The sequence below is a fragment of the Hordeum vulgare genome, chromosome 7H, assembly GCF_904849725.1.
Source record: "Hordeum vulgare subsp. vulgare chromosome 7H, MorexV3_pseudomolecules_assembly, whole genome shotgun sequence".
Classification (NCBI taxonomy): Eukaryota; Viridiplantae; Streptophyta; class Magnoliopsida; order Poales; family Poaceae; genus Hordeum; species Hordeum vulgare.
The window spans coordinates 560,327,018-560,399,106 of record NC_058524.1 but is presented as its reverse complement, the minus strand read 5'-3'; the positions used below and the strand labels follow the sequence as shown (position 1 = coordinate 560,399,106).

Below are 72,089 nucleotides of genomic sequence, written 5' to 3'. Positions count from 1 at the left end.
ACACACATATATTGGTGACAACATAATAATTTCAGATATGAAATCATGGCACTCGGGCCCTAGTGACAAGCATTAAAATTAGAGTCCAAAACAACACCATGGAAATTCTGCTGAAAACACCGTCAGTCCGGGTTAGTTCCATTCTAATCATACAAATTAGAGTCCAAAACAAGGGCAAAAGAGTTTGGAAAAGTAGATACGATGGAGATGTATCAACTCCCCCAAGCTTAAAACCTTGCTTGTCCTCAAGCAACTCAGTTGACAAACTGAAAGAGAAAGAAAAACTTTGACAAACTCTGTTTGATCTTGTTGTTGCAACTATGTCTAACCAGTAACCAGAATTTCAGCAAGATCACAAGTTAACCACATAAGCAAGTGACACAAAGGTCTCACGGTAAACTAATACCAATGGCATAATCAGCTAGTGAGCAAATAATAATGAGTTTCGGATACCAACAATTCAATCAAAACTGGCATGAAGCAATATGAATAGGTGGTATCTCGCTAGCTCTTTCTGAGACCGCAAAACATTAATGCAGAGCACTTTCAAAGATCAAGGGCTGACTAAACATTGTAATTCATAGCAACGAAGATCCAATCATAGTCATACTCAATATCAATCAAAAGCAAAGCATAAAAATGACACACATGCTCTCTAATTGGAGCTTAAATAAGAAGAGGATGACTCAACAGGAAAATAAATAGACATGCCCTTCGCAGAGGGAAGCATTGATTTGCAGAGGTGTCAGAGCTCAAGCTTTGAAAACAGAGATAATAATTTTGGGTGGCATGCTTTCATTGTCAACGCAATGACCAAGAGTTCTCAATATCTTCCATGCTGCCCATGTTATAGGCGGTTCCCAAACAGAAAAATAATATTTTAACTCCCCCACCACCAATCAATCACACTCCACGGCTAGCCGAATCCAATTACCGGCCCCTTTCTCGTGCATGACAATGAATAAATACATGTCGAGGATAACACGCCTAACATGGAAGATACCAATAGCCCCTTGCACCACATGAGTGGTTCATGCATGCAAAACAGATTATTTATTGAGGGTTTAGAGAATGGCACATGCAAATTTACTTGGAACGGCAGGTAAATACCGCAAATAGGTAGGTATGGTGGACTCTCATGGAAAAACTTTTGGGTTTATGGAAGTGGATGCACAAGCAGTATTCCGCTTAGTACAAGTGAAGGCTAGCAAAAGACTGGGAAGCGACCAACTAGAGAGCGACAACGGTCATCAAGATGCAATGAGTTTGACTAACATGGAATGCAAGCATGAACAGGATATAAATCACCATGAACACGAACATCATAGAGGCTATGTTGATTTTGTTTCAACTACATGCATGAACATGCGCCAAGTCAAGCCAGTTGAATCATTCAAAGGAGAATACCATCCTATCATACTACGTCATAGTCATCTCAAAATCTATGTTGGCATTCAAGACAAACCATTATAAGCTCCTAGCTAAATAAGCATGGCATCAGAAACTATGATCTCTAAGTTGTCATTGCAAACATGGTTCTCTCACAACAAAGTTGAATCTGGGACGACAAGCTAGTCATATTTACAAAAACAAAATAGATAGAGTTCATACTAGCTTTTCCAGTCTCAGTCACTTCATTATATATCATCATTATTGCCTTTCACTTGCACGATGAATGATGCGAACAATAATAAGAGTGCTCGTGCATTGGACTAAGCTAAAATCTGCAGGCAAACACAAAGGAGAAGACAAAGTAATATGGCTCTTTGAAAGCTAAACAGGTAAGCATACAAGAGCTACTAAACATTGTAACCAATATCTTCTACCTTGACCCAAAGAAAAAGAAAACTATTTACATGGGAAAGCTCCCAACAAGCAAAAAGAAGAAAGGAAAATCTTTTTGGGTTTTCTCAAAAGGACACAAAACAAGAAAACAAGGAAACGAAAATAAACTAGCATGGATAATACAGTGGCGAAGTGTGAACACCGACGAACAAAGTGAAAGCATAAGCATGAATGTAAGGTCGGTGAGAACACGTACTCCCCCAAGCTTAGGCTTTTGGCCTAGCTTGGTCTACTCCCAAGGATGGTCCTGGCGAAACCCAAAATCATAATCGGGGTTATACGTGAGCGCTGCATCCACTGCCTGAATAGCTGCCTCACGGAGATGAGCAACCATCGCCTCCCTCTCATACTCCTCTGCCTCTCCTATGGTTATGTAGTATCTCCGTTTTACCTGAAAGTCAAAGAAAGCAGGAGCAGGAAGGGTAATATGGAAGACATGCTGTCGGTTAAATATCAATCGGTATAGGAGAGATTCATCATCCCTCTCAAGAAACTGGTAGCGTGTCAAAGCGGCGCGGTCAAGGAAAGTTGTATGGAGCGGGGGATCTCCTGCGCGGATAGGTACTCCAAGAAAATTTGCTATGCGAGTGGCATAGATGCCGCCAAAGAAATCTCCCTCAATAGCGTTCTTATTCAGCCTCCTTGCTATAATAGCTCCCATGTTGAAGCTTTTGTCACCCGTAACTGCGCTCTTAAGGATACTAAGGTCGGATGCGCATAGGTGACAATGTTCAACCTTACCGTTAATGCATCTACCTATGAAGAGGGCAAAGTAGTGCAAGGCAGGGAAATGAATGCTTCCTATGGTAGCTTGCGTGATGTCTCTAGTTTCTCCAACAGATATACTAGAGAAAAAATCTCTAACCGAAGATTTAGCAGGATCTTTAAGATTACCCCCATTGGGTATTTTGCAAATCCTATTGAAATCCTCCAAATCCATGGCATAGGATTTATCATACAAATCAAACAGTATGGATGAGTCTCGGCCAACTGAGAATTTAAAGCTACGCACGAAAGAGGCAGTGAGCATAGCATACTGTTCACATTTATCTGAGAGGAATTCTTCTAACCCGGCATTGCGGACGAGTGTATCAAACTCATCCTTGAATCCTGCTTCGATCGTGAACTCATCGGAAGGCCATTCACATGGTTGTACCGGTGCGTCCCTTAGTTGATAAGGATCAGGCTCCCGAATAGAAAGATGGGGACCCTTCTTACTTGAGGAACCACCATGAAACTTCCTCCTGAACATAATTTCTTTTTGCTGAAATTTAGAAGTTCAAGAGAAAAGTGAATAAAGACCAACCACACCTTGTAGCAACTACTCCTACTAGTGTCTAGATACCGTATCACGCGCTAAAACTACTTGGGACCAGCTAAAATCAACATTTCAAGCTCAAGAAAAGGGTCACCAAGGTAGTAAGAATACGCAAAGGATAAAGCACTAGAGAAAAAACTAATTGGACCAATGGAGGAGTCACTTACCAAGGAGTAATTTCCCCAAAACGGTTCGGAGAATGATGCTTTGAGCAAGGAGATCGAAAATCACAGCCAAATGAGCAAGAACACGGGTTTGAGCTGCGAAACAATATTTTCTGGAGGTAGAGGAAGAGGATGGGAGCTGGAATGAGTGGAGGGGGCCCCTGTGGGGCCCACAAGCTTGCTTGTCGTGGCCAGGGGCGTGGCCGCGGTGACAGGGCTTGTGGCCCACTCGGGTGGCCCCCAGGCCAGCTCTCAGTCCCAGTATTTTTCAAATATTCCAGAAAAATCATACTAGATTTTCACGACCATCGGAGAACTTTTGTTTTCGGGGTATTTTTCTCCGGGACGCTAAAACACGAAACAGGAAAAACTAAACTAAATCTATCATTTTTCTTCTAAGAAACAGAAAGTGAAAGCTTAAAACAGATGTTTGTGACTCCTCGATTCATCCATCTCATGGTCATCGAAAGAAATCCATCAATGGGGTTGATCAAATCCTCATGACAAAACTTTTTCGAATCGCAAAAGGAAACAGAGAATTGTCGAATAGCCACTAAGTCACCTCAATGGGGATATGAATCTCCCCAATGAGCAAATCATACTCCATCTTGACACGAGGAATAGGGCATTCAAAGCTCCCAAAAAGAATCGATGAAGTTTTTTCGATAGCATTGATGCAATGTACTTGATATCGTTTCTTCGGAAAGTGCACGGTATGCTCATTACCATTGACATGGAAAGTGACATTGCCTTTGTTGCAATCTATAACAGCCCCTGCAGTGTTTAAAAAGGGTCTTCCAAGGATGACAGCCATGGCATCGTCCTCGGGAATATCCAAGATAACAAAATCTGTTAAGATAGTGGTGTTAGCAACCACAACAGGCACATCCTCGCAAATGCCAACAGGGAAAGCAGTTGATTTGTCGGCCATTTGCAAAGAGATTATAGTGGGTGTCAACTTATCCAGTTAAAGTCTACGATAAAGAGAGAGAGGCATAACACTAACTCCGGCTACAAGGTCACATAAGGCAGTTCTTACGTAGTTTCCTTTAATTGAGCAAGGTATAGTGGGCACTCCGGGATCACCAAGTTTCTTAGGAGTTCCGCCTTTGAAAGTGTAATTGGCAAGCATGGTGGAGATCTCAAGATCTGGTATCTTCCGTTTATTGGTCACGATATCTTTCATGTACTTGGCATATGGAGACATTTTGAGCATATCAACTAACCGCATCTGCAGAAAGACGGGTCTTATCATTTCAATAAAGCGCTCAAAATCCTCATCATCCTTTTTCTTGGATGGCTTAGGAGGAAAGGGCATAGGTCTCTGAACCCATGGCTCCCTTTCTTTACCATGCTTCCTAGCAGTGAAGTCATTCTTATCATATCTCTTAGGTTGTGGGTTATCAGGATTAACCGTAGGTTCAATCTCCACATCCTCATCATTGCTAGGTTGAGCATTATTATAAACATCGATGTCCATATTGTCACCACGTTTATGTTCATCACCAGATTGTTTTTCTGCATCAGTAGAAATATCATTTGGTTCTTCAGGTGTGACAGTATTTCGTGGACTAACATGTGTTGGAAATATGCCCTAGAGGCAATAATAAATTAGTTATTATTATATTTATTTGTTCATGATAATCGTTTATTATCCATGCTATAATTGTATTGATTGGAGACACATTGCATGTGTGGATACATAGACAAAACTGTCCCTAGTAAGCCTCTAGTTGACTAGCTCGTTGATCAGAGATGGTCAAGGTTTCCTGACCATAGGCAAGTGTTGTCACTTGATAACGGGATCACATCATTAGGAGAATCATGTGATGGACTAGACCCAAACTAATAGACGTAGCATGTTGATCGTGTTATTTTGTTGCTACTGTTTTCTGCGTGTCAAGTATTTGTTCCTATGACCATGAGATCATATAACTCACTGACACCGGAGGAATACTTTGTGTGTATCAAATGTCACAACGTAACTGGGTGGCTATAAAGATGCTCTACAGGTATCTCCGAAGGTGTCCGTTGAGTTAGTATGGATCAAGACTGGGATTTGTCACTCCGTGTGACGGAGAGGTATCTCGGGGCCCACTCGGTAATACAACATCACACACAAGCCTTGCAAGCAATGTGACTTAGTGTAAGTTGCAGGATCTTGTATTACAGAACGAGTAAAGAGACTTGCCGGTAAACGAGATTGAAATAGGTATGCGGATACTGACGATCGAATCTCGGGCAAGTAACATACCGAAGGACAAAGGGAATGACATACGGGATTATATGAATCCTTGGCACTGAGGTTCAAACGATAAGATCTTCGTAGAATATGTAGGATCCAATATGGGCATCCAGGTCCCGCTATTGGATATTGACCGAGGAATCGCTCGGGTCATGTCTACATAGTTCTCGAACCCGCAGGGTCTGCACACTTAAGGTTCGACGTTGTTATATGCGTAGTTGAGTTATATGGTTGGTTACGGAATGTTGTTCGGAGTCCCGGATGAGATCATGGATGTCACGAGGGTTTCCGGAATGGTCCGGAAACGAAGATTGATATATAGGATGACCTCATTTGATTATCGGAAGGTTTTCGGAGTTACCGGGAATGTACCGGGAATGACGAATGGGTTTCGGGTGTTCACCGGGGGAGCAACCCACCTCGGGGAAGCCCATAGGCCTTGGGGGTGGCGCACCAGCCCTTAGTGGGCTGGTGGGACAGCCCAAGAAGGCCCTATGCGCCATAGGAAGAAAATCAAAGAAAACAGAAAAAAAGGAGGAGGTGGGAAAGGGAAGAAGGACTCCACCTTCCAAACCAAGTTGGATTCGGTTTGGAAGGGGAGACCTTCCCCCCTTGGCTCGGCCGACCCCCTTGGGACCTCTTGAGCCCCAAGGAAAGGCTCCCCCTCTTCCCCCTATATATATGGAGGTTTTAGGGCTGATTTGAGACAACTTTGCCACGGCAGCCCGACCACATATCTCCACGGTTTTACCTCTAGATCGCGTTTCTGCGGAGCTCGGGCGGAGCCCTGCTAAGATAAGATCACCACCAACCTCCGGAGCACCGTCACGCTGCCGGAGAACTCATCTACCTGTCCATCTCTCTTGCTGGATCAAGAAGGCCGAGATCATTGTCGAGCTGTACGTGTGCTGAACGCGGAGGTGCCGTCCGTTCGGCACTAGATCGTGGGACTGATCGCGGGACGGTTCGCGGGGCGGATCGAGGGACGTGAGGACGTTCCACTACATCAACCGCATTCACTAAAGCTTCTGCTGTGCGATCTACAAGGGTACGTAGATCGAATATCCCCTCTCGTAGATGGACATCACCATGATAGGTCTTCGTGCGCGTAGGAAAAATTTTGTTTCCCATGCGACGTTCCCCAACAGTGGCATCATGAGCTAGGTTCATGCGTAGATGTCTTCTTGAGTAGAACACAAAAGTTTTTGTGGGCGGTGATGTGCATTTTGCTGCCCTCCTTAGTCTTTTCTTGATTCCGCGATATTGTTGGATTGAAGCGGCTTGGACCGACATTACTCGTACGCTTACGAGAGACTGGTTTCATCGCTACGAGTAACCCCGTTGCTCAAAGATGACTGGCAAGTGTCAGTTTCTCCAACTTTAGTTGAATCGGATTTGACCGAGGAGGTTCTTGTATAAGGTTAAATAGCAATTCATATATCTCCGTTGTGGTGTTTGCGTAAGTAAGATGCGATCCTACTAGATACCCATGGTCACCACGTAAAACATGCAACAAAAAAATTAGAAGACGTCTAACTTGTTTTTGCAGGGTATGCTTGTGATGTGATATGGCCAACGATGTGATGTGATATATTGGATGTATGAGATGATCATGTTGTAATAGATAATATCGACTTCACGTCGATGGTACGGCAACCAGCATGAGCCATAGGGTTGTCTTTAAACTAACGTTTGTGCTTGCAGATGCGTTTACTATTTTGCTAGGATGTAGCTTTAGTAGTAATAGCATGAGTAGCACGACAACCCCGATGGCGACACGTTGATGGAGATCATGGTGTGACGCCGGTGACAAGAAGATCGTGCCGGTGCTTTGGTGATGGTGATCAAGAAGCACGTGATGATGGCCATATCATGTCACTTATGAATTGCATGTCATGTTAATCCTTTTTGCACCTTATCTTGCTTACAACGACGGTAGCATTATGAGGTGATCTCTCACTAAAATTTCAAGACGAAATTGTGTTCTCCCCGACTGTGCACCGTAGCGACAGTTCTTCGTTTCGAGACACCACGTGATGATCGGGTGTGATAGACTCAACGTTCACATACAACGGGTGCAAAACAGTTGCACACGCAGAACACTCGGGTTAAGCTTGACGAGCCTAGCATGTGCAGACATGTCCTCGGAACACATGAGACCGAAAGGTCGAGCATGAATCGTATAGTTGATATGATTAGCATAGAGATGCTTACCACTAAAACTATTCTCAACTCACGTGATGATCGGACTTGAGATAGTGGATTTGGATCATGTACCACTCAAATGACTAGCGAGATGTACTTTTTGAGTGGGAGTTCTTAAGTAATATGATTAATTGAACTAATTGTCATGAACATAGTCTAATGGTCTTTGCGAATTACGATGTAGCTTGCGCTATAGCTCTACTGTTTTTATATGTTCCTAGAGAAAATTTAGTTGAAAGTTGATAGTGGCAAACTTTGCAGAGGATTGTCCTCGTTGCTGCGCAGAGGCTTATGTCCTTAATGCGCCACTCGGTGTGCTGCACCTCGAGCGTCGTCTATGGATGCTGTGAACATCCAACATACACGTTTCTGATGACTACATGATAGTTCAGTGCAAAATACTTAATGGCTTAGAAGCAAGGCGTCCAAGACGTTTTGAGACGTCACGGAACATAAGTGATGTTCTAAAGAGATGAAATTGTGATTTCATGCTTGTGCCCTTGTTAAGAGGTACGAGACCTCCGACAAGATTCTTTGTCCACAAAGTAAAGGAGAAAAGCTCAATCGTTGAGTGTGTGCTCAGATTGTCTGAGTACGACAATCGCTTGAATCAAGTGGGAGTTAATCTTCCAGATGAGATAGTGATGGTTCTCCAAAATCACTGCCACCAAGCTGTGAGAGCTTCGTGATGAACTATAACATATCAAGGATAGATACAATGATCCTTGAGCGATTCGTGATGTTTGACACCTCGAAAGTAGAAATCAAGAAGAAGCATCAATAGTTGATGGTTAGTAAAACCATTAAGTTTCAAGAAAGGCAAGGGCTAGAAGGGATACTTCGTGAAACGGCAAAACCGTTGCTGCACTAATGAAGAGACCCAAGATTAAACCCAAACCCGAGACTAAGTGCTTCTATAATGAGGGGAACAGTCACTGAGGCGGAGCAACTCTAGATACTTGGTAGATAAGAAGGCTGGCAAAAGTCGAAAGAAGTATATTTGATATACATGATGTTGATGTGTACTTTACTAGTACTCCTAGTAGCACGAGGGTATTGGATACCGGTTCAGTTGCTAAGTGATTAGTAACACGAATTGAAAGCTACGGCATAAACGGAGACTAGCTAAAGGCGAGGTGCCGATACGTGTTGGAAGTGTTTCCAAGGTTGATATGATCAAACGTCGCACGCTCCCTCTACCATCGGGATTGGTGTTAAACCTAAATAATTGTTATTTGGTGCTTGCGTTAAGCATGAACATGATTGGATCGTGTTTATTGCAATACGATTATTCATTTAAAGAGAATAATGGTTACTCTATTTGCTTGAATAATCACCTTCAATGGTTTATTGAATCTCGATTGTAGTGTTACACATGTTCATGATATTGGTGCCAAAAGATACGAGGTAATGATGATAGTACCACTTACTTGTGGCACTGCCGCTTGAGTCATGTTGGTATAAATTGCATGAAGAGGCTCCATGCAGATGGATCTTTATACTCACTTGATTTTGAATCACTAGTGACATGCAAATCATACCACATGAGCAAAGCCTTGTTTTCATTGAGATGAAACAAGATAGTAACTTGTTGGAAGTGATACATTTTGATGTATGCAGTCCAATGGGTGCTAAGGCACGCAGTGGATGTCATTATGTTCTTACTTCAATGACGATTTGAGTAGATACAAGAGTATTTACTTAATGAATCACAAGTCTGAAATATTGAAAAGTTCAATTCTGTTTCGGAGTGAAGTTCGTCGTAACAAGAGGATAAACTGTCTACGATATGATCATAGAAATGAATATCTGAGTTACGAGTTTTGGTACGCAGTTAAGACAATGTGGAAATTGTTTCGCAGTTCATGCCACCTGGAACATCATAGTGTGATGATGTGTCTGAACGTCATAGCCACGCACTATTTGGTATGGTGCATGCTATGATGTCTCTTATCGAATTACCACTATCGTTTATGGGTTATGCATTAGAGACAACCGCATTCACTTTAAATAGGGCACCGCGTATTTCCGTTGAGATGACACAGTATAGACTGAGGTTTAGAGAAATCTAAACTGTCGTTTCTTGAAAGTTTGGGGCTTCGACACTTATGTGAAAAAGTTTCAGTCTGATAAACTCGAACCCAAAGCGGATAAATGCATCTTCATAGGATATCCAAAACAGTTGGGTACATCTCCTATCTCAGATCCGAAAGCAAAGTGTTTGTTTCTAGAAACGGATCCTTTCTCGAGGAATGGTTTCTCTCGAAAGAATTGAGTGGGAGGGTGGTAGAACTTGATGAGGTTATTGAACCATCACTTCAACCAGTGTGTAGCAGGGCGCAGGAAGTTGTTCCTGTGGTGTCTGCACCAATTGAAGTGGAAGCTGATGATGGTGATCATCGAGCATCGGATCAAGTTACTACAAGCCTCGTAGGTTGACAAGGTCGCGTACTACTACAGAGTGGTACGGTAACCCTGTCTTGGAGGTCATGTTGTTGAGCGACAGTGAACCTATGAATTATGGAGAAAGCAATGGTGGGCCCAGATTCCGACAAATGGCTGGAAGCCATGAAATCCGAGAGAGGATTCATGTATGAAAACAAAGTGTAGACTTTGGAAGAACTACTTGATGGTCATAGGACTATTGAGTAAAGATGGATCTTTAAAAGGAAGACAGACGATGATAGTGATAAGTCACTATTAAGAAAAGCTCGACTTGTCGCAAAAATGTTTCCGACATGATCAAACAGTTCACTATGATGAGACTTTCTCACTCGTAGCGATGCTAGAAGTCTGTTAGAATTATGTTAGTAGTTGCTGCATTATTTATGAAATATTGCATGTAGGATGTCAAACATTGTTTCCTCGACGGTTTCCTTGAGCAAACATTGTATGTGATACAACCAGGAGGTTTTGTCGATCCTAAAGATACTAGCAAGTATGCAAGCTCCAGCGATCCTTCAATGGACTGGTGCAAGCATCTCGGAGTTGGAATATACACTTTGATGAGATGATCAAAGATTTTGGGTTTGTACAAGGTTTATGAGAAACTTGTATTTCCAAAGAAGTGAGTGGGAGCACTATAGAATTTCTGATAAGTATATGTGGTTGACATATTGTGGATCAGAAGTAATGTAGAATTTCTGTAAAGCATACAAGGTTGTTTGAAAGGAGTTTTCAAAGGAATACTTGGATTGTACTTGAACGTTGAGCATCAAAGATCTATGAAGATAGATCGAAAGCGCTTAATAGAAGTTTCAACAAGATACATGCCTTGACAAGTTTTTGAAGGAGTTCAAAATAGATCAGAAAAGAAGGAGTTCTTGGTTGCGTTGTGAGGTGTGAATTTGAGTAAGACTCAAAACCCGACCCCGGCAGAATAAAGAGAATAGACGAAGGTCGTCTTCTATGCCTTGGCCGTAGAATCTGAAGTATGCCATGCTGGGTACCGCACCTGATGAGTGCCTTGACTCAAAGTCTGTTGAGAGGTACAGAGAGTGATCCATGATTGAATCACTAGCAGAGGTCAAAATTTATCCTTAGTAACTGATGGACTAAGGAATTTTTCTCGATTATGGAGGTGGTTAAAGAGTTCGTCGTAAAGGGTTACGTCGATGCAAGCTTTGACACTAATCCGAATAACTATGAGTAGTGAAACAGATTCGTATAGTAGAGTAGATATTTGGAGTATTTCCGAATAGCACGTAGTAGCAGCATCTATAAGATGACATAAAGATTTGTAAAGAACACACAGATCTGAAAGTTTCAGAACCGTTGACTAAAACCTCTCTCACGAGCAAGACGTGATCAGACCCCAGAACTATATGGGTGTTGGATTCATTGAAATCACATGGTGATGTGAACTAGATTATTGACTCTAGTGCAAGTGGGAGACTGTTGGAAATATTCCCTAGAGGCAATAATAAATTAGTTATTATTATATTTCTTTGTTCATGATAATCGTTTATTATCCATGCTATAATTGTATTGATTGGAAACACAGTGCATGTGTGGATACATAGACAAAACACTGTCCCTAGTAAGCCTCTAGTTGACTAGCTCGTTGATCAGAGATGGTCAAGGTTTCCTGACCATAGGCAGGTGTTGTCACTTGATAACGGGATCACATCATTAGGAGAATCATGTGATGGACTAGACCCAAACTAATAGACGTAGCATGTTGATCGTGTTATTTTGTTGCTACTGTTTTCTGCGTGTCAAGTATTTGTTACTATGACCATGAGATCATATAACTCACTGACACCGGAGGAATACTTTGTGTGTATCAAACGTCACAACGTAACTGGGTGGCTATAAAGATGCTCTACAGGTATCTCCGAAGGTGTCCGTTGAGTTAGTATGGATCAAGACTGGGATTTGTCACTCCGTGTGACAGAGAGGTATCTCGGGGCCCACTCGGTAATACAACATCACACACAAGCCTTGCAAGCAATGTGACTTAGTGTAAGTTGCAGGATCTTGTATTACGGAACGAGTAAAGAGACTTTCCGGTAAACGAGATTGAAATAGGTATGCGGATACTGACGATCGAATCTCGGGCAAGTAACATACCCAAGGACAAAGGGAATGACATACGGGATTATATGAATCCTTGGCACTGAGGTTCAAACGATAAGATCTTCGTAGAATATGTAGGATCCAATATGGGCATCCAGGTCCCGCTATTGGATATTGACCGAGGAATCGCTCGGGTCATGTCTACATAGTTCTCGAACCCGCAAGGTCTGCACACTTAAGGTTCGACGCTGTTATATGCACATTTGAGTTATATGGTTGGTTACCGAATGTTGTTAGGAGTCCCGGATGAGATCACGGACGTCACGAGGGTTTCCGGAATGGTCCGGAAACGAAGATTGATATATAGGATGACCTCATTTGATTACCGGAAGGTTTTCGGAGTTACCGGGAATGTACCGGGAATGACGAATGGGTTCCGGGTGTTCACCGGGGGGGCAACCCACCTCGGGGAAGCCCATAGGCCTTGGGGGTGGCGCACCAGCCCTTAGTGGGCTGGTGGGACAGCCCAAGAAGGCCCTATGCGCCATAGGAAGAAAATCAAAGAGAAAAGAAAGAAAAAAAGGAGGAGGTGGGAAAGGGAAGAAGGACTCCACCTTCCAAACCAAGTTGGATTCGGTTTGGAAGGGGAGACTTTCCCCCCTTGGCTCGGCCGACCCCCTTGGGACCTCTTGAGCCCCAAGGCAAGGCTCCCCCTCTTCCCCCTATTCATACGGAGGTTTTAGGGCTGATTTGAGACAACTTTGCCACGGCAGCCCGACCACATATCTCCACGGTTTTACCTCTAGATCGCGTTTCTGCGGAGCTTGGGCAGAGCCCTGCTGAGATAAGATCACCACCAACCTCCGGAGCGCCGTCACGCTTCCGGAGACATCATCTACCTCTCCGTCTCTCTTGCTGGATCAAGAAGGCCGAGATCATCGTCGAGCTGTACGTGTGTTGAACGCGGAGGTGCCGTCCGTTCGGCACTAGATTGTGGGACTGATCGCGGGACGGTTCGCGGGGCGGATCGAGGGACGTGAGGACGTTCCACTACATCAACCGTGTTCACTAACGCTTCTGCTGTGCGATCTACAAGGGTACGTAGATCGAGTATCCCCTCTCGTAGATGGACATCACCATGATAGGTCTTCGTGCGCGTAGGAAAAATTTTGTTTCCCATGCGATGTTCCCCAACAACATCCAGGTTCCTATCATCCTTCTTCTTCTCCTTAGGATGACTGGGTGTATCAGCATTAATTCATTGAGAATCTTGATCAATTCTCTTAGGATGGCCTTCAGGATACAAAGGTTCCTGAGTCATTTTGCCTCCTCTAGTAATGACTCTGACAGAATTGTCATTTAATTCATTGAGCGGGTCATTCTGAGCTTTAAGTACTTGTTCTACCTGAGTAGTAATCATAGAGGCATGTTTACTCAGAAGCTTCAGATCATTGACATTTCTGTCTACACAAGCACTTAAATGACTAAGCATACGAGTACTTTGTTCCAAATGTGTGCTAACATAAACATCGAAACTTTGTTGTTTGGCAACAAAGTTGTCAAATTCATCAAAGCATAGGCTAGCAGGTTTACCAAAAGGAATATCACTCTCATCAAACCTACGTAGAGAATTTACTTCCACTACCTGTATCGGGTTATAGAGACCATGGATCTCTTCGATAGGTGGTAGATTTTTGACATCTTCAGATCTAATGCCTTTCTCTTGCATAGATTTCTTGGCTTCTTGCATATCTTCGGGACTGAGGAATAGAATACCTCTTTTCTTTGGAGTTGGCTTAGGAGGTGGTTCGGGAATAGTCCAAGCATTATCGTTGATCAAGACGTTATTCAGTAGAGTCTCAGCTTGTTCTATAGTTTGTTCCCTAAAAACACAACTGGCACAACTATCTAGGTGGTCTTTAGAAGCATCGGTAAGTCTGTTATAGAAGATATCAAGTATCTCGTTCTTCTTAAGAGGGTGATCAGGCAAAGCATTCTGTAGTTGGAAGAGCCTCCCCCAAGCTTGTGGGAGACTCTCTTCTTTGAGTTGAGCAAAGTTATATATTTCCTGCAAGGCAGCTTGCTTCTTATGGGCAGGGAAATATTTCTCACAGAAGTAATAGACCATATCCTGGGGACTACTCACACATCCAGGAGCAAGAGAGGTGAACCAGGCTTTAGCGTCATCCTTTGGAGAGAAAGGAAACAACTTAAGGATATAGTAGTGGCGGATCTTCTCCTCACTAGTGAAAAGGGTGGCTATATCGTGTAGTTTGGTAAGATGGGCTACGACCGTCTGAGACTCATAACCGTGGAAAGGATCAGATTCGACTAGAGAGATTATCTCAGGGTCTAGAGAGAATTAATAATCCTTATCGGTGATAAAGATAGGTGAAGTGGCAAACTTCGGGTCGTATTTCATCCTAGCTTTCAGAGATTTTTCCTTCCACTTGAGAAGTAATTTCTCAGCGTCATAGGCATCCTTACACGCAAGAAAATCCTCAGCTATCTCTCCCTCCATAACGTAACCCTCAGGTATATCACGCAATTCATATCTAGGAGAGCTAGATCTAGCAGGAGCAAAAGCAGGTTCTATCTCAATAGTATCGGCAGTTTCAGAAGCATCACGAGCATTGGCAGTAACCCTAGCAATATGAGCATCAAGGAGTACCCCTAGTGGCACATCAGGCAAAGTAGTATCTCTAGCAGTATCAGGCATAGCGTCTCTAGCAGTATCAGGCATAGCATCTCTAGCAATATCAGGCATAGCATCTCTAGCAGTATCAGGCATAGCATCTCTAGCAGTATCAGGCATAGCATCACCAAGCACAGGCGACATATCAAGATTTCTAGCGGGAGGTGATGTCGCAAACTTACTCATAACTGAAGGTGAATCAAGTGCAGAGCTAGATGGGAGTTCCTTACCTCCCCTCGTAGTTGAGGGCAAGACTTTGGTTTTTGGATCTTTCAGATTCTTCATACTGATTAGCAGATATAAATCCCAAGTGACTCAGAGAATATAGCAATCCCTTCCCTGGCAATAGCGCCAGAAAAATGCTGCTAACGGCAGTCCCCGACAACGACACTAGAAGAATGTTGTTGACGTGTTCCTCACTTGATGCCTTCGTGACAACACAGCCAGAACTGCTCCCAGTTGCTCAACAATTAGCAATTGTCTTGCAATGGCCCACCAGCATGTGGGTTCACGGCAATTTTCGAGGGTAGAGTATTCAACCCAAATTTGTTGGTTCGCCCGTCAGGAAGTGAAAGGATACTCTCAAGTATTAGCAGCTAAATGTGTCAGATTCAACCGCACCTGAAAGATTAGTATCTGCAAGCAAAGTATCAGTAGCAAAGTAGTATGATAGCAACGGTGCCAGAAACGATCTTATGACGGCAGACTATTCCTAACTGTTGTATCAATGGCGCCAATAAGTTGCCCGTGGATGGGAAATATTCTTTCCCGTCAACATCGTGCGAAAAAGTATTGTAGCGGGTAGCAGCAGCGTAACGAGTAACAGCAGTGGCAAGGAACAACAGTAGTGAAAGCAGTAGCAAGTAGCAATAGTAGCAAGTAGCAGCAGTAGCAAGCAACAGTAGTAACAGCAGTGGCAAGGAACAGCAGTAGCAAGTAGCAATAGTAGCAAGTAGCAGCAGTAGCAAGCAACAGTAGTAACAGCAGCAGAGCAAAACAAGTAACAGCAGCAGTGGGACAAACTCATAGGCAATGGGTCGGTGATTCATTTGGATGACATTCATCATGCAACAGTTATAACACGGAGAGATATGTGGCTAGCTCCCGTTCGTCAATGTGATGTAGGCATGCATTCTGTGTGTAGTCATACGTGCTTAGGGAAAAGAACTTGCATGACATCTATTGTCCATCCCTCCCGTGGCAGCGGGGTCCAAAAGGATACTACGGGATATTAAGGTTCTCCTTTTAATACAGAACCGGAACAACGCATTAGCACTTGGTGAACACATGTATGGTCATCACCGGGAGTGGTTTCGGTTATTGTCACTCCGGGGTTGTCGGGTCATAACACATAGTAGGTAACTACAACTTGCAAGATCGGATCTAAAACACACATATATTGGTGACAACATAATAATTTCAGATCTGAAATCATGGCACTCGGGCCCTAGTGACAAGCATTAAGCATGGCAAAGTAGTAGCAACATCAATCTCAGAACATAGTGGATACTAGGGGTCAATCCCCGTCAAAAGTAACTCGATTACATGATAGATATCATCCTACTCATCACCGCCCAGCGAGCCTACGAATAGATTACTCATGAACGATGAAGAGTTCATGGAATTGGAGAGGGAAGAAGGTTGATGACGATGGCGACGATTTCTTTTCTCCGGAGCCCAAAACGGACTCCCGATCTGCCCTCGAGATGAAGAACAGGATGTGGCGGCGCCTTCGTATCGCAAACGCGATGAAATCTTCTCTTCTGATTTTTTTCTGGACGAAAGTGAACTTATAGAGCTGGAGTTGGGGGTGGCACACCCACATGGGCCCCACAAGCTTGGTTGCCGTGGCCAGGGGGGAGGTCGCGGCAATAGGGCTTGTGGCCCACTAGCCCATCCCCTCCGGAGGATCTTTGCGCACGTATTTTTCATATTTTCCAGAAAAATTCTCCGTAAATTTTCAGGACATTCCGAGAACTTTCATTTCTGCACAAAAACAACACCATGGCAATTCTGCTGAAAACAGCGTCAGTCCGGGTTAATTCCATTCAAATCATGCAAATTAGAGTCCAAAACAAGGGCAAAAGAGTTTGGAAAAGTAGATACGATGGAGACTTATCAAGTACCACGTGAGTTGTAGCAATTGTAGAAGACAAAAGGATGATTGAGTATGTCGATTTGCTTTACAAGCTCTTATTTGACTCTTTCCGATGTTGTGATAAATTGCAATTGCTTCAATGACTAAAGGCTATCGGTTGTTAATTCTCGGTAAGCCTCTTGATCCATACTTTACTTTGTGAAGGAATTATCACTTTAGCATAAGAGTTCATATGATGGTATTGTTGTTCTGATTATGATCATGATGCTTGCATGTCCGTATCTTGTTTTGTCGACACCTCTCTCTCTAAACATGTGGGCATATTTATTGATCTCGGCTTTCGCTTGAGGACAAGCGAGGTCTAAGCTTGGGGGAGTTGATACGTCCATTTTGTATCATGCTTTCATGTTGATATTTATCGCTTTTTGGGTTGTTATTACACTTCACGGTACAGTACTTATGCATTTTCTCTCTTATTTTGCAAGGTTTACATGAAGAGGGAGAATGCCGGCAGCTAGAATTCTGGCCTGAAAAGGGAGCAAGTTTGAGATACCTATTCTGCACAACTCCCAAAGCCGTGAAAATCAACGAGGATTTATTTTGGAATTTATAAAAAATACTGGGCCGAAGAGTACCAGAGGGGCGCCAGCAGGAAGCCACAAGCCTGCTAGGCGCGGCCTCCCCCCTCGTCGCGCCTAGGGGGCTTGTGGGCTCCCAGCTGGCCCTCTGGCCCCCCTCTTTTGCTACAAGAAGGGTTTCGTTCCGAAAAAAATCAAGAGGAGGCTTTCAGGAGGAATCGCCGCCGCCACGAGGCGGAACTTGAGAAGAACCAATCTAGAGCTCCGGCGGGACGATCCTGTCGGGGAAACTTCCCTCCGAGAGGGGGAAATCGTCGCCATCGTCATCACCAACACTCCTCTCATCGGAGGGGACTCATCACCATCAACATCTTCGTCACCACCATCTCATCTCCAAACCCTAGTTCATCTCTTGTAACCAATCTCCGTCTCGCGACTCCGATTGGTACTTGTAAAGTTGCTAGTAGTGTTAATTACTCTTTGTAGTTGATGCTAGTTGGATTACTTGGTGGAATATTGTATGTTCAGATCTTTGATGCTACTCATTACCTCTCTGGTCATGAATATGATTATGCTTTGTGAGTAGTTAATTTTGTTCCTGAGGACATGGGATAAGTCTTGCTATAAGCAGTCATGTGAATTTGGTATTCGTTCGATATTTTGATGTGTTGTATGTTGTTTTTCCTCTAGTGGTGTTATGTGAACGTCGACTACATAACACTTCACCATTATTTGGGCCTAGAGGAAGGCATTGGGAAGTAGTAAGTAGATGATGGGTTGCTAGAGTGACAGAAGCTTAAACCCTAGTTTATGCGTTGCTTCGTAAGGGGCTCATTTGGATCCTCTAGTTTAATGCTATGGTTAGACTTTGTCTTAATTCTTCTTTCATAGTTGCGGATGCTTGCAAGAGGGGTTAATCATAAGTGGGATTCTTGTCCAAGTAAGGGCAGTACCCAAGCGCCGGTCCACCCACATATCAAACTATCAAAGTAGCGAACGCGAATCATATGAACATGATGAAAATTAGCTTGACAGAAATTCCCATGTGTCCTCGGGAGCGTTTTACCTCCTATAAGAGTTTGTCCAGGCTTGTCCCTTGCTACAAAAGGGATTGGGCCACTTTGCTGCACCTTTGTTACCGTTGTTACTTGCTACTTGCTACGAATCATCTCACCACACAACTACTTGTTACCGATAATTTCAGTGCTTGCAGAGATTACCTTGCTGAAAACCACTTGTCAGATCCTTCTGCTCCTCGTTGGGTTCGACACTCTTACTTATCGAAAGTACTATGATAGATCCCCTATACTTGTATAGGTGCACTAGTTCGGCAAAGAGATGGTGATACAAGTGCAATAAGGATGGTAAATATAGGTTTTGTAATCTGAAATTACAAAAACAGCAAGGTAACTAGTAACAAAAGTGAGCACGAACGGTATTGCAATGCATGGAAACAAGGCCTAGGGTTCATACTTTCACTAGTGAAGTTCTCTCAACAATGATAACATAATTGGATCATATAACTAACCCTCAACATGCAACAAAGAGTCAATCCAAAGTCACTAATAGCGGAGAACAAACGAAGAGATTATTGTCGAGTACGAAACCACCACAAAGTTATTCTTTCTGATCGATCTATTCAAGAGTCCGTAGTAAAATAGCACGAAGCTATTATTTCCGTTCAATCTTTCATAGAGTTCGTACTAGAATAACACCTTAAGATACATATCAACCAAGACCCTAATGTCACCTAGATACTCCATTGTCACCTCAAGTATCCGTGGGCATGATTATACGATATGCATCACATAATCTCAGAATCATCTATTCAACCAACACATAGAACTTCAAAGAGTGCCCCAAAGTTTCTACCGGAGAGTCAAAACGTGTGCCAACCCCTATGCATAGGTTCCCAATGTCACGAACCCACAAGTTGATCACCAAAACATACATCGAGTACTCACATGAATCAAACGTGTGCCAACCCATATGCATAGGTTCCCAGTGTCACAAACTCGCAAGTTGATCACCGCAGATAGACACGTGCTAGACATACATCAAGTGTTCTCAAAGACTCAATCCGATAAGATAACTTCAAAGGGGAAACTCAATTCATTACAATAAGGGAGAGGGGGAAGAACATCATAAGATCCAACTATAGTAGCAAAGCCAACGGTACATCGAGATCAAGACATCTCAAGAACACGAGAGAGAGATCAAACACATAGCTACTGGTACATACCCTCAGCCTCGAGGGAGAACTACTCCCTCCTCGTCATGGAGATCGCCGGGATGATGAAGATGGCCACCGGAGATGGATTCCCCTCCGACAGGGTGCCGGAACGGGCTCCAGATTGGTTTTTGGTGGCTATAGAGGCTTGCGGCGGCGGAACTCCCGATCTAGGTTTCTTTCTGAAGGTTTCTGGATTTAGAGGACCAGATGGCGGTGGAGTTGCATCAAGTGGGCCCCTGGTTGGTGCGGCCTGGGGGGACGCGCCGACAGGGCTTGTGGCTTCCTCGGGACCCCTCTCCGGTATCTTTTTCTTCCGGTATTTTTGATATTTTCCATAAAAAATCATCGCGAAAGAATTATTCCGTTTGGCCTCCGCCTGAAAAAGGGTCAAAAACACGGAAAGAACAGGAACTGGCACTTGGCACTGAATTAATAGGTTAGTCCCAAAAAAGATATAAAAGGCATATAAAACATCCAAAGTTTGACAAGATAACATCATGAAACCATCAAAAATTATAGATACGTTGGAGACGTATCAAGCATCCCCAAGCTTAACTCCTGCTCGTCCTCGATTAGGGAAGTGATAAAGAATGAATTTTTGATGCTTTCATGCTACCTAGCATAGATGTACTTTGTAACTCCTCTTATGTGACATGAATGTTCATATCCGTTAGATTCAAAACAATAGTTTGCTATTGATGTGGAGACAATAATACTTCAAGCAAACTAGCAAGGTAATCATGAACTTTCAAAATAACAAGGCCAAAAGAAAGTTATCCCTACAAAATCATATAATCTGGCTATGCTCTATCATCCTTGCACAACGAATTTAAATCATGCACAACCTCGGTATTGGCCAAGTAATTGTTTTCACACCTTCACTTTCTCAAACTTTTTCAACTCTCGCGCAATACATGAGCGTGAGCCATGGTTGTAGCACTATAGGTGGAATGGAGTGGTGGAGGTTGTGAGACAAAAAGGGAGAAGATGGTCACATTGACTAGGCATATTAAAAAGGCTATGGAGATGCCCCTTAATAGATATCAATGTGAATGAGTAGGGATTTCCATGCCAGAGATGCACTAGAGCTATGAGTATGTGAAAGCTCTTAAGGAAAACTAGTGGGTGTGCATCCAACTTGCGTGCTCACGAAGACCTAGGGAAATTTTGAGGAAGCCCATCATAGGAATATACAAGCCAAGTTATATAATGAAAATTTCCCACTAGCTATATGGTGGTGACAAAATGAGAGACTCTCAATCATGAAGATCATGGTGCTTAATATGAAGCACAAGTGTGGAAAGGAGATAGTAGCATTGTCCCTTCTCTCTTTTTCACTCATTTTTTTTGGTGGGCTCTTTGGCCTCTTTTATTATTATTATTTTGGTGGGCATCTTTGGCCTCTTTTTTCACATGGGACAATGCTCCATCAATGATGATCATCACACTTACAACTCAAAACTTAGAGCAATGATGACTCTATATGAAATGCCTTCGGTAGTGTACCGTGACAATGATCTAGCATGGCATAGACATCAATGGAAACATCATGCTAGCTATCTTATGATCATGCAATGGCAATGTAGAAGTGGTGGCACATGTCATGGTGGTAGTTGCATGGCAATATATCTCGGAATGGCTTTGAAAATGCCATAGTAGGTAGGTATGGTGGTTGTTTTAAGGGAGGCTAATGGTGGTTTTATGCACCGACGAAAGTTGCATGGCACTAAAGAAGATAGTGATGGTGGAACGTGAAAGTGCATCTAAACCATGGACTCAACATTAGTCATGAAGAACTCATATACTTGTTGCAAAAGTTTTAGTAGTAATCGAAACAAAGCGTTCAACGCATACTCCTAGGGGAAGGGTTGGTAGGTATAAACCATCGTGCGATCCCGACCGCTACACAAAGGATGACAATCAATAAACTAATCATGCTCAAACTTCATCACATAGCGGTTCACCATATGTGCATGCTACGAGAATCACTAACTTCAACACAAGTATCTCTAGATTCACAACACCATACTAACATAACTTGAATATTACCACAACCACATCTCAAAACTAATTGAGAGGAATCAAGCTTCTCTTTCTACTCAATGCACATGAAGATGGAAGTTTTTGTAACCCTTTGGATAACTACCACTTTTGGGACTACTTTCATAGCATAAGCCAACTACCAATCCATGAACCACTGTGCTCTATAAGTGAAGCACATAGAGCAAAATCAACTAGCTCTAAAGATATAAGTGAAGCACAAGAGCAAAAGTATCTAGCTCAAAAGATATAAGTGAAGCACAATGAGCATTCTAGCAAAATCACGATGAGTGCATGTCTCTCTCTCTCAAAAAGGTGTCCAGCAAGGATTATTGTGACACAACAAAAATAAAAGACTCCTACGATACAAGACGCTCCAAGCAAAACACATATCATGTGGTGAATAAAAATATAGCTCCAAGTAACATTACCGATGGATTGAAGACGAAAGAGGGGATGCCTTCCCGGGGCATCCCCAAGCTTAGGCTTTTTTGGCATCCTTGAATCAACTTGGGGTGCCTTGGGCATCCCCAAGCTTGAGCTCTTGCCACTCTTTATCTCTTTGTCCATAAGAACTTCACCCACAACTTGAAAACTTCACAACACAAAACTTAAACAAAAACTCGTGATATCATTAGTATAAGAAAGCAAATCACCACTTCCTTAGGTACTGTAGCAAACTTAAATTATACTTACGTTGGTGTTGGGTTGCTGTATTTTCACTTTTCCATGGCTAGTACCCTCCGATACTATCCATAGTTTCATCAAAATAAGCAACCAACTCAACAAAAACAGAATCTGTTAACAGCAGACCAGTCTGTAGTAATCTGTATACTTCGTATACTTCTGGTACTTCAAAAAATCTTAACAATTACGACAGTCTGAAGAAATTGCATAGAAATCAGAAGCAAAAAAATCAACTCAAAATCTCTTACAGAATAAAAAAGAAAATTCTTTTCGTGAGCAGAAAGTTTCTGTCTTTTTCCAGCATGATCAAACAATCATCACCAAGACTAATCATAACGGTTTTGCTTGGCACAAACACAAAAAGAAACACAAAAGACACAATCATAAAAGAATTATGATGGTGTTTATAAAACAAAACAGGAAGCAAAAAAGCAAAGAAAAATTTATTCATTGGGTTGCCTCCCAACAAGCGCTATCGTTTAACGCCCTTAGCTAGGCATTGATTTCAATGATGCTCACATAAAAGGTAATGATTGAAACACAAGAGAGCATCATGGAGCAAATGGCTAGCACATTTAAGTCTAACCCACTTCCTATGCATAGGGATTTGGTGATCAAACAATTTATTGGAGCAAGAATCAACTAGCATAGGAAGGCAAAACAAGCATAGCTTCAAAAATTTCAACATATGGAGAGGAAGCTTGATACTATTGCAATAAGTAGAAGCATATGATCCTCTCTCATAGTAATTTTCAATAGCATCATGAATGAATTCAACAATGTAACCAGCACCTAAGGCTTTCTTTTCATGATCTACAAGCATAGGCATTTTACTACTCTCCACATAAGGAAATATATTCTCAAGAATAGTAGTGGGAGTATCGTAAAAGACTTGAGCACTACAAATTGTGTCCACAATGAAAAAGCAAGGTTTAGCAAAGGGGCTTTCGAAAGTATGACAAGTTTTATCATCCCTCTTCTTCAAAGCATAAGTATCCTCACAATAATCATCATAGATAGGGGGCATGCTTTCATCAAAATAATTTTGATCATTCAAAGTGGAAGAACTAAAAAGATCATCTTCATCAAATATAGCATCCCCAAGCTTGTGGCTTTGCATATCATTAGCATCATGGGTATTCATAGAATTCATGCTAACAACATTGCAATCATGCTCATCATTCACATATTCTATGCCAAGCATTCTATGTAATTCTTCTTTCAGCACTTGAGCACAATTTTCCTTCCCATCATGCTCACGAAAGACACTGAAAAGATGGAGCATATGAGGCATCCTCAATTCCATTTTTTTGTTTTCTAGCAAAAGAACAAGAAACAAAAAGATTTTATCGCAAGATCTAAAGATATACCTTCAAGCGCTAACCTCCCCGGCAACGGCGCCAGAAAAGAGCTTGATGTCTACTACGCAACCTTCTCCTTGTAGACGTTGTTGGGCCTCCAAGCGCAGAGGTTTGTAGGACAGTAGCAATTTTCCCTCAAGTAGGTGACCTAAGGTTTATCAATCCGCAGGAGGCATAGGATGAAGATGGTCTCTCTCAAGCAACCCTGCAACCAAATAACAAAGAGTCTCTTATGTCCCCAACACACCCAATACAATGGTAAGTTGTATAGGTGCACTAGTTCGGCAAAGAGATGGTGATACAAGTGCAATAAGGATGGTAGATATAGGTTTTTGTAATCTGAAATTACAAAAACAGCAAGGTAACTAGTAACAAAAGTGAGCACGAACGGTATTGCAATGCATGGAAACAAGGCCTAGGGTTCATACTTTCACTAGTGAAGTTCTCTCAACAATGATAACATAATTGGATCATATAACTAACCCTCAACATGCAACAAAGAGTCACTCCAAAGTCACTAATAGCGGAGAACAAACGAAGAGATTATTGTCGTGTACGAAACCACCACAAAGTTATTCTTTCTGATCGATCTATTCAAGAGTCCGTAGTAAAATAGCACGAAGCTATTCTTTCCGTTCAATCTTTCATAGAGTTCGTACTAGAATAACACCTTAAGATACATATCAACCAAGACCCTAATGTCACCTAGATACTCCATTGTCACCTCAAGTATCTGTGGGCATGATTATACGATATGCATCACATAATCTCAGAACATCTATTCAACCAACACATTGAACTTCAAAGAGTGCCCCAAAGTTTCTACACGAGAGTCAAAACATGTGCCAACCGCTATGCATAGGTTGCCAATGTCACGAACCCGCAAGTTGATCACCAAAACATACATCGAGTACTCACATGAATCATACGTGTCCCAACCCATATGCATAGGTTCCCAATGTCACAAACCCGCAAGTTGATCACCGCAGATAGACACGTGCTAGACATACATCAAGTGTTCTCAAATACTCAATCCGATAAGATAACTTCAAAGGGAAACTCAATTCAATACAAGAAGGGAGAGGGGGAAGAACATCATAAGATCCAACTATAGTGGCAAAGCCCACGGTACATCGAGATCAAGACATCTCAAGAACACGAGAGAGAGAGATCAAACACATAGCTACTGGTACATACCCTCAGCCCCGAGGGAGAACTACTCCCTCCTCGTCATGGAGATCGCCGGGATGATGAACATGGCCACGGGAGATGGATTCCCCCTCCGGCAGGGTGCCAGAACGGGCTCCAGATTGGTTTTTGGTGGCTACAGAGGCTTGCGGCGGCGGAACTCCCGATCTAGGTTTCTTTCTGGAGGTTTCAGGATTTATAGGACCAGGTGGCGGTGGAGTTGCGTCAAGTGAGCCCTGAGGGGCCCACAAGCTTGGTTGGTGCGGCCTGGGGGGCGCCGACAGGGCTTGTGGCTTCCTCGGGACCCCTCTCCGGTATCTTTTTCTTCCGGTATTTTTGATATTTTCCATAAAAAATCATCGCGAAAGAATTATTCCGTTTGGACTCCGCCTGAAAAAGGGTCAAAAACACGGAAAGAACAGGAACTCGCACTTGGCACTGAATTAATAGGTTAGTCCCCAAAAAGATATAAAAGGCATGTAAAACATCCAAAGTTTGACAAGATAACAACATGAAACCATCAAAAATTATAGATACGTTGGAGACGTATCATCGGCCGAGCCAAGGAGGAAGGAATCCTCCTCCAATTCGGTTTGGAGGAGGAGTCCTTTCCTCCTTTCCCACCTCCTCTCTTTTTTTCTTCTTCTTTTTCCTTTATTGTTGTCTTGGCCGAAATAGCCCTATTGGGCTGGACATACCAGCCCACTAAGGGCTGGTGCACCACCCATGGGCCTATTAGGTTCTCTCCCGGGTGGGTGGCCCCTCCCGGTAAAACCCCGGAACCCATTCGTCACTCCCGATACTTTACCCATAACGTCCAAAATCTTTCCGGAGGCCAAATGCAACAATCCTATATGTCAATCTTCGTTTCCGGACCATTCTGGAGACACTCGTGATGTCCGGGATCTCATCCGGGACTCTGAACAACATTCGGTTACCAACATCAATAATTCAACTATACCGAAAGCGTCACCGAACCTTAAGTGTGCAGACCCTGCGGGTTTGAGAACTATGTAGACATGACCGAGACACTCTCTGGACAATATCCAATAGGAGGACCTGGACGTCCATATTGGATCCTACATATTCTACGAAGATCTTATCGGTTAAACCTCTATGTCAAGGATTCACACAATCACGTATATCATTCTCTTTGTCCTTCGGTATGTTACTTGCCCGAGATTCGATCGTCGGTATCTCCATACCTATTTCAATCTCGTTACCGGCAAGACTCTTTACTCGTTCCGTAATACAAGACCCCGTGACTAACTCTTTAGTCACATTGCTTGCAAGGCTTGTTTGTGATGTTGTATTACTGTCACGCCCAAGATGCGATCCTATCCTCAATTTGGCACGAGGGCCTCGTCAGGGATAGAACCGCATCTCATCGTTTCGCAAGAATGGATATCGTTACAAGTACATGTATTGAAGAGAAAATTATATGGAATTGGCTTACACTCGCCACGAGCTACATCAGAGTCACATCAGTACAATACATAATCATCATGAAGAAGAGGAGGGTCCGACTACGGACGAAAACAAACGAGAAAAGAAGAACGTCGTCCATCCTTGTTATCCCATGCTGCCAGTCTGGAACCCATCCTACATCGATGAAGAAGAAGAAGAAGAAGAAGCAACTCCAAATGAACAATCAACGCGCTCAAGTCAAGTAACCTTTACTTGTACCTGCAACTGGTGTTGTAGTAATCTGTGAGCCACATGGGACTCAGCAATCTCATTTCCAAAGGTATCAAGACTAGCAAAGCTTAATAGGTGAGGTAAGGTTAAGTGGTGAGGCTACAGCAAGTGACTAAGCAATATATAAGGTGGCTAACTCACGAGTACAAGATATAAGAGTGGGATGATCTACGCAAAACGGATGTGAACTACTGTTGATCAAATGAATGATCCTGAGCACCTACTTACGTCAAACATAACCCCACCGTGTCCTCGATCGAAGAAGGAGCTCACGAAAGAGACAGTCACGGTTACACACTCAGTTGGCATATTTTTTAATTAAATTAACTTCAAGTTAAATTAACATAACCCCACCTACACACGAAGTTTCCACGTTGCCACATAACCGCGGGCACGGCTTTCCGAAAGGTTTAACCCTGCAGGGGTGCTCCAACTAATCCATCACAAATTACCACAAACCGCATAGAAATCCTCGATCACGAAGCTCGCGATCTTGTCGGACTCCTTAGTGGAAAACCTCAACTCTGAGATTACCCAAAGCATCACCGGAATCCCGATGCACAACACATTTGTCAAAGGTAAAACTAATCCAGCAAGGCCGCCCGGCGTGTCGACGATCCCGATAGGGGCCGCGTATCTCGTTCTCAGGTGACGATGGATGAGCGACGCGTACGGTGGCCTGATAGAAATCTCCCAAGTTGCCCTGGGTTGGCCCCGCATAGTGCTCTGTTTTGGACCAGCACCATCAGCACTGGCCCCTCTGTATTATGTAAAATTACTCCTCGGTTCCATGATGCCCTATGCTTTCAGTATTAACAAAATTATTATGTTGGGCAAATGTAGTACCAATGTTGGGCCTTGCCAGACCAGCTTTAATCTAAAACGAATTATCAAGGGGGTCCCCATAACAACCCCGATCGTGTTAGGAGCGCTCAATTATGGAACATAACACTGGTAGCCGAAACTAAGGGGGCAAAGGTGGAACAAAACACCAGGCTAGAAAGGCCGAGCCTTCCACCTTTTACCAAGTATATAGGTGCATTAATTTAAATAGCATTAATATGGTGATATAACAAGAAACCCATGTTATCACATGGAAACAACTGCACCTGCAACTAGCAACGCTAACACATGGTTAAGCAAGTAACATAGCCAATCAGTGGTTTGCTAGGTTGTGAACAGGTTGAAGGTTTTCATGGCAATGTTGGGAGGCTGATATTTAACATCTGGTAGGCAACAAGACATAACGATAGAAACGGTAAAACTAGCAAGACAATGATAGTAATGGTATCTGGGGAAATGGTCATCTTGCCTGAGATCTCGCTTGGAAGAAGAGCGACTCCGTGAAGTAGACGAACCGACGTAGTCGAACGGGTCCCCACAATCCGACACGCTTGCGAAACTCTATCGAGACGAAGCAAACCGGAAACAAGCATCAACACACGATATACACCACACGATGCACAACACAAATGATGCATGAGCGGCTGAATATATGCAAGACATGGCATGCCAATTCACAACAATCAATGCTACACATTAAGTGAAGTTCAATATGCAACGAGGTGCATATTGACGAAACTCCACATACGGATTATTTAGTTCTATCCTAATTATTTACTCGACAATATTAAATATGATTAAACATGGCAAGTGGTGAAGCGTACTTATTCTACCTATCTAGGCATTTTAAATGAGGTCAGAAATGACATAGAATCTCCGAGATGACCTCATACGTTAATTTATATTTCTGTCCAGATCTGAACTAACACATTTAAATGTTTGTTAACCAGCAAAATAAATAGGTTCATGTGATTCTTCGCGTCGTTACAACCAATTTACACATAGAGAACATCTCCAACGGAGCTACGGTTCAAAAGATACGAACACCGCAAGATATGATGACATGGATGCAAAATGTGTGCAACGACAGTCACAAGCATTTCAAAACACATAACCAGCAAGATAATATGAAACTACATGAGATTCTAAGAAAGGTTCATATAGGACACGATCAAAATGGAGCAACGGTTCAACAACTACGAGCTAAACAAGAAATCACTACAATCTGCCAAAATCAGCCACATAGCATTTTCTACACCCCACAACTACGAGCTACACAAATCCAAATTACTCAAACAAGGCATGAGACGATAGAGGGCAAGAAGCACTACAACATACAACTAATAATACCTAGCATGGAAGCATGGATCACTAGGAAACGAACTCACAAAAGGGCATCTCACACACAGTTTCAGACTTTGAGGAAAACACAGTTTATGAAAGTGCAGTTTTCGATCTGAAGGCATATTGACAGCAGCAAAACCACAAGCTACAAGACTCCAAATAGCATTAAAATTGACAGCATGCTATAGAATCCTAAAGTCTACAACTAACTCCATTGCACCAACCTCAAAAGAGCTAGAGATCACCAGATAAACACATGACCAGACAACAACAAAATATAACAGATTTCAGACTTAGAAATATTTCAGTATCTACAAATCAGCACTATTTTCTAGCAAGTTGAGAGCAAGCAAACCACACCTAAACATGGATTTCTAGGGCAACCAAAATTACCACAGGCTAGCCTACACATCCAAGGGCATATCTCTAGTTGACAACTCCTTCATATCACGCACGGATTAAATCCCACAAAATAAACAAAAGGGCAACATGGCAAAATATCACACGCACTAACTTGCTCAAAAGCTAAAACTAAATGCACAGTTAAATTCTATGGATTTTTCTACCCCGAAAACATATATAACATGTGGGGTTGCAAAACAAAAATAACGCCACACGAATATGTGGGAATATGTCCTAAACACGGTATAGCAAACTAGTGACGGAATCCTACATTCAAAAATACAAACAACTACTCTAAAATGCATGGGAAAGGGTTCCTAAAACATGAGCATTTTATCTACGGAGTTTGAGCAATCCGGACACGCAACAAAATAAATACGGGACGATCCCCTATTGGGACAGCACGCAAAACTAGGCATTCGGCGGGTCAAACTACTTCAAACATGCATGCAAGTTGCAAATTACGAATCTACACGAAAAACTACACAAGTTACATATACAACACGTCGCGATCCGACACTCGGTTAAATATCTACGCTCGTTTGAATATCTATATATTCCTGAAATTATTAAAACGTCGGATAATAGGAAAATCTACTCGGGCCGAATTCCTAATCTGGGCCAAAACGACGGCGAGCAATATATAGCTATAACGCACCACGGGCGCTGGATAGGGCAGCAGGGGGCGCTCACCTAGCTGGGCTCGGCCCAGGTCGGTGGAGGGGTACCAGGCCTGGTCGGGGCGAAGGAACTGGGCCACCCCGGGCGCTGGAGGCGAGGCCGACTAGTGCGGGCCGTCGCGTGAGGCGGCCTGGCTTGGCGCGGCAGCTCGGCCGAGCTGTCCTGGGTGCTGCGGCCAAGGGGCGATGCGGCGCTAGCGAGCGGCTCCTCCCGATCCGATTTGGATCAGGGGTTGACCCAGGCGGCGACGTCGAATGGAGGGCCTCGGCCGGTGGAAGCTAGGGCACGAGGCGATTGGGGAAGCTGGCAGGAGCTGGATCCGGGCGGCGGCTGCCGGATCTGGCACGGCGCGGCAGTGGAGGAAGGCGGGTTCCAGGACGGCGTCTGCTCTGGATCGGGGCTCCTCCCCGATGTGGAGCTCGGGAACGAGGCTACGGGAGGAGGACGATCTCAGGCTCTGTTGGCTCTGTGGTCGTCGGACGTGTCCGATTTGACCACGGACATGCCCGGTAGGTGGGAAAACTGAGCGAATCTGGGCCTGTGGATGGAAATCCAATGGTCCAGATCTGACCTGAGATGAGATTTTGGGGGCGAGAGGAGATGGGGCTAGCAGGTGGGGGTTTTGAGGGGGGTGGCTGCAAAAATGACTAGGGGGAACCCTAGTGAAGTGAGAGAGGCCTCTCCATGGGGTGGTCTTAAATAGGGTTGGGCTTTGGTGGGGTGGACCTCATCCGTCCGATCGCGATCCGATGACCACAAACGGAGGAAGTGGCTAGATGGGTTTGATGGGATGTGTATATGGGCTTAGGCTAAGATGAGAGAGAAGGGGTGCGCCCGTGACACGCGTTTTAAAACACCGAGTCACATCCGACGAATAACCGCATACGGTGCCGCTACGGTCGACCGTTCGGGTACCAGACGGACTCCGATTGCGACGAAATTTGACACGCGGCCTAGCTACAACTAATTAAGACCGCACGTCAAGTTTCAACCCAATCAAATAAAGTTTTATACACCCTTTTAAAAACAGGATTTAAACTATGTCGCGGGCGCGTACGTGTGTGGTCGGGCTAAACACGCGCAACGACGAGAACCGGCAACTGATAACGGATGCAACTTTTAAAAACTGGCGGCAATGGGATGCCGATGCAATGTGGATGATGCACATGATGCGATGTTGATGCGACAAATAAAATTAAACACACGACGAAAATGGAATAGAAGGGGAATCTTCTGGAACGTCGGTCTCGGGTTCTCACAATTACCGAGTGGGCCGTGAGATACATCTCCGTCACTCGGAGTGACAAATCCCAGTCTTGATCCATGCTAACTCAACGGACACCTTCGAAGATGCTTGTAGAGTACCTTTACAGTCACCTAGTAACGTTGCGACATTTGATACACACAAGGCATTCCTCCGGTGTCAGTGAGTTACATGATCTCATGGTCATAGGAATGAATACTTGACATGCAGAAAACAATAGCAACAAAATGACACGATCATATGCTACCTTTATAGTTTGGGTCTTGTCCATCACATCATTCTCCCAATGATGTGATCCCGTCATCAAGTGAAGACACTTGTCTATGGCTAGGAACCTTAACCATCCTTGATCAACATGCCAGTCAACTAGAGACTCACTAGGGACATTGTTTTGTCTATATATCCACACATGCATTTATGTTTACATTCAATACAGTTATAGCATGGATAATAAACGGTTATCTTGAAATAGAAAATATAATAATAACTATTTTATTATTGCCTCTAGGGCATATTTCCAACAATATCTTCTTCCTTTGCATTGTTGCGATCATTTCCATTGTTGTGCTCACTCTCACTGTTGTGGGGTGTTTGGGCAGGATTTGTTTTACCAACTACCACTCCTGGATCAACACTCTTTGTGTCATTCGGTTGAGAGGCTTGCTGCATAGACGAGGCAGTGACCGTGGATTGAGTAGTTGATGTAGTAACTTGTTCCATGTTGTCAGGCTGCTTGAGCTGCTGCGAAGATGAAATAGTGACGGTTGCATTGGCAGTTCCTGTAATACAATTCGGTTGCTTCTGCTGTTGCGGAGATGGGTCACTAGCAGTTGCATTGCACATGCCAGGAGCAGGAGTTGCTCGTACATCAAAAGTGACATCTGGACATTCATGTTTCTCTTCGTCACTCCTAAATCCAGCTTTGGATGCCTCAGACAACATCAGGCCCATTCGTTTGTGATATATGCCCTCCAACAAACTCCCAAATGAGCTCAATGCACCTTTAAGTTCTACATCATGGATCTCTTTATGCTTGTTGAATATAGCACGCATGTGTGGGGGCAGCTGGAATGCATAAAAAACAAAAAACCAAGAACTTGGGAAACGACATTAGCTACAAATTTTTCATATTTTTTGTCAAGCAAAAAAGATACGATGCGGGAAAAGAAGAGAGTTGCAAAGAATAAATGCTATATGGCTCACCTCTAATTCCTCAAATGTGGGTAGAGGGTGCAGCCAATCCTCTAAAGAGCCGCAAACATCATCACCATCCTCCGTGTTTTTCGAAGGTGGCTCATGCACATTCCGCGTTGTGCCATCAGCATCGTTCATACCACCTTCTGTTGGTTCTTGAGCGCCATCAGCACCATCCACATCCGGAATCTGTGTTGCGGACACACCAGCTCCACCTTGGTCGTTTATCTTTGGCTCCTCTGTCATTCTAGCTTTGTTGGGTAACTGGGTATGACAGAAACTTGGTTGTTGCGTATGGTGTAGTGGAGCTGAACTGCATTCCAGAAAACTAAACATATTGAAAAACACATGGAAAATGTGACAAAAAGAATACAGAGTTGCAATTGCAACAAATAAACTAGAAGGTATTGTTTCAAGAGTTTGAAAAAAGAATACTTATAGGGTGCTTCCCGAAACCATCTTCTAGGGTGTCAACTGCGATAACAACGGTAAAATCGAACTCCTTCACAAAACAAGCCCGTGGCAGAGAATAGTCGATGGTATGATCAACTATGCATCCTCTTGGGATGTCAATGTGGTCCATGTAAATTAATTGCAAAAAAAGACACAAAAGCCACTATAAAAACCAATATGCTCCGGAAAACAAAAAAAGGGGGTGTTGCGGGAATGAAGGGAAGTACCAGAAGCATTGGTAGACAACCGCCAATATGGAATTTTAGTTTGCCTTCATTCCTCTTATCGTGGTATTTCTTAACTTCCCTCATCGCATCTAACAAAATATGCTCATCCCACTCAAACTCATAGACAACACTCATGTCTTGCAAATTGTATAGATAATTCAGAGGCACCATATTTCATGTACCAGGAGCTAGGACCAATGAAAGGCAAAGTAAAATCCATGACCTATCAATGGTATCCTCATCGTCATCAACAACATTTGATAAGACAGAAACTGTGGTCGGTATTGAAGCCCTTTCACCTCCAAGTAAATTTCACGGAAATCTGCTTTCCCCCTTTTACCGAATTCTAGTGGCTTGCTTCCAGATGGTACATTAAATATCTTCTTAACCATATCCCTTGTTAATGGGATTTTCTTGCGGTCATTTAACCTGCGAGACATAAGAAAATCAGTACATGTTTCAAAAAATAAAATCGAAGAATTTATGCAACAAAGAAAAATGAAAAAAGCAAAAAAACAGCAAACACATACTTGAGCAGTCGCTTCTTGGTATCAATCCTCATGACTATGAAATCGACAAACGCTTCTGGAGGAGGAGGCAAAGGAGAGATATGAAGCAAATCCCCGAAAGAGGACTTCCTTATGACATCCCTCTTTTTCCCTTTGATGGTGTTGGATATCTCGCGTAGCCGCTTCGTCGACCATTGGGTTATATAGATACCCATGCTGCGAAAACAAACAAAAATGGAAACATTAGCTACTTCGAGCAGGAATAACTGGATTTTCAGAAAAAAAAACATTGCCTAATTGCCATGTCCTCATAAGTTTCAGGAAATGCAATAACGAAAATTCAGAAAACATGAAATAAGGTCAAGCAAAAAAAGACCAAAATGATGCTATCAAAAGTTTGACATATCATGTCGAAGTCATGTAGTCGCCTCATTAGCACAGAGATTTTGATAAGAACAAAAAAAATGTGTGCACAAAAGAGGAGTCTCAGTGTCTCAGCATAATGTCTTTAACCACAGAGCAATTAGATGCACAAATTAAGCATGTGGAATGAGAAAAAAATATATCAGAAAACATATACTGGTCGATGCACGCACAACCCCACTATTAGTTGAACAAGGACTGCTGCCCTGCAGGATTGAACAAGTATTGCCCATGCTCTGTCTGCGTATCCTCGATGAACACGAACTCTGAATCGTCAGCATGTACTTCACAGTTTCCCAACCATTCATGCAACAATTGGGAAAACGGCAAGAGGCTGCGATAATCTGAATTTTCCAAGAGCACTAGACCAAAAGCCATAGCCGGCACTGATGTTATCACACACTATCCCTACTGACTAAGGTTCAGCAGATCAGCGGGGGGAGGGAGGGGAGTGGGGTGGCACCTGGGCGAGCTTGGCGCGCTCGGCCTCCTCCTCGGCAGGCAGCGGCCACGTAGCCGCTCGCCGCCGAGCCGCCAGTGAAAGGGCGAGTTTCCCATATCTTATATCCTATTGACTAAAGCTCAGCACATCAGTGGGGGAGGGAGGGGAGCGGGGCAGCACCTGGGCGAGCTTGGCACGCTCGGCCTCCTCCTCGGCGGACAGTGGCCACGTAGCCGCTCGCCACCGAGCCGCCAACGAAAGCAGTGGAAGGCACGAAGGAGGACTCGACAGGAACAACAAACGTCGGGGAGGAAATGGGGGAGGAGGAGAAATCACCGGGATCCAAAGGAGAACCGTACCTGCTTGGGTTGTCAACGACCGCCGCCGCTCCCAAAGACGTCGTCGTCGTCACGGCGGTGGGTTGGCCCCGTTCGCGCGTCGTCCTCCCACATCCAGTCGTCGTCGCCCTCCCAGCCACCAAGCCCGTGCTGCTGCGGGGACGACTGCTTCCAGCTACAGGAACAACTTCGTGAAATAATGGGATTATTTCAGGAAACGGTCGCGTCTCGGTCACAGCTTAAATGGACGTGGACACAATCTCGACCATTAGATCTAATCAAGATCAACGGACGAAGAGCTGACGGAAAGGTCACGCGGATCGACCGGTGAGAGGTAAGAGTTTTTCTATAATGAAATGTTAAAAGAAAATTATATGGAAAACTCTTACCTCCCACCGGCTGATCTGAGTGATCTATCCGCCGCCTCCTCGTCTGTTGATCTTGCTTCATCCGACGGAACAGATCGTGCCCGGGCGCCAACGGAGCAGAGACCTACCGAGACCATTTCCTGAAACTGGAGCGTTGTTTCAGAAAACGGTCCTGAAACTGGGCACGCTCGCGCTCGCTGGAAGGAGGCGGCGGCTACCGGATCTGGGAGGGCGACGGCGCGGCCCTCGTCCCCGACGCCGGCCGGCCCACCGCCCCTAACGTCGGCCACTCCCGTTGCAGTCCCTCCGCCACGACGTCGGCTGGCCCTCCCTACCCCCACCCCCGCGCCGCCAGCCGCTCGCCTCCGACGTCGGCAGCCCAACGCACGCCGCTGTCAGCCGCTCCCGCCGGTAGCCCCTCCCCTCCCCCCCACCCTCCCCCACCCCCCGCGCCGCCAGCCGCTCGGCCCCGACGCCAGCCGGCCTCCGCATGCGGCAAGCCGCACCACGAAGGGTTGCAAAAAAATTTGCAACCTCACTTTTGTTGCAAAAAAATCTGTAACATGACCTTTGTTGTAAAAATTTCTTTCGTAACAGTACCTATGTTGCGGAAACACAAAGGAAAAAATTTACGAAACAAAGTGATTGTTTCTGAAACTCGACCGTTGTTTCAGGAATTCACAGGTCCAAAGTTTATTTTTTACAACAAAGTAATTGTTTCTATAACTCGGCCGTCATTTCACGAATCAATTGGTGCCCGGCCGAAGCTCCGCACGTGGATCAAACTGTTGGAATTATGCCCTAGAGGCAATAATAAATGTATAGTTATTATTATAATTCCTGTATCAAGATAATAGTTTATTATCCATGCTATAATTGTATTGAATGAAGACTCATTTACATGTGTGGATACATAGACAAAACACCGTCCCTAGCATGCCTCTAGTTGGCTAGCCAGTTGATCAATGATAGTCAGTGTCTTCTGATTATGAACAAAGTGTTGTTGCTTGATAACTGGATCACGTCTTGGGAGAATCACGTGATGGACTAGACCCAAACTAATAGACGTAGCATGTTGATCGTGTCATTTTGTTGCTACTGTTTTCTGCGTGTCAAGTATTTATTCCTATGACCATGAGATCATATAACTCACTGACACCGGAGGAATCCTTTGTGTGTATCAAACGTCGCAACGTAACTGGGTGACTATAAAGATGCTCTACAGGTATCTCCGAAGGTGTTAGTTGAGTTAGTATGGATCAAGACTGGGATTTGTCACTCCGTGTGACGGAGAGGTATCTCGGGGCCCACTCGGTAATACAACATCACACACAAGCCTTGCAAGCAATGTAACTTAGTGTAAGTTGCGGGATCTTGTATTACAGAACGAGTAAAGAGACTTGCCGGTAAACGAGATTGAAATAGGTATACGGATACTGACGATCGAATCTCGGGCAAGTAACATACCGAAGGACAAAGGGAATGACATACGGGATTATACGAATCCTTGGCACTGAGGTTCAAACGATAAGATCTTCGTAGAATATGTAGGATCCAATATGGGCATCCAGGTCCCGCTATTGGATATTGACCGAGGAGTCTCTCGGGTCATGTCTACATAGTTCTCGAACCCGCAGGGTCTGCACACTTAAGGTTCGACGTTATTTTATGCGTATTTGAGTTATATGGTTGGTTACCGAATGTTGTTCGGAGTCCCGGATGAGATCACGGACGTCACGAGGGTTTCCGGAATGGTCCGGAAACGAAGATTGATATATAGGATGACCTCATTTGATTACCGGAAGGTTTATGGAGTTACCGGGAATGTACCGGGAATGACGAATGGGTTCCGGGAGTTCACCGGGGGGGACAACCCACCCCGGGGAAGCCCATAGGCTTTGGGGAGACACACCAGCCCTTAGTGGGCTGGTGGGACAGCCCCAAGGGGGCCTATGCGCCAAGAGAAGGAAATCAAAGGAAAAGAAAAAAAAAGAGGGAAGAAGTGGGAAGGGAGGGGGACTCCTCCCACCAAACCAAGTCCAACTCGGTTTGGGGGGGAGTCCTCCCCCCCTTGGCTCGGCCGACCCCTTGAGGGTCCCTTGGACCCCAAGGCAAGGTCCCCCTCCCTCCTCCTATATATATGGGGCTTTTAGGGCAGATTTGAGACGACTTTCTCACGGCTGCCCGACCACATACCTCCATAGTTTTTCCTCTAGATCGCGTTTCTGCGGAGCTCGGGCGGAGCCCTGCTGAGACGAGATCATCACCAACCTCCGGAGCGCCGTCACGCTGCCGGAGAACTCTTCTACCTCTCCGTCTCTCTTGCTGGATCAAGAAGGTCGAGATCATCGTCGAGCTGTACGTGTGCTGAACGCGGAGGTGCCGTCCGTTCGGTACTAGATCGTGGGACTGATCGCGGGATTGTTCGCGGGGCGGATCGAGGGACGTGAGGACGTTCCACTACATCAACCGCGTTCTCTAACGCTTCTGCTGTACGATGTACAAGGGTACGTAGATCACTCATCCCCTCTCGTAGATGGACATCACCATGATAGGTCTTCGTGCGCGTAGGAATTTTTTTGTTTCCCATGCGACGTTCCCCAACTCAAACGACGCTTATGTAAATCGGACGGTCATCGAGCTACGCGTGGACGGCGTAGCAGCCCCAAATTATATTGGTAAACGTTTTCCGCCAGCGTGCCGGCCGAAACGTTCGGCCAGTCGCGTGGCTGGCGTTGGATCGACCAGATCGCGCGTGCCCACCGCCTCCTCCTTTCCTCCCCCCTTCCTCCATCTCCTTCCTCCTCCTCCTCCTTCTTCTTCCCTCTTCTTTCCCCCTTCCCCCTGCAACCTCAGGCGTTGTCGGCGAGCGCTGCGGCTTCTCCACCGGCAGCCGCTGCGCCTGACGGCGGGGATCTCGCGTGCCCACCGCCTCCTCCTTTCCTCTCCCCCTTCCTCCATCTCCTTCCTCCTCCTCCTTCTACTCCCCTCCCCTCCCTTTTTCCCCCCTGCAACCTCAGGCGTTGTCGGGCGAGCGCTGCAGCTTCTCCACCGTCAGCCGCTGCGCCTGACGGCGGTGACCGAAGGTGAACCACGCGAGATGCTGCAGCGGGGCGGCGGTTGAAACTTTTTTAATATACGGTTGAAGCTTTTTCTATCGACGTTTGCAACTTTTTTCCTCGTGAAGTATTTTGGTTGAAGCTTTTTTTTAACGGTTGAAGCTTTTCTATACACGGTTGAAACCTTTTAAGGAGTGATCACGCGAGATGCTCCAGTCGGAGCAGCGTTTGAAACTTTTTCATACACGGTTGAAGCTTTTTCTGTCAACGTTTGCAATTTTCCCTCGTTGAAGTTTTTGATTGAAGCTGTTTTTCTTAACGGTTGAAGCTTTTTCTACACACGGTTGAAACTTTTTATCCAACGTTTGCAACACAGGGGGTGAGGATGCAACGAGGTGAAGACCGACGGGCTGCATCCATGGTGCTTTCGACGGGCGGCCGAGGCGGCGACCGACGGTGAGGGCGACCAACGGTGAGGAGGCGAGGCGGGGCGGTCGGCGCGTGCTGGGGCGTCGGCGTAGGCGAGGACGGTCGGCACGTGCTGGGACGGTGGCTCGCGCGAGGATGACGAGCGGGTGGGGGCTCGCGTGACCAGATCTAACGGTCAAGGGGCTCTGATCTGACGGCTCCTGCGCAACGGGCGCGAGCCGTCGGGCCGGCGCGCCGGGGCCTATCAGTGCCCAATTATATTTAGAAGGGTTTGTGCCACTAGTGATCCCATTTTCTATGTAGGCCCTTTGTCGCATGTTACTATCGCGTGCCACCATCTCAGTCCCGTACACCCGGGAAAGAGAGGCGGGGCGAACGTCGACGCCGGCGGAGCTCCGGCGAGTCGCGGCCGGCATTGTCCTTGCGATCCACGCGCTCACGGCGAGAATTTCACCACCCACGCCCTTGCGCTCCCAGCAGCAGCGCCGCACCACAATTCACAAACCCCTAGTCTACACCCCTAGAGCAGGCGGCGTCTCCCTTCCCCGCCGCCATGCCGTCCCCGTCCTCCTCCTCCTCCTCCTCCCCCCACCGGAAGCTCCTCCACTCGGTAATCCCCTCTCCCAACTCAAAGTCCACCCCGGTTCCGCCCTACGCCATCTACTCCCCTCCTCAGCTCGTTCCCCGTCTCCGTTTCAGTTGATTTGCTGGGCGGTGCAGCGGTGCCGGATGTCGGAGTCGCAGTGCCGGCTTGCGGTCTCCCTCAAGGCACCCTCGGACCCCGCCGCATCCTCGGCCCTCCGCGTATCCGGTAACATAGCAGGCTGCGGCACTGCGCCTCCCCCCTCCCTTCGGCTTATACTACGTTGTTAACATTTGGTTCGGTCCCCAATTGTGCGAACTGATGCAGTTTCGGACACTGGAGTCGGGAGCAAGCTGGAGGAGTTCCTGGAGCTGGACGCCCTGGCGCGTGAGACCCCCGTGGAGAAATGGGGTATGTGATCACCTGCTCGTGCACAAGAATTTTGTTTCATGATGCTAATCTAGTCAACTTGCATGAAAAGTTCGGTTCCAATGTATTAGAAATGCCGCTGCCTGCTAGTTAGTCACAGTGTCAGTAAGTTCTCCCCTGGGTTACGTTTTCAGTTATAGACCGATAGAGCATACGCGAGAGATATGGAGATGATCAGGTGCTCATGCCATCAACATTTGCTTGTTAGACGCCACCATTTCCCATAAAAAATATAACCACCTTTGAAATGAATATGATTGATGGATCTAGAAATGAATATGGTATCCATACTACTTTCAACTTTCAAGTCAGTATCCAGATGTACCAACTGCAATGTGACATGTGATTTCTTTCAGATATTCATTTGGTTTAGTCTTGGCAATATTTCTTGTTCTTAGGTTGAGCTTTCTCTGTCTGACACAACTTCTCTTTATCTGCAGATGGTACCCTCTTAATCACAACTACTGGTACGCTATCTGCTTCCTCGATGCATTACACTTCTTCACTGTTCCTTTTCACTAATACACCATTTCCTGCTGTATGTTAGAATCTCAGTTCTTTTGTGTACATTGGTGGTCAGTTGTTTTGTAAATGCTGGTCGCACACATTCTAAAATGGCATCCAAAAGGGAATGGAAGGGGTACAAATATGTTTTGCAGAAAAGGTTTTATTTGGTTAGGGATATTGTGATATCAGGAAAGCTGCTGATGGGTTCTTGTCTTCCTCCGTTTTGTAGGAATCAATGACAAAGCTATTTATCATTATCGATTTAATCTTCATGAAAATGCATCTTCAAGTACAAGGTTCAGCAAGATGGCTACCACATACAAGAATAATGCAAAATTCAGGCAGGCCATCTCTTGTCAGTTCGATATCATCCATCATATACTGGGGTCAGTTGAATCATATATGCCTTTTGTCAAAGCAGTGGAACTGAAGTATGCCTTTGCCTTGCAAATGACGCTGATATTGATGACTTCATATTATGGCTGGTTGGTTTTGCACGCAAGGTATGTCTTGCTTAATGTTTATGTTTCTCTTTTTTTTACCACATTTATGGTCAATGTTAGCCAATAGTTTAGCCTTGTGATATGTAATCCCTGTCAATATTAGAATCCCGATCATGAATTTCTAATAAATACTTCCTGAAGAAAGTAACTCAAATATGGCATAATTGTTAACATGTGTGGTATTGTGATTAACATTTATTTCTTTGATGATGGCTCATGCATTATCCGACTTACCCATTTTCACATTCACCTATGCAGATACACGTGCTAAGAGCAGCTGTAAGTATTCTGTACTGCTATATTTTCACAACATATATTTATACATTTCGTATGATTTCCTCGCCACTGTTAGTATCCATCTTCTCATCAATCACATCCCATTTTTTTTCCTTCCGCATCCCTTTAATCTTGAGTCATTGCATGATTGCATCCACAACTCAAAGTGGCCGGTGGCTACATATCGTTATGACTATACGGATACATGTATATAATATCAGTAATAATGCTGTTTATTACCCCGCAAAACAAATGATGTTTATGAGTCATGTGTTAAATTTTAGTCTTTCTTGTTTGAAGGACTATCTTACTCAAATTGCGTTCTAGCTTATGTGTCACGTGTAGTCTTTTATTTGTTGATTGTTGAAAATGCATGTTCTATATGGTACAAAGAGAAACACCAAAAGTACATAACCCTAGCGTTAGGAGGTTCCTGTAGGTGTAGAAAGTTCTCAGCAGGCTTCCGGTGAAAAAGTATGGATACATTTGCCAAAAATCACATTCGTTTGATCTTGGTAATGACAAGACATAATCAATGAAAATCGGATTGACCACAAACAGATTTGCAATATGTATACTGATGTCCATGCTTTTTGCATGTGTGGAACCTGCTAGCATATGAAGATCTACTGATTTCTGCACTGAAACCGACATCCCTGCTGATTCAATAGAGATATACTTATACCATTATTCCAGCAATGATTCCATTCTTTTCTTCCAATTATGTGTTCTTGTTTAACTGAAGAATAAGTTTATAATAGATAAGCATATGTGACGTCTTTAGCCTGACCTCTTGAGTGGTTGTGCATATTTTCAGTTTTTATTGTTGAACATCCAGTAGGCATGAAATTGTAGCATCTCTCTGTTCTTGCCTCTTTCTTTCTTCTTAGCCTGACCTCTTGAGTGCTTGTTTGGATATCTGATGTGTACTTACTCAGAACTTAGCAACTGAGCTCTCCATTGAGCAAACAATAAGTGCTGGATCAAGAAATGTTTGTCTGCCAAATGAATCTGATGATACCCATCTTTCTATTGCCACGTCAAGTATTGAGCGGCTAGTTTCTGGTCTTGAAGATTATGCACTCTCACATGGGAACACATGTGATAAGTGTGATCTATGTTGTAAGAATAGGTAAAACTTTCACTGTTCAATTTGATATGGCTACTAGACATATTTTCATGTAGGATGCCAAATTGTTTTGCTCAAATTGCCCATACATGATCCACAATTGGCGTTCTGAAATCACCCTACTATTACCTAAACGGGTTTAGAGCAGAATTGCGCTGTTTTTGCTCTTTTCCTCCTAAAAAAGAGCATACCTCTGTTATATTCTGTTTGTAATTATTTTAAGTCTCCTTCCTCCTTTTTCAGTTTCATAGTTAATATGTATATATGTGATATCTTGGCTTTCAGTAGTACTTATTTATCACTAGAACACATCTTTATTTTTTTCCTTGCACTTATATCTGTTAGGAAAGAAACTTGTCTGTATTGAAGGCCCAAGGGGCATATATATATTACACATGACTTGAGGTGCAAGGAAAGTAAACATAGACTAATAAGGACTCCTAGACTAATACTAATAGACTAATAAGGACTCCTAGACTAATACTAATACTTCCTAAGACCCCCCCCTCAAATGCAAAGCGTATGCAATAGCATTGCATTTGAAGAAGTGTAATACTAAAAAAAATATGATAATCCAAATCCGCGTCTTGAGAGTGTCGTCGTAGCATGAAGAGTCTTCAAAACTTGTCGAGTCGCCGAAGGAGAGAACAAAGAGATGGCACATCAGAGGTAGACACCACATCACTTGAAGATACAAGATAAGTATCAAGAGAAGATGGGTTGTCAAAAGAAGATGGCACATCAGAGGAAGACACCGAAGAGATGGCACATAAGAGGAAGACACCACATCACTTGAAGATACAAGATAAGTATCAAGAGAAGATGGGTTGTCAAAAGAAGATGGCACATCAAGAGGATAAAGCATTGCGCAGAAAATCATAGTCCACGACAACCGTCGACGAAAGAAGCTCGGCGGATAAGGCACCATGGACGTAGATCGACAATGCAAAAGAAGTCCAGACAATCCTATAGAAAACAACAAGGGCAAGTAGGCCACAAAAGTTGCATAGAAAGGATCAGGACCGTAGAAAGGCTGACGGACTAAGGTATGGTGGACTCGCATGGCATGAGAAAACACAAAATATCAACGGATTTGGTGGACGCAGCGGAAAACAAGAAAGCTAAAAGCTAAGAAGCATACACGACACAAAGATGCAAAATCCATCGTGTATGCAGAAGATTGTACTTTTTTCTTTTTTTTCTTTTCTTTTCTTTTTAAGCTAAGCTGCGAAGTAGCAGCAGAAAGTAGCTAGCAGTAGCAGCTAGCAACAGGTAGCACCACGTAGCAGCAGGCAACACCAGGTGGTAGCGAGTAGCAGCTAGCACCAGCAGGCAACATGGGGTGCAGCGGGAACAGAGCATGCAGATGGAACGGACCAGCGGCCAGTACCAGCAGAACGCAGCAGCTGAATCGGCCTCAACACAGGTTTGACCAGATGGCATCAAACCAGGCGAGCCTCGGCCTCCTCACGAACCGCGACACGGAGATCACCGAGCAGATCCTCCGGGAGGCCCGGGAGCGGCAGGAGCCCGAGATCCGCCCGCCCAGACAGATCTGGGGCCGCCTCGATCTGGGCGGACTGGGGCAGGGAGGAGGCCGGAGGCGGCGGCGGCCGCGGCGCGCCAGGAGGCGCAGACGGCGCGGAAGCTGCGGAGGTCGAAGGAGGGTCGCCACCGCGTCTACGGTCCAGAGAGCCTCTTGCACAATCGGCGATGTAGCGCACGCCCCGAGCAATTTCCATCGCGCTGACGACAACTTGGGCAACGCTGCCGACGACTTTAAGCATCTCCCATGCGGGTGCCACCACATCGCGGGCGCGACTGATCGCGTGGTACAGGCGGCTCAGTGAGCAGGATCTAGGCAGGGCGCGTGAAGGGGGAGGGAGAGCAGAGCGAGACGGCCAGAGGACGATGGCGGCATCGCGAGGGTAGGGAGCGTCCGGCCGAGAGGAGGTTGGTGGCGGCGTGAGATTGGATCTGCACGAGTTGCGCATGCTAAAAAATTAACCTAAGCTCTAATACCATGTTAGTAAAGCAACTTGTCTGTATTGAAGGCCCAAGGAGCATATATATATTACACATGACTTGAGGTGCAAGGAAAGTAAACATAGACTAATAAGGACTCCTAGACTAATACTAATAGACTAATAAGGACTCCTAGACTAATACTAATACTTCCTAACAATATCTAGACGGAATAATATGCTTGGAGATCTTTCATTTGCCTTCTATTTGCATTTCGTATTTGACCCACCTTGTTAAGCAGATCACTCAGTTTCTGCATTGTGAATTCGTGGTCATGTACTTATTTTTCAGTGTCAGATAGAAATAGGAAAAACAATTGAAAATAAGTGCTCAAAATTGTCTTACAGTAACTGATTTTTAGATGTATGTGTCAAACATATTTACAATTGAAGGCATGCATATTTTTACACTGGAAGTCATCAAAACTTTGCGTTTGAGCTATATTTACTGATCTATGCCTTATCGTTTTCAGCTGTATATGAGAGAAAACCATTTATGTTGGCCCACAACATCCGGCACTGGACTGGATTATAACATTCGTTGCCCACACCCAAGCGCGGTCACTTTCAGGCTTCTGTTATGCATGTGCTTGGCTCCTACTCCCTCCGTCCCAAAATAAAGTCTTTTTAGACTTTTTACTAGTGGGCTACATACGGATGTATATAGACATACTTTAAAGTGCAGATACATTCATTTTGTTTCGTATGTAGTCTCCTAGTGAAATCTCTAAAAAGACTTATATTAAGGAACGGAGGGAGTAATTCCTAACCTTGCTGTTACCTAGTCTGTCTTATATTCAACCCTTGGCATACTAATGGATATCACATGCATATTATATAATTCTGGTATGATGAATTCTTCATATTGCTGTTCTGACATATTAGACATGATCTCTAAGTTTATTCTTCTGCTTTCTGATTCTCATGTCAGAGATTGTCTGAAGGTCGGAACTGGTTCTGCCAAGAATTCAGACAGAAGAAGAGATAAAGGGCTACTTGTTGAAATAGCCATAATGGTTGCGCATACTGCATCTGATTTGAGTTGCTGGATGGTTAATTGTTCATCTACTCAGGTTTTCATCAAACCATTGAGTTACAGAATCTGACTTTGCTGTTACATACTTGCATTTTATTACTCATGACATCTCATGTTTATGGTAATATTGTGATTCAACCGAGCTCGTTGCTTCTGATGGATGGTGAATGGCCTATTGCAGGTTTTGCATTTTCAAGACTTCGTACCCTGCCCCATTTCACAGTCATCCTTCAATGTGCTCATGAGTATGGACTGGCAAAGCTTTGGTTTCAAGTTGAAAGGAGGTTTCATGGATGATGAAGGAAATGCTGTGCTTGAGTGGGATAACCTGACATTTGCTCGTGTTGATATTGCCATTCACACTTACCATGGAATATATCCTGCTCTCGTTTTGTGCATACTTCATTTTTTTCTTCTGAGCGTGGATATTCACCATTGGTTTTTCCCAAGTGTTTTTCTCTAGTTATCTTTGACTTGTTTAGATACAGTACAAGAATGGCAGAGATCTGAACCAGATAAATATGTTGTGAGGAAGGCACTTAAGCTTGCATTGCATCACTTGAAAGCAGATCATGCAGGAGAGTTCATCAGTTGTCATGGAAAGAAGGTATGTGTTACATGTTTTCTGCTAACCATGCTATACTGTCATCAGATAGCTAAGGTGCAAACTGTCTTAATCTGCGCGAATAACATTGCAAACCCTTAATCTGTGCGAATACTAATGCAAACCACCCTTGTATTCTTTCAGAGGAGTAAACTGATCTTACGGTTATAGTTTTTAACAGAAACAAGGAACCTTAGTAAGCATTATATATTTATATATGTTACATGGTCTGGAAAATATTCAGCACCATAAGCTCTGCTTCTCCAACAAGTTTCATTGCAATTATTCAGCTACACTGCTGCAGTACTACATAGCTTCAGCGCTGCAGTTATCTTGGCAAGGAGCTCTATATCAGTTACAAGCTACAACCTCCTAGTAATGTTCACTAACCACTACTGTTGCTGCTAGTAGCTATCACCAGGAGTCCAGGACACACAGTTAGAGCTTTCGTATGTTGCACCTAGCAGTGTTCACTAGGCACTACTGTTGCTAGTAGTTATCACATTGCAACGGCCAGCTGTGCATGGCCTTACAAAATGGGTGAATTATCTGGCTAACCATGATCCCTTTTCGCTACCTGAACTGTCAACAATCATTGTAGTATAACATGCTGCTTGTTCATGCCAATTCCAGATCCTGGAATACGTCCCCGACCTCGCGCAGTCGATCGCCGGCCTGATCTCGTCGTCCAGCGACCGAGAGTTCCGACACGAATGCTTCGCGCTCCTCGGGCTGGGCTCCGGCCAAGACACCTCGGAAGGGGCGGTCAGGTCCTGCATCGGCGACAAGATGGCCCGCATCATAGAGATGGGCGACGGCAAGGAGAAGGCCCAGGACAGCACGCCGCCTTACCTGTTCGAGTGCGAGAAGCTGGACGAAGACAGCCCGCTGCTCGATGAGGAAGATGATGGAGACGAGGATATGATTTTTGATTTCTAAGTCTTGTGTTGTAGCTGTAGTAGACCAATTGGGAAAAGGAAGAAGTGAGAAGAAAAAAAAGCAGAGTCAACTATGCAGTAGTTACAAGATAAGTTTTTTTTTTCTTTAGTCGTACGTACAAGATAAGTTTGCAGACGCTAATAAATGCTGACACCTGCTCCAGTGCAAAACTGTGGAATTGCAGTTACTGGTTGCCTATGTGCAGGGCATTTTCGCCCGCTTCATTTTGATTGTGTTCGCCCGGTTCCAAGTTAATTGAAGCTCTAGCCTTCTCCTGGAACGAAATTTCTTCAAGTTTGGCCAGAATACCTTTGTTGTACCGAACCGTACTTTTGTATAGACTTTGACCAAAATTGAAGAGATTTGGTAAACATGAAGGAATTTCCCGTTGCTTTAGACGCAACACATGGGAATCTTCGTAGAAATTCCACGGAGATTCGGTTCCACCCTCGGAAAATAAGCCGAGGCAGCACCGCAGCAGTGGACGGATGCGTGTGAGCGTGGCCGAGCCGAACGCGCCTTCCACTTTACAGCATGTGATGTGAAGCCTCTCCGCTTGACCGGTCCACCTCCCACACCCACGCACGGAACCAAGCCTATCAGCCCACCCCACCCCACCCCACCCCACCCCACCGACCGACTCGCTCCCCCCTCCCACCTCCCAGAAAATCCCCAACACAAGCGGCGAGCGACGACCATGGAGCCCGTCGGCGGCGGCGGGGGCGGGGGCGCGTCCTCGGCGGCGGAGCGGTACCGCGCGGAGGCGGCGCGGGCGTTCCAGCACTACCTGGACCGGGCGGCGCCGCACACGGCGGGGCGGTGGGCGGGCACGCTGCTGGCCGCCGCCGTCTACGCGCTGCGGGTCTACTACGTCCAGGGCTTCTACGTCGTCTCCTACGGCCTCGGCATCTACCTCCTCAACCTCCTCATCGGCTTCCTCTCCCCCATGGTCGACCCGGAGCTCGAGGCGCTCGACCAGGCCGGACCCGCGCTCCCCACCCGCGGCAACGACGAGTTCAAGCCCTTCATCCGCCGCCTCCCCGAGTTCAAGTTCTGGTATATCCACCTCCGCTGCCGCTCCCTTCTCGTCTCCAGACCCCTTTAATTTAATTGATTATTGTGTGTGAAATTGACGTTGAATTCGAGATCAGATGCAATACCCTTCTCCGGTCTCAGATTTGATCGGACAGCACGCTTTTTTTTTTCCCGACAGTTTCGCAAGATTCGCCTGGCAGCAAGTGGGCTCGCCCACAACCCATTTAGAAATGGGTGGATGGCTGGAACCTGTATGCAGCCTTGCTAATTCATGTGACTTGCCAGCTCCTGCGTTACAAATGCGATGCACTCATTTTGTTGACCTGCTTGAGGCGTTTCGTTTCATGGTCAGAGCCACTCGCTGACAAAGCTTTGCGGCGCAGTGGCTTAGGACTCCATTAGTCCGGGATCCTCTCTTGCACTTTTGTGCAATAGAAGTTTTTTAGTGCAGTGGCTTAAGGTTGCATATTATGGGAAAGGATATGTTGCGTTTTCTAGGTGAGTTCTTGCACTTTTCTGCAAGTTCCATCTTGTTAGCTGCTGTTACTTCCCTGTGAAGAGCTGTCAACCGTCAATTTTGTTGGAAAGAACTCGTTGTTAAGTCACTGTGGTGTTCTTTCGGTGCTAGTCTCAGTGTTGTATGCATGCTTCAGAAGTTCAGATGGGATTCTACAGTCATCTCTTTCCATTTTGCAAGTAGTATGCGATGACTGCTTCTGCCGCATTGCTTTTTAAGTCATTGTGATGTTCTTTCAGTGGTGTTTACTCTGCTGTTGTATGGTTCAGAAGCTCAGTTGGGATTGTACAGACAATCTCTTTCCAACTACTTTGCACAGGTAGTGCAGATTAAGTTCGTCAACTGCTTCTGTAGCATCATTGCTTTTCCCCAGCAAGCTCAGTGAAAAGATAAATTAGCTGCTTTTGGTGCGTGGAGTAACATTTTTCGATGGAATAATTTTGTGTAGTTAGTTGTGTACTAGTACTGTAGATCAGATGGCATGGGCTAGGCACTAGTTTGAAAAGATTTTTGTTTTCCGGTGCCTATGGGTTTGTGGCCTTTGTTTGTCTGTTATGTTGTGTGCAGTGCGAATGTATAAAAACCGCACTAACCTACTGCTGCTATTTGCAGGTATGCCATCACAAAAGCCTTCTGTGTTGCTTTTGTCATGACATTCTTCTCGGTATTTGATGTTCCCGTCTTCTGGCCAATACTACTCTGCTATTGGATTGTGCTCTTTGTCCTGACAATGAAGCGGCAGATTTTACATATGGTCAAATACAAGTATGTCCCATTCAGCATGGGGAAGCAGGTATGGGTCTGCTCTGCTGGTTGGAAGTTAATTAGTTTTTTCAGCTGCTTTAAACCTAAGTGGATCGTGCTTTCTGCAAGATCTCTGCAAAATTAGTGCAAAATTGTTTCCATGTCCAGTCAGTCACTACAGGTTTCATGCCGATTGATCATTGATGCACAGTTGCCGGTGTCACTTGTACTACCTGGTGCCTTGAGGCAGTCAGAACTCAGAATAGAACCTTGTGAATTCATCCAGATTGAATTTCCATTTAATTTGATCTAGAGTAAACTGCTTAAGAGCTACTGCATGTGATTCTTGGGTGCCCATATTATACCGTATATTAGTCTACCGTGGATTATCAAGCTTTTAATTATGAGGTGAATTGTTAACATCATGCCAGCCAGGATATCTTATCCTCCCCAGGACCGGCACTCAAAGCCATTGATTCATAATTTAGTCAATTTATGATATTTCGGCTTACTGATCCTCGTTTGCAATTTCCAATGCAGAAGTACGGAGGAAAGAAAGGCCCATCATCCAGTGGATCCAAAGACTGAGTCGCGATATGCCAAATCCCTGTGTCACTCTTCTGCAAGGCGACAGATAATCAGATGATCGTGCTGGCATGGTGGTTTTATGAGTACAACCTACTGACAGTGAATGTACAAACTAGTAACTTTTTCATTGGTTGGTGATACCTTGTTCTGCGTAGTAGATCAGTAGTAGCTTCCGTACGCTGATCATTTGGCACGTGTTCTGTTGTAGTATTGTGAGAGTGTGCAATGCAAATCAAAACCATTGGGACTCACGCAACTCTTGCTGCTACCACCAACTACATTTCCCGGAGGATCTCTGCTATTTGCTAATGCAACACTTCTCTTATATGTTCATTTCTTGCTGTTCAAATATATGCAAAGTTCAGATTTGGTCCATCAACTCCAGTGGTAGGCAACATTTTTTTCCTTGAGGTCGAGTACTAGACAACACCATCGATTGTTAAAAAACTGGGCAATGTTGGTCGTGCTGGTGCAAAGTGATTTCATGGATGAAATTTGGCATGGCTCCTTTGATTCAAAGGCATTTAGCAGAATTTGTGGAGGATTTGGATCCTTAGAATTTTCCTTATGTTGGTCGTTATTTGATTCGCTGGATTGAAATCCAAGGAACTTTGACTTAGGATTCTTTTGTGTTCTATCTTGGAGGAATATTTCCATCCACTCAAACCGCTTTGGTGGAATTTCCTTTGCCTTTCCTTTGCGTACAAACTGGCATATCCAAGCTGATTTGTCCTACTAGATCGTGTGCAATGCATATATCAAAACCGTTGTGGTCTGTGCAACAATTGTTGCCACTTCTCCATTTCACAGAGGTTGATACTCCACCATTTTCACAACGTTTCTCTACTACTGTTCACATTTGTTATGCTTTCCCACGCCGCTGATCACTCCGGTCATCAATAACACTCCGGCCCCAAGGGCCAACGCACAAGATTTGTTGCACACTTCTCCGTTTCAGAGAGGTTGATACTCCATTTTCATAACATTTCTCTACTACTGTTCACATTTGTTACGCTTTCCCACGCCGCTGATCACTCCGGTCATCAATAACACTCTGGCCCCAAGGACCAACGCACAAGATGGCGTCCCTGCGGGTCTGGACCCCCTTTTTCCAGTTGCAGCACCCATGTCATCGCCCCCTCTTCGTCCAACTGAGCGCCGCAAAACCTTGGCATGGATGACGATATCCAGCTATGGGGGGCTCTCTCTCAGGCGCACCAGCGCTCGTTAGAGGGCAACTGGCATGCGCAAGGCGGTACCGGTAACCAGGGCAGCCGAGCTCTTGGTATGCCGCAACCTGCGAATTGTGAAAGATGGTGAAGATGTCACTCCACACGCACTCGAAGCTTTTGCTGCAAAATTCATGGACCAGTTGTCCCAGGATGTGCTTGCATCGATGCAAGCATTGTTCAAGATTGACAACGAGCTGGAGACGGAGGTGGAAGAAGCCCTGCTTGCTCATGGCGGCAATGATGTGTTGGACCACGACGATGTGCAAGATGGAGCTACCGCTGTTGCGGTCTTGGTCACCTGATGAATGTCTCTGTATCTGCATCCCCTAGTGTCATCATAGTTGTTATGTTAGTCCATCTAGATCCACCAGTTTGCTCTCTGCTGGAAGCTCCCTTCATGGCTGGAGCAGCCCCGAGCCGTGCTACCCTGTAACTCATGCTTGAAAGTCCCAGGTCTATGTGTTACCAATGTGTTTTTAATGTTAGAGCATAATGCAAATGTGCTAAGTTGGAACGTAAGAGGATTAAATGATCAGAACCGCTGTGCCACTGTTTGAGAAACAATTGTTGCATCTTCTTGCCACACTGTGTGTCTCCAGGAGACCAAATTGGCCCAGGTTGACCAATTTTGTGTTGCTTCTCTCGGAGGCAACAAACATTGGGGTTATGCATAGCGGTCTGCTAATGGAACCAGGGGAGGGATGCTGATGTTGTGGGATGACTCTCTTATGGAAGTTAAAGACATCTCCATCACTGCCTACTGCCTATCTGCTATGGTCTGCTTTCGTGCTTCTGGAGTGACTTTCAAACTCACAACTGTGTACGGACCGACCTCCTCTCAACACAAAGATGCTTTCTTCGCTGAAATTCTTGGATTGAAGCCCAATGATGGTGTGATGTGGTTAGTGACCGGAGATTTGAACCAAATATACCGCACGAGGGACAAGAACAAGAGAAGTGTCAACCGAAGTCGTATTGCTCGCTTTCGCTAAAGGAAATCCACCTTCAAAACCAACGCTTCACCTGGAGCAATGAGAGGACCAATCCCACGATGAGCAAATTAGATTCTTTCTTCTGCAACGCAGAATGGGACATTCATTTCAACACACATATCCTTCATGCCCTCTCTTCATCCTTGTCGGACCATAGCCCCCTCCTACTTCTGGAGGAGCGCGAACCTCGACGGCCTCGCAATTTCAAATTTGAAAACTTCAGGATCTCGATGCGGGGATTTGCCAAAGTGGTTCAGAAGGCTTGGGCAGAGCCAACCACACACGTTGAACCGTACCAAGTGCTGCACCACAAGCTAAAAAACGTGTACCAGACTATCTGAGTGGATCAAGAAGCTTTTCTCCAAAGCAAAAATCCATCTTCATGCCACCCTGTTGACCATCCTTCATCTGGACATCGCCCAGGAAAGCCACACTTTATCATTGGAGGAGATGGACCTCCGTAAGTGTCTTAAGCGGAGGGTGATCTCCTTATCGGTCATTCAGAGAGCCAGAAAAGCGTTAGTGTGCAAAAAATGACAAATCTTAAGGAGGGTGACGCGAACACCAGGTTCTTTCATCGGAAGATCATTGCAAGACGCCGAAAAAATCATATTCATCGGCTCAAATTCAACCAAGGGTAGATCATTGAGCATGAGAAAAAGGAGGAGCTCATTTTTTATCACTTTAGTGCGGTGCTGACAAAAGGGGAGCCGAGGTCCCTCGATCTAAATTGGGACGAACTCAACCCTGACAACTATGAGGCTTGTGACCTCTCAGAGCTTGATGACCCAATCACCGAAGAGGAGGTGAAAGCAGCGATCAATGATTTGCCTTCGGACAAGGCTCCGGGTCCTGACGGCTTCATCGGTATGTTCTTTAGAAAATGTTGGTAGATAATAATGGGGGATATGATGCGGGTGATCCGACTCTTTGACGACCTTCAAGGTGCCAGTCTGCATTGGTTAAACTCGGCCAACGTAGTTCTTCTGCCAAAGAAGGACGGTGCGGAGGGGATTTCTGACTACAGGCCAATCAGCCTCATCCACGACAACGCAAAGATCATTACAGAAATCCTTGCAAACAAATTGCGCCATCACATGAATGACCTTGTAGCCAATGCACAAAGCGCCTTCATCAAGAGAATGAGCATCCATGACAACTTCATGTATGTCAGAAACCTCGCTCGTGGACTGCACAAGAGCAAAACTACATCACTCCTATTCAAATTAGACATTTGTAAAGCCTTTGACTCGGTCAAATGGGAATACATCATAGACCTTCTTCAGAAGTGTGGCTTCCCCGTGAGGTTCAAAAACTAGATCATGGCCCTACTTTGCACCTCTTCTTCCAGGTTCCTCCTTAATGGGGTGCCAGGGCCTCCGATAAAGCATGGTTGTGGTCTTCGCCAAGGAGACCCTGTTTCTCCGCTGCTGTTTGTCCTAGCCATTGATCTGCTCTAGTAGCTTCTGAACAACGCCACCTCAAAGGGCCTCCTTGATAACCCACAAGTATAGGGGATCGCAACAATTTCCGAGGGTAGAGTATTCAACCCAAATTTATTGATTCGAATCAAGGGGAAGCGAAAGAATATCTCAAGTATTAGCAGTTGAGTTGTCAATTCAACCACACCTGAAAGATTTAGTGTCTGCAACAAAGTATCAGTAGCAAGGTAGTATGATAGCAGCAGTAGCAACAGTAACCAGTAGCAGCAAAGTGACAGCAGTAGCAACAGATTAACAGTAGCAGCAGTGACAGCAGTAGCGGCAAAGTAACATAGCAAGGACCAGTAGGAAAAACTCGTAGGCATTGGATAGGTGATGGATGATTATGCCGGATGCTATTCATCATGTAACAGTTATAACACGGAGGGATATGTAACTAGCTCCCGTTCGTCAATCTAATGTAGGCATGTATTCCGTATGGTGCTTAGGGAAAAGAACTTGCATGACATCTATTGTCCATCCCTCCCGTGGCAGCGGGGTCCTAATGGAAACTACGGGATATTAAGGTTCTCCTTTTAATAAAGAACCGGACCAACGCATTAACACTTGGTGAATGCATGAACTCCTCATACTATGGTCATCTCCGGGAGTGGTTCCGGCTATTGTCACTCCGGGGTTGCCGGGTCATAACACATAGTAGGTGACTACAACTTGCAAGATAGGATCTAAAACACACATATATTGGCGACAACATAATAGGTTCAGATCTGAAATCATGGCACTCGGGCCCTAGTGACAAGCATTAAGCATGGCAAAGTAGTAGCAACATCAATCTCAGAACATAGTGGATACCAGGGATCAATCCCCGTCAAAACTAACTCGATTACATGATAGATCTCATCCAACCCATGACCGTCCAGCAAACCTACGATGAGATTATTCACGAACGGTGAAGAGCATCATGGGATTGGCGATGAAGGAAGGTTGGTGATGACGATGGCGACGATTTCCCCTCTCCGGAGCCCAGAACGGACTCCAGATGAAGAACTGGAGGTGGCGGCGCCTTCGTATCGTAAAACGCGATGAACTCTTCTCCTTGATTTTTTTCCGGACAAAACGGACTATATAGAGCTGGATTGAGGGGCGGTGGAGCTTTGTGGGCCCCACAAGCCTGCCAGGCGCGGCCAGGGGGGCCGCGCCTGGTAGGCTTGTGGGCTCACGGCTCCACTCCCTCCGCTGATTCTTGCGCCACTATTTTTCATAAATCCCAGAAAAATTCTCGTAAATTTTCACGTCATTCCGAGAACTTTTATTTCTGCGCAAAAACAACACCATGGCAATTCTGCTGAAAACAACGTTAGTCCGGGTTAGTTCCATTCAAATCATGCAAATTAGAGTCCAAAACAAGGGCAAAAGAGTTCGGAAAAGTAGATACGACGGAGACGTATCAACTCCCCCAAGCTTAAAGCCTTGCTTATCCTCAAGCAAATCAGTTGACAAATTGAAAGAGACAAAAGAAAAACTTTGACGAACTCTGTTTGATCTTGTTGTTGAAACTATGTCTAACTCATAACCAGAATTTCAGCAAGATCAGAAGCTAACCACATAAGCAAATGACATCAAGGTCTCACGGTAAACTCATATCAATGGCATAATCAACTAGCGAGCAAATACTAATAAGTATCAAACGTCAACACTTCAATCAAGACAATCATGAAGCAGTACAAACAGATGGTATCTCGCTAGCTCTTTGTGAGACCGCAAAACATAAATGCAGAGCACCTTCAAAGACCAAGGGTTGACTAAACATTGTAATTCATGGCAATGAAGATCCAGTCATAGTCATACTCAACACAGTTAAAAGCAAAGCATAAAAATGACAGAGGTGCTCTCTAATTGGTGTTTTGTAAGAAGAGGATGACTCAACAGGAACAAAAATAGACATGCCCTTCGCAGAGGGAAGCATTGATTTGCAGAGGTGCCAGAGCTCAAGCTTTGAAAACAGAGATAATAATTTTGGGTGGCATGCTTTCATTGTCAACGCAATGACTAAGAGTTTTCACCATCTTCCACACTACACATGCTATAGGCGGTTCCCCAACAGAAAAGTAAAGTTTTGACTCCCCCACCACCAATCAATCACACTCCATGACCAGCCGAAAACTCGGGTGCCGTCCATACCAACATCAATCCTGGGGGAGTTTTGTTTGCAATTATCTTTTCGATTTGAGCATGGAACTGGGAATTCCAATTACCGGCCCCTTTCTCGGGAATGATAGTGAATAAACACATATCGAGGATAACACACCTAGCATGGAAGATACTGATAGCCCCTTGTCACCACATGAGCGGTTCGGGCATGCAAAACAGATTATTTCTTGAAGGTTTAAAGAGTGGCACATGCAAATTTACTTGGAACGGCAGGTAGATACCACATATAGGTAGGTATGATGGACTCATATGGAACAACTTTGGGTTTATGGAAGTGGATGCACAAGCAGTATTCCCGCTTAGTACAAGTGAAGGCTAGCAAAAGACTGGGAAGTGACCAAGTAGAGAGCGACAACAGTCATCAAAATCCATTGAGATTAACTAACATTGAATGCAAGCATGAGTAGGACATAAATCACCATGAACATGAATATCATAGAGGCTATGTTGATTTTGTTTCAACTACATGCGTGAACATGTGCCAAGTCAAGCCACTTGAATCATTCAAAGGAGGATACCACCCTATCATACTACAACACAGTCATCTCAAAATTCATGTGGGCATCGAAGACAAACCATTATAAGCTCCAAGCTAAGTAAGCATGGCATAAGCAACTATGATCTCTAAGTTGTCATTGCAAACATGTTTCTGTCACAACAAAGCTCAATCAGGCACGATGAGCTAGTCATATTTACAAAAACAAAATAGATCGAGTTCATACCAGCTTTTCCAGGCTCAGTCACTTCATCATATATCGTCATTATTGCCTTTCACTTGCACGACCGAACGATGTGAACAATACTAAGAGTGCTCGTGCATTGGACTACGCTGGAATCTGTAGGCAAACACAAAGGAGAAGACAAAGTAATATGGCTCTTTAACAGATAAACAGATATGCATGCGAGAGCCACTAAACATTGTAACCATGGTCTTCTACCTTGACCCAAAGAAAAAGAAAACTATTTACACGGGAAAGCTCCCAACAAGCAAAAGAAGAACAAGAAAATCTTTTTGGGTTTTCTCAAACTAGACAGACACACGAAAAGAAAACGAGAAAAAAGAAATAAACTAGCATGGATGATACAGTGGCAAAGTGTGAACACCGACAAGCAAAGTGAAAGCATAAGCAAGAATGTAAAGTCGGTGAGAAACACGTACTCCCCCAAGCTTAGGCTTTTGGCCTAAGTTGGTCTACTCCCATGGAGGGAAATAAACCAGCTCCGGGGTACTCCGGAGTGGATTGGGGATGCCACTGTTGTGTGAGCTCCTCTGGCTCCCACTGATAAACTAGCGTCTGGTACTCGACTGGTGGCTCGGGCACGGGCACCTGTGGTTGGGCTAAGCCCCAATATGCGTGTTAGGGCATATTTATGCCTAAGTAATTTTGGTGATTGATGACAGTACCGCAAAGGACTAATCGTGTGTGTTAAGATTTCAGATAACACATGTCAACGACACAAGACGACTCGCCCCCTCTTTCCATGGAACAGAAGCATGGTGTACTCTACGATTATCCTTCTTTGAGTCATAGGAACGTTGTACTATTAAGAGGGGACCCGTAGTGGAAAGGTTTGGGTGGAATCAATTTTGCACGCACACACTTTATCTCCTTTCCCCTTACCTGCAACTTTGGAGTAGCTCCCACCTCTGTTTTTATCTCATCTAAGCAAAAGGTCTCTCAGCGGTAGTACCGCTGTGCCTAGCGGTAGTACCGCTGGGCCTAACGGTAGTACCGCTAGCCCTAGTGGTAGTACTGCTAACTCTAGTAGTAGTACCGCTAGTGCTGGCGGTAGTACCGCTGTGCTGGCGATAGTACCGCCCCTGGTCAGCGGCAGTACCGCTCCAGGAGCTTAGTACCGCCTTCCTAGCGGCTGTACTTCGTCGGACCTTTTTGCGAAGAATTTCTTGGCGGTGGTTGGCCCGGTAGTGCTTATGCACTACCATGGGCCCAGCGGTAGTACCGCTGCTGCCAGCGGTAGTACCGCTGGAGTGCTAGCGGTAGTACCGCTAGGCTCGGGCTGTGAGTGGGAAAACGGTTGGATCCCCCCCCCACTATATAAGGGGTTCTTCTTGCTTTGGAACCCTACCTTTGACCCTCCCAAGCTCCATTGTTGCTCCCTAAGCTCAAAAGTGACTGATCTCTCTCCGTAGCCAATCAAACTTGTTGATTCTTTAGGGATTGGTTGAGAAGGCCTAGATCTACACTTCCACCAAGAGAAAAGTTGATTCCCCCACCAATCCCTTGCGGATCTTGTTACTCTTGGGTGTTTGAGCATCCTAGACGGTTGAGGTCACCTCGGAGCCACATTCCATTGTGGTGAAGCTTCATGGTCTTGTTGGGAGCCTCCAAGCTTTGTGTGGAGTTTGCCCCAACCTTGTTTGTAAAGGTTCGGTCGCCGCCTTCAAGGGCACCTATAGTGGAATCACGGTACCTTGCATCGTGTGAGGGCGTGAGGAGAATACGGTGGCCCTAGTGGCTTATTGGGGAGCATTGTGCCTCCACACCGCTCCAACGGAGACGTACTTCCTGTCAAAGGGGAGGAACTTCGGTAACACATCCTCATCTTCATTGGTTCCACTTGTAGTTATCTCTAACCTTTACTTCGTGTATGCTTATGTTGTTGTCTATCTCTTACTTGTCTTAGTTGTTCTTGTTGGTAGCTTCATATAGGTTCACCTCGTTGTTGCTATTTTAGTGAACCTGTATGTTGCTTACCCTAACTTGCTAAGATTAATTAAAAATTGGTCGTTGCCTATTGACCGCCCCCCTCTAGTCAACCATATCGATCCTTTCAATTGGTATCAGAGCCACGTCTCTTTATTAAGGGTTTAACCACCCGAAGAGTATGGAAGATGATGAGGGAGTTCCCCGTGCACAAACCGAGGGCATGGACTTGACTTCGATCACAAGGGACGACTTGAATACGGCTATGGCCGCACTCAAGACGTCCATGACGAACGAGGTCAAGACCATGCTTAAAGAGTTAATTGAGGGAATTAACAACTCTCCCGAACCGGCATTGGTGGTTAAACCCACCACCACAGATTCGGAGGCCAATTCCGTCAGGGAAACGGCTAAAGGTATGCAACCTTCCCGTCCTCTCGAAAATGATGGGAATGGGACGTATGCATCTGTTCCACCACCCTTAGTCTATGGAGGACCGGTTCCCACACTGCGTCTTAATCCTGTTGGTACTCCTCCTAAGCTTGTAAAAGGTGATTTTGCTAACTGGGTATTTTCTATTAAGTCTTATTTGAATCACAGCTCAACAAATTTGTGGAGAATGATCGAGCAAGGATTTTATCCCCATGATCCAAGCAACCTCACTCCAAGAGAAGATGCGGACAATCAATATAATCACTCTGCTTTGTTTATTCTCCAGTCCGCAGTGCCACCTGAAGATCTTTCTCACTTGCGTCCCTTCACTTTGGCTAAGGACTGTTGGGAGCACATTATGGTGTTGTAAAAGGGAAGCTCAAGCATTCAACGGTCCAACTATGAAGTGGTACTCGATAAGGCCGATGAGTTTGTGATGAAGGAAGACGAGGACCCTCGTGATATCTATCGAAGGGTGGCTGCTATTGCTGTGGCACTCAAGGACCATGGGAGCAAGGATGTGGATGATACATGGGTCAAGCGCAAGTTTCTCAAAGCCATCATGCCTTTCAATAAAGCCATGTCATCTGTCATTCGTCAGCGACCAGACTTCCACTCCTTGTCTTCCAGTGAGGTGTTGGATGAATTCATTGCAATGTCAATCATGAACGAGACAGCTGACAATGCACTTGCTCGTGTTCGCTCAAAGACAGCTTCACCCACCTTGCGTTAAAGGCAAAAGCAACTTTTGAAGAAGAAGAAGAAGAGGATGGGGAAGAGGAGAGCTGCCCTGAAGAGACGAAGTATGCTTATCATGAGCACATGGCTCTTGCGTCAAGGCAATTCTGGGGCAACAAGAGGAACTCAAGACCCACCTTCACCAAGAACAACTCGAGTGGGTTCAAACCCAAGCAACGAGTGAGGACATGCTATAACTGTGGTAACGTGAGTCACTTCATGGCCGAATGTCCCTATGAGAAAAGGGAAGACAACGGGGGCAAGCTCATTCGCAAAGACAAAACCAAGTCATTCCCAATCAAGAAAAACTTTGTGAAGAAACCTCACCCAAAGGGCATGGTGGCCCTTGAAGAGTACCTTCCGATGATGATGATGATGATGATGATGATACAGTGGCAACGGCAACTGTTGCTATTGCCACCCCCTCTCCCAAGAAGGTGTCTCTCTTCAACGCCACCAACGAGAACCACATCGCCAAGTGCCTCATGGCAAAAGGTATCAATCAGGTAACCCCCATCATTAAGACCAACATCGCTACTGCTCCTTCATTGTTAAATTGTGTTGATGATAGTGATGTTGGGGAACTTAATGAGCATGATCTTGACAAGTTTCTGTGCACTATTAAGGGAGAATCCAAGAAGCACTTTGTTGCTCTCTTGGAACAACTGGGTGAGGCCAATGACCTCATCGAGTCTCATGAGGAGACCATCTCCGAGCTTCAGGGACACAGTCGTGAATATGCCGATGAGATTGTTGAATTATCTATTGCTCTAGAAAAGGAGCGCACTCTTCGTTTGGCTCTTGAGGAGTCATACAACGATGACTGCGCTAAAATGCAAAAGAAACTAGATCATGATACTGTTCTTACTCGTATGCTTAAGTCTGAGAAGTATGCTCTTGGGGTTGGCCATGACAGACTCAAAGTGGAGTTTGACACACTTGACAAGGCTCACAAGGTCTTGAAAGGTGTTCATTTCTCTCTGAAAGAGTCTCATGATCAACTCCAAGCAAAGCTTACCAAGGAGATCTCTACTTGTCCTCCCTTTGTGTTAATTGATAATGCTTGTACAACTAATCCTTGTTGTGAGCATGTACATCTTGTGGAGGAAAATGCCAAGTTAAAGGAGAAACTTGAGAAGGGCCTTGTGGCATGCATACTAGGTGAGAAGAGCCTGAACGACCTCTTGATCAATCAAAAGGGTGTTGTAGGAAAGGAGGGACTTGGACTTACCTCCAAGTCAAAAGGAAAGAGGAGGAACAGGAACAAACGATCCCCTACCCTCATGGACATCTTTGTCAAAGAGGGCGAAGGGATTCAGGAGGTGAACAGGAACAAGGTGGACGATGGTAACGTCAAGAAGGGCAAAACCATTCCTACTAACACAGCCGGCAAACTCAATCCTTCCTATGTCTTATGTCGTGCTAGTGATGGGCATGTTTATGCCAGATTTGTTGGTTCTTACTATGAGTCCATTGAATGGGCTATCTGGGTTCCTAAGACCCTTGTCTCTAACATTAAAGGACCCATTAAAAATGGGTACCTAAAACCAAGCCTTGATCTATTGCATGAGTTTGCTTCTGGTGGGGTGTCATGGTTGCTCGATAGTGGAGCAACAAATCATATGACCGGAAGCAAGGACTTAGTGGTGGATGTGCATCCTTCTCCATCTATGCCCACCCATGTCCAATTCGCCGATGCATCCTCGTCAAAGGTATTGGGATTTGGTAAGGTGGTCATCTCTCAAGAGTTATCTATTGAGAAGGTCATGCTTGTTGAGTCTCTTGCCGACAATTTACTCTCGGTTCGTCAACTTGCAATTATGGGTTTTTCCACTTCATTTAATCTTGATACTGTGGTCCTCCTGTGGAGCAAGACTCTTAAAGTAGCCTATGTTGGATATGTCGAAAATGGTCTTTATGTGGTGAACTTCTCAAAGCGACCCACTAAGACTGCGACGTGTTTAATGGCTAAAGTTGATGTGGGATGGCTTTGGCATCGCCGACTAGCTCATTTCAATATGAGATCTTTGCAAAGTCTTCTAAAAGGGGACCATATTCGTGGACTAACAAATGTGAGTTTTGCTAGAGATCGTGCTTGCAGTGCCTGCATTGAAGGAAAGATTCATGAAACTGCTCATCGTCCAACGACTCTCATTTACACTAAGAGGCCATTGGAGCTCCTCCATATGGATCTCTTCGGTCCTCCATCATTTGATAGTCTTGGAGGCAGAAAGTACTGCTTGGTGATTGTTGATGACTACTCAAGATACACCTGGGTATATTTCTTCAAAAGGAAGAGTGAGACTCAACAAACTGTCATCAACTTTGCTAATGAAGCTCAACGTCAACATGAAGCAAAGATCTTGATGATTAGAAGTGACAACGGCACTGAGTTCAATAACTACACCTTGGATGAGTTTCTAGGTGATGAGGGAATAAAACATCAATATTCAGCACCATATACCCCTCAACAAAATGGCATGGCAGAAAGGAAGAACCGGACCTTGATGGATGCTGCAAGAACAATGATGGCGGAATTCAAATCTCCATATAACTTTTGGGCTGAGGCCATCAACACAGCATGTCATGCGTCCAATTGGCTTTATATCCGCAAAGGCTTGAACAAGACTCCATATGAGATTCTCACTGGAAACAAACCCAATCTCAAGTACTTCCGGGTATTCGGTTGTAAGTGTTTCATTCTCAAGAAAGGTGCACGTTTAGCTAAATTTGATTCTAGAGCACATGAGGGCATATTTGTTGGTTATGCTACAAACTCTCATGCTTACCGCATCCTCAACAAGTCCACCGGACTCATTGAGGAGACGTGTAATGTGGAGTTTGATGAAAATAATGGCTCCCAAGTGGAGCAAAGTGCTCTTTGTGATGTAGGTGATGAAATTCCTCCCAAGCCATAAGAAGAATGGGGATTGGTCAAATACTCCCCATTGAGGAACCCCTTGTGGCTGAAGGAGAAGGACAATGCTCTACTCAAGTGGAGCCATCACCCCCACAAGCCCCACACGCTTCCGATGAACAAAGAGAAGACTCTCAACAAGATGAACAAGCTCAAGGTCAAGATCAATTGCCCAACAATGGTGATGTGTCCCATGATATTCAAGCACTTACCAAAGGTTCCGAACCTGCTCATGATCAAGATCAAGTGCAACCACAAGATCCAGACCAAGTAGAAGCACAAGATCAAGAAGAGCAACCACAAGTACAAGGACAAACAAGTGAACCTGCTCAAGTCGAAAGTCAAGATGATCAGGATACTATCTCGCAATTCCCTTCTGCAGCACCAACAGCCGGTGCCAAGGGAGGTTCAAGACGCAAGGGCAAGCAAAGTAAACAAGTCGATGCTCCCCAGTTATCCAATGAAGAACTCTTGGAGCGTCGAGCAGCCAAGATTGCGAACAAGCTGAGAGTCAAGTCACATCTTATGAAGAATGTACTTGGCAGTTTAAAAAAGGGAGTATCCACCCGTCAACAGATTTGGAATTATTGTGAGCATCACGCGTTTGTTTCGTATTGTGAACCTCAATAGGTACATGAAGCGCTCGATGATGAGGATTGGCTTATGGCCATGCATGAAGAACTTAACAAATTCAAGCGTAACCAAGTCTGGGATTTAGTGCCAAGACCAAAGGAGGAACATAATGTCATCGGGACCAAATGGATTTTAAAAAACAAGCAAGATGCCAATGGGATTGTGATTTGAAACAAGGCAAGATTGGTGGATCAAGGCTACTCCCAAGTCGAGGGTATCGACTACGGTGAAACCTTTGCCCCTGTTGCTCATCTAGAATCTATTCGCATGTTGCTTGCATTTGCTTCTCATCATAATTTCAAATTACAGCAAATGGATGTGAAAAGTGCTTTTCTTAATGGTCCTTTAAATGAGTTGGTCTATGTCAAACAACCCCCGGGATTCGAACATCCCAAGCTCCCCAATCATGTGTACAAACTTAATAAGGCACTCTATGGCCTTAAACAAGCCCCACGTGCGTGGTATGAGTATCTTACTGAGTTGTTACAAGATCGTGGGTTTGAAATTGGGAAGATAGATCCCACTCTTTTTACTAAGCGGGTTAAAGGGGATTTATTCATATGCCAAGTATATGTTGATGATATCATTTTTGGTTCTCCTAACATTTCCTTCCATGAAGAATTTGCTGCACTAACGACCGAGAAATTTGAGATGTCCATGATGGGAGAGTTGAAGTTCTTCCTCGGATTCGAGATTAAACAAGGCCTAGAAGGGACCTTCATCAAACAAGCCAAGTACACTCTATTGGAATTATGCCCTAGAGGCAATGATAAATGAAGTTATTATTATAATTCATGTATCAAGATAATAGTTTATTATCCATGCTATAATTGTATTGAATGAAGACTCATTTACATGTGTGGATACATAGACAAAACACCGTCCCTAGCATGCCTCTAGTTGGCTAGCCAGTTGATCGATGATAGTCAGTGTCTTCTGATTATGAACAAGGTGTTGTTGCTTGATAACTGGATCACGTCATTGGGAGAATCACGTGATGGACTAGACCCAAACTAATAGACGTAGCATGTTGATCGTGTCATTTTGTTGCTACTGTTTTCTGCGTGTCAAGTATTTATTCCTATGACCATGAGATCATATAACTCACTGACACCGGAGGAATGCTTTGTGTGTATCAAACGTCGCAACGTAACTGGGTGACTATAAAGATGCTCTACAGGTATCTCCGAAGGTGTTAGTTGAGTTAGTATGGATCAAGACTGGGATTTGTCACTCCGTGTGACGGAGAGGTATCTCGGGGCCCACTCGGTAATACAACATCACACACAAGCCTTGCAAGCAATGTAACTTAGTGTAAGTTGCGGGATCTTGTATTACGGAACGAGTAAAGAGACTTGCCGGTAAACGAGATTGAAATAGGTATGCGGATACTGACGATCGAATCTCGGGCAAGTAACATACCGAAGGACAAAGGGAATGACATACGGGATTATACGAATCCTTGGCACTGAGGTTCAAACGATAAGATCTTCGTAGGATATGTAGGATCCAATATGGGCATCCAGGTCCCGCTATTGGATATTGACCGAGGAGTCTCTCGGGTCATGTCTACATAGTTCTCGAACCCGCAGGGTCTGCACACTTAAGGTTCGATGTTGTTTTATGCGTATTTGAGTTATATGGTTTGTTACCGAATGTTTTTCGGAGTCCCGGATGAGATCACGGACGTCACGAGGGTTTCCGGAGTGGTCCGGAAATGAAGATTGATATATAGGATGACCTCATTTGATTACCGGAAGGTTTTCGGAGTTACCGGGAATGACGAATGGGTTCCGGGAGTTCACCGGGGGGGGGTGGGGCAACCCACCCCGGGGAAGCCCATAGGCCATAAGGGTGGCGCACCAGCCCTTAGTGGGCTGGTGGGACAGCCCAAAAGGGCTCTATGCGCCAAGGATAAGAAATCAAAGGAAAAAGAAAAAAAAAGGAGGAGGTGGGAAGGGAGGGGGACTCCCTCCCACCAAACCTAGTCCAACTCGGTTTGGGGGGGGGAGAGTCCTCCCCCTTGGCTCGGCCGACCCCTTGAGGGTCCTTGGACCCCAAGGCAAGGCCCCCCTCCCTCCCACCTATATATACGGAGGTTTTCGGGCTGATTTGAGACGACTTTTCCACGGCAGCCCGACCACATACCTCCACGGTTTTTCCTCTAGATCGCGTTTCTGCGGAGCTCGGGCGGAGCCCTGCTGAGACAAGGTCATCACCAACCTCCGGAGCGCCGTCACGCTGCCGGAGAACTCTTCTACCTCTCCGTCTCTCTTGCTGGATCAAGAAGGCCGAGATCATCGTCGAGCTGTACGTGTGCTGAATGCGGAGGTGCCGTCCGTTCGGTACTAGATCGTGGGACTGATCGCGGGATTGTTCGCGGGGCGGATCGAGGGACGTGAGGACGTTCCACTACATCAACCGCGTTCTCTAACGCTTCTGCTGTACGGTCTACGAGGGTACGTAGATCACTCATCCCCTCTCGTAGATGGACATCACCATGATAGGTCTTCGTGCGCGTAGGAAATTTTTTGTTTCCCATGCGACGTTCCCCAACAGTGGCATCATGAGCTAGGTTCATGCGTAGATGTCTTCTCGAGTAGAACACAAAAGTTTTTGTGGGCGGAGATGTGCGTTTTGCTGCCCTCCTTAGTCTTTTCTTGATTCCGCGGTATTGTTGGATTGAAGCGGCTTGGACCGACATTACTCGTACGCTTACGAGAGACTGGTTTCATCGTTACGAGTAACCCCCTTTGCTCAAAGATGACTGGCAAGTGACGGTTTCTCCAACTTTAGTTGAATCGGATTTGACCGAGGAGGTCCTTGGATGAGTTTAAATAGCAACTCATATATCTCCGTTGTGGTGTTTGCGTAAGTAAGATGCGATCCTACTAGATACCCTTGGTCACCACGTAAAACATGCAACAACAAAATTAGAGGACGTCTAACTTGTTTTTGCAGGGTATGATTGTGATGTGATATGGCCAACGATGTGATGTGATATATTGGATGTATGAGATGATCATGTTGTAATAGAAATATCGACTTGCACGTCGATGGTACGGCAACCGGCAGGAGCCATAGGGTTGTCTTTATACTAACGTTTGTGCTTGCAGATGCGTTTACTATTTTGCTAGGATGTAGCTTTAGTAGTAATAGCATAAGTAGCACGACAACCCCGATGGCAACACGTTGATGGATGATCATGGTGTGGCGCCGGTGACAAGAAGATCGTGCCGGTGCTTTGGTGATGGAGATCAAGAAGCACGTGATGATGGCCATATCATGTCACTTATGAATTGCATGTGATGTTAATCCTTTTATGCACCTTATTTTGCTTAGAACGACGGTAGCATTATGAGGTGATCTCTCACTAAAATTTCAAGACGAAATTGTGTTCTCCCCGACTGTGCACCGTTGCTACAGTTCGTCGTTTCGAGACACCACGTGATGATCGGGTGTGATAGACTCAACGTTCACATACAACGGGTGCAAAACAGTTGCGCACGCGGAACACTCGGGTTAAGCTTGACGAGCCTAGCATGTGCAGACATGGCCTCGGAACACATGAGACCAAAAGGTCGATCGTGAATCATATAGTTGATATGATTAGCATAGGGATGCTTACCACTGAAACTATACCCAACTCACGTGATGATCGGACTTGGGATAGTGTGAGTGGATCATGAACCACTCAAATGACTAGAGAGATGTACTTTTTGAGTGGGAGTATAGCATAAAATTTGATTAAGTTGAACTCTAATTATCTTGAACATAGTCTAAGTCCACTTTGAATATATTTGTGTTGTAGATCATGGCTCACGCGACTGTCATCCTGAATTTTAATACGTTCCTAGAGAAAGCTAAGTTGAAAGATGATGGAAGCAACTTTGTAGACTGGGCTCGTAATCTTAAGCTAATCTTACAAGCTGGGAAGAAGGATTATGTCCTTAATGCTGTGCTAGGAGATGAACCACCCGCTACGGCTGATCAGGATGTTAAGAACGCTTGGTTAGCACGTAAGGAGGACTACTCAATAGTTCAATGTGCAGTCTTGTATGGCTTAGAACCGGGACTTCAACGCCGCTTTGAGCGTCATGGAGCATTTGAGATGTTCCAGGAGTTGGAGTTTATCTTTCAGAAGAACGCCCGGATCGAGAGGTATGAGACCTCCGATAAATTCTATGCTTGCAAGATGGAGGAAAACTCGTCTGTCAGTGAACATGTGCTCAAAATGTCTGGGTACTCAAACCGTCTAGCTGAGCTGGGGATTGAACTCCCGCAAGAAGCTATCACTGACAGAATCCTTCAATCACTGCCGCCAAGCTATAAAGGCTTTGTGTTGAACTACAACATGCAAGGGATGAACAAGTCTCCCGGCGAGTTGTTTGCGATGCTGAAAGTCGCAGAGTCTGAACTCCGTAAAGAGCATCAAGTGTTGATGGTGAGCAAGACCACTAGTTTCAAGAGAAACGGCAAAGGCAAGAAGGGAAATTCGAAGAAGAGCGGCAAGCCTGTTGCCAATCCGCCGAAGAAACCCAAGGCTGGACCTAAGCCTGAAACAGAGTGCTTCTATTGCAAGGGTATGGGTCACTAGAAGCGCAATTGCCCCAAGTATCTGGCAGATAAGAAGGCGGGCAAAGAAAAATCAGGTATATTTGATATACATGTTATTGATGTGTACTTAACCAGCTCTCGTAGTAGTGCCTGGGTATTCGATACCGGTTCTGTTGCTCATATTTGCAACTCGAAACAGGAACTGCGGAATATACGAAGGCTGGCGAAAGACGAAGTGACGATGCGCGTAGGAAACGGTTCCAAGGTTGATGCAATCGCCGTCGGCACAGTGTCACTTCAGCTACCATCGGGATTAGTGATGAACTTAAATCATTGTTATTTAGTGCCTGCGTTGAGCATGAACATTATATCTGGATCTTGTTTATTGCGAGACGGTTACTCTTTTAAGTCTGAGAATAATGGTTGTTCAATTTCTATGAGTAACATCTTTTATGGTCATGCACCGACTGTGAGAGGATTGTTCATATTGAATCTTGATAGCGATACACATATACATAACATTGAGACCAAAAGAGTTAGAGTAAACAATGATAGCGCCATATTTTTGTGGCACTGCCGCTTGGGTCATATTGGTGTAAAGCGCATGAAGAAACTCCATGCTGATGGACTTTTGGAGTCACTTGACTTTGATTCACTTGACACGTGCGAACCATGCCTCATGGGAAAGATGACTAAGACTCCGTTCTCCGGAACAATGGAGCATGCAAGTGACTTGTTGGAAATCATACATACCGATGTGTGTGGTCCAATGAGCGTAGAGGCACGCGGCGGACATCGTTATTTTCTCACCTTCACTGACGATTTAAGTAGATATGGTTATGTCTACTTGATGAAGCACAAGTCTGAAACATTTGAAAAGTTCAAGCAATTTCAGAGTGAAGTGGAAAATCATCGTAACAAGAAGATCAAGTTCCTACGGTCTGATCGTGGGGGTGAATATCTGAGTTTCGAGTTTGGTGCTCACTTAAGACAATGTGGAATTGTTTCGCAGTTAACACCGCCTGGAACACCACAGCGTAATGGTGTGTCCGAACATCGTAATCGTACTTTGTTAGAGATGGTGCGATCTATGATGTCTCTTACTGATTTGCCATTATCATTTTGGGGTTATGCATTAGAAACAGTTGCATTCACTTTAAATAGGGCACCATCAAAATCCGTTGAGACGACACCATACGAACTGTGGTATGGCAAGAGGCCAAAATTGTCGTTTCTTAAAGTTTGGGGATATGATGCTTATGTCAAAAAGCTTTAGCCTGAAAAGCTGGAACCCAAAGCGGAAAAATGCGTCTTCATAGGTTACCCAAAGGAGACAGTTGGGTACACCTTCTATCTCAAATCCGAGGGCAAAGTGTTTGTTGCTAAGAACGGAGCTTTTATCGAGAAGGAGTTTCTCTCGAGAGAATTGAGTGGGAGGAAGATAGAACTTGACGATGTTGTCGAACCTCTCATCCCTCTGGATGGTGGCGCAGGGCAAGGGGAAACCTCTGTCATTGCGACGCCGGTTGAGGAAGAAGTTAATGATGATGATCATGAAACTCCAGTTCAAGTTTCTGTTGAACCACGCAGGTCGACGAGGTCACGTGCTGCTCCAGAGTGGTACGGTAATCCCATCTTATCAATCATGTTGTTAGACAACAATGAACCTGCAAATTATGAAGAAGCAATGGTGGGCCCAGATTCCAACAAATGGCTAGAAGCCATGAAATCCGAGATAGGATCCATGTATGAGAACAAAGTGTGGACTTTGGAGATACTACCTAAGGGCCGCAAGGCTATTCAGAACAAATGGATCTTTAAGAAGAAGACGGACGCTGACGGTAATGTGACCGTTTATAAAGCTCGACTTGTGGCAAAGGGTTTTTCACAAGTTCCAGGAGTTGACTACGATGAGACTTTCTCACCCGTAGCGATGCTTAAAGTCCGTCAGAATCATGTTAGCAATAGCTGCATTTTTCGATTATGAAATCTGGCAGATGGATGTCAAAACGGCGTTCCTTAACGGTTTCCTTAAGGAAGAGTTGTATATGATGCAACCCGAAGGATTTGTCGATCCTAAAAATGCTGACAAGGTATGCAAGCTCCAGCGATCCATTTATGGACTGGTGCAAGCATCTCGGAGTTGGAACAAACGCTTTGATGAGGTGATCAAAGCATTTGGGTTTATACAAGTGGTTGGAGAATCTTGTATTTACAAGAAAGTGAGTGGGAGCTCTGTGGCGTTTCTAATATTATATGTGGATGACATATTACTGATTGGAAACAACGTAGAGCTTTTGGAGAGCATAAAAGGTTACTTGAATAAAAGTTTCTCTATGAAGGACCTAGGAGAAGCTGCTTACATTCTAGGCATTAAGATCTATAGGGATAGATCAAAACGCCTGATAGGACTTTCACAAAGCACATACCTTGATAAAGTTTTGAAGAGGTTCAAAATGGAACAGTCCAAGAAAGGGTTCTTGCCAGTTTTACAAGGTACGAGATTGAGTAAGACTCAGTGCCCAGCAACTGATGAAGATAGAGAGCATATGCGCTCCGTCCCCTATGCTTCAGCCATAGGTTCTATCATGTATGCGATGCTGTGCACTAGACCGGATGTTAGCCTGGCCATAAGTATGGCAGGTAGGTTCCAGAGTAATCCAGGAGTGGATCACTGGACAGCGGTCAAGAATATCCTGAAGTACCTGAAAAGGACTAAGGAGATGTTTCTCGTGTATGGAGGTGACGAAGAGCTCGCAGTAAAAGGTTACGTCGATGCAAGCTTTGACACAGATCCAGACAACTCTAAGTCGCAAACCGATACGTATTTATTCTTAATGGGGGTGCAGTAAGCTGGTGCAGTTCCAAGCAAAGCGTCGTAGCAGATTCTACATGTGAAGCGGAGTACATGGCTGCCTCGGAGGCGGCTAAGGAGGGTGTGTGGATGAAGCAGTTCATGACGGATCTTGGAGTGGTGCCAAGCGCACTGAATCCAATAACCTTGTTCTGTGACAACACTGGTGCCATTGCCTTAGCAAAAGAACCACGGTTTCACAAGAAGACCAGACACATCAAACGACGCTTCAACCTCATCCACGACTACGTCGAGGAAGAGGACGTAAATATATGCAAAGTGCACACGGATCTGAATGTAGCAGACCCGCTGACTAAACCTCTTCCACGGCCAAAACATGATCGACACCAGAACTGTATGGGTGTTAGATTTATTACAATGTAATTCACATGGTGATGTGAGGGCTAGATTATTGACTCTAGTGCAAGTGGGAGACTGTTGGAATTATGCCCTAGAGGCAATGATAAATGAAGTTATTATTATAATTCCTGTATCAAGATAATAGTTTATTATCCATGCTATGATTGTATTGAATGAAGACTCATTTACATGTGTGGATACATAGACAAAACACCGTCCCTAGCATGCCTCTAGTTGGCTAGCCAGTTGATCGATGATAGTCAGTGTCTTCTGATTATGAACAAGGTGTTGTTGCTTGATAACTGGATCACGTCATTGGGAGAATCACGTGATGGACTAGACCCAAACTAATAGACGTAGCATGTTGATCGTGTCATTTTGTTGCTACTGTTTTCTGCGTGTCAAGTATTTATTCCTATGACCATGAGATCATATAACTCACTGACACCGGAGGAATGCTTTGTGTGTATCAAACGTCGCAACGTAACTGGGTGACTATAAAGATGCTCTACAGGTATCTCCGAAGGTGTTAGTTGAGTTAGTATGGATCAAGACTGGGATTTGTCACTCCGTGTGACGGAGAGGTATCTCGGGGCCCACTCGGTAATACAACATCACACACAAGCCTTGCAAGCAATGTAACTTAGTGTAAGTTGCGGGATCTTGTATTACGGAACGAGTAAAGAGACTTGCCGGTAAACGAGATTGAAATAGGTATGCGGATACTGACGATCGAATCTCGGGCAAGTAACATACCGAAGGACAAAGGGAATGACATACGGGATTATACGAATCCTTGGCACTGAGGTTCAAATGATAAGATCTTCGTAGGATATGTAGGATCCAATATGGTTATCCAGGTCCCGCTATTGGATATTGACCGAGGAGTCTCTCGGGTCATGTCTACATAGTTCTCGAACCCGCAGGGTCTGCACACTTAAGGTTCGATGTTGTTTTATGCGTATTTGAGTTATATGGTTGGTTACCAAATGTTGTTCGGAGTCCCGGATGAGATCACGGACGTCACGAGGGTTTCCGGAGTGGTCCGGAAACGAAGATTGATATATAGGATGACCTCATTTGATTACCGGAAGGTTTTCGGAGTTACCGGGAATGTACCGGGAATGACGAATGGGTTCCGGGAGTTCACCGGGGGGGGCAACCCACCCCGGGGAAGCCCATAGGCCATAAGGGTGGCGCACCAGCCCTTAGTGGGCTGGTGGGACAGCCCAAAAGGGCTCTATGCGCCAAGGATAAGAAATCAAAGGAAAAAGAAAAAAAAGGAGGAGGTG

General features: G+C 44.9%; 2 protein-coding genes and 1 pseudogene across 3 annotated transcripts; 2 read left to right on the top strand and 1 right to left on the bottom strand.

Annotated features, from left to right (window-relative positions):
- Window positions 1–31,908: 31,908 nt before the first annotated feature.
- LOC123413636 lies at window positions 31,909–32,739 on the bottom strand (annotated as a pseudogene).
- A 6,399-nt stretch (window positions 32,740–39,138) lies between these two features.
- LOC123413172 (type 2 DNA topoisomerase 6 subunit B-like) lies at window positions 39,139–47,159 on the top strand. 2 transcript variants are annotated; one of them, XM_045106120.1, is made up of 12 exons: window positions 39,139–39,459; window positions 39,549–39,660; window positions 39,760–39,843; window positions 40,302–40,328; window positions 40,598–40,709; window positions 40,790–40,871; window positions 41,130–41,150; window positions 42,086–42,279; window positions 45,232–45,373; window positions 45,518–45,711; window positions 45,823–45,943; window positions 46,574–47,159. In XM_045106120.1, exons 1-12 carry the CDS (start codon window positions 39,403–39,405, stop codon window positions 46,877–46,879), a joined length of 1,452 nt encoding a protein of 483 aa, XP_044962055.1. In that variant the 5' UTR covers window positions 39,139–39,402; the 3' UTR covers window positions 46,880–47,159. The 2 variants fall into 2 exon arrangements, with proteins under 2 accessions (XP_044962055.1, XP_044962056.1); XM_045106121.1 differs by lacking the exons at window positions 39,139–39,459; window positions 39,549–39,660; window positions 39,760–39,843; window positions 40,302–40,328 and adding an exon at window positions 40,409–40,501.
- Window positions 47,160–47,442: 283 nt separating this feature from the next.
- Window positions 47,443–50,014, top strand: LOC123413173 (protein RER1A-like). The gene is made up of 3 exons (XM_045106122.1): window positions 47,443–47,935; window positions 49,044–49,224; window positions 49,716–50,014. Exons 1-3 carry the CDS (start codon window positions 47,577–47,579, stop codon window positions 49,761–49,763), a joined length of 588 nt encoding a protein of 195 aa, XP_044962057.1. The 5' UTR covers window positions 47,443–47,576; the 3' UTR covers window positions 49,764–50,014.
- The last annotated feature ends 22,075 nt before the right edge of the window (window positions 50,015–72,089 follow it).

What these genes read in the sequence shown, in the direction of transcription:
- LOC123413172 (XM_045106120.1), top strand. Translation starts at nt 39,403, where the DNA reads ATGCCGTCCCCGTCCTCCTCCTCCTCCTCCTCCCCCCACCGGAAGCTC. An exon ending in CCTCTTAATCACAACTACTG is followed by an intron (nt 40,329 to 40,597) that starts GTACGCTATCTG and finishes TCCGTTTTGTAG; the next exon opens with GAATCAATGACAAAGCTATT. An exon ending in TCAGTTGTCATGGAAAGAAG is followed by an intron (nt 45,944 to 46,573) that starts GTATGTGTTACA and finishes TGCCAATTCCAG; the next exon opens with ATCCTGGAATACGTCCCCGA.
- LOC123413173 (XM_045106122.1), top strand. Translation starts at nt 47,577, where the DNA reads ATGGAGCCCGTCGGCGGCGGCGGGGGCGGGGGCGCGTCCTCGGCGGCG. An exon ending in CTCCCCGAGTTCAAGTTCTG is followed by an intron (nt 47,936 to 49,043) that starts GTATATCCACCT and finishes TGCTATTTGCAG; the next exon opens with GTATGCCATCACAAAAGCCT. An exon ending in CATTCAGCATGGGGAAGCAG is followed by an intron (nt 49,225 to 49,715) that starts GTATGGGTCTGC and finishes TTTCCAATGCAG; the next exon opens with AAGTACGGAGGAAAGAAAGG.